Genomic DNA, 72,089 nt, shown 5'->3' on the forward strand with positions numbered 1-72,089 from the left:
TTCCACCATCTCCAATGCCTCTCACCAGATCTTGAACTGCCATAAAGTGAGTCCTTTCTGAATGAACCTATCAAATGAATTTATGTGCAATTACTTATAAACTTCATAATTTTATAGGATTGCAAAATATTTTTCTTGCTCTCTTTCTTGCAAAGTTCATCCCTACGCTGCAAGTTGAAAGCTACAAAGAGTTTTTCTTCTCCTAAGAAATAACAAAACTTTAAGGGAGAAACGTAGAACAAAGGAAAATGGTTTTGAACTTGGGGTTATTTGATGACCAAAGTTTTGATAACAGTAGTGTGGAGAGAAATCTGTGGTAAGAAATGGTCATATTTCACAGAGTGAGGAGAAGTAGTTTGCTTTTTGGGTGTGTGTGCTTTTACGTAAAAAAGAGACTTATTGGAATAAATGGCTTTTTGTAACATTCGTGTAACAATCAAATTAGTAACCCAACCTAAGCTGGCAATATGGACTGTTAGAAATCCTTGGGGGATCCACATAAATGAGCAGATAAGAATGATTTGTTGGTAGCGCATTATTGTTTCCATTCTACACTGGACATCAGTCATTTGGTCCATTTTTCAAAGACCCACTTGAATTGTCTGAACCTATGAACTTCCTGAAAGTCTAGCCACCGAAGTCCATTAGGAGAGTCAAGAATGGCTCGGCTAAAGGGTATTTATTTTATTCCTTTCCTCCTTCGCAAGTCTCCCCATACCAATGCTAACAGATATATTTCCTTTCAAGAGGCCATGAATAAGGAAATTTCATGCCATTGAGAGAGAATTTTTCTCATTGGTTAAAGTCACTTTGAATTTGTTTGTCTTCTTGTTAGTACAGTGACAAGACTTGGAGTTTCATTAAGAAAAATGTGTTGAAATTCAGGCAGACATCAGGATGAATTGTGTCTTTGTGGAGAAAACTCTCGATAGAGAATGCAAATCAACAGTGTCAATGAGAAGAAAAGCTTGTTTCAAGTAACAAGAGCATTGTGAAAGTGGACCCATATAGAGAGAAGCAATGAACAGGTTAACTACAAATCTTTCCCTTTTACTGATTAAAACAGACTCCCAAAGGACTTGTAGCGGAAATCATCCCAGCCAAGTTTTATTGCCTTGTGAACTTGAAATTAATAAAGTGTTGGTAACTCAGACATGTCCAACTCTTTGTGACCCCATGGACTAGAGCCCACCAGGTTCCTCTGTCCATGGAGTTCTCCAGGCAAGAATACTGGAGTGGGTAGCCATTCCTTTCTCCAGGGGATCTTCCTGACCCAGGGATCGAACTCAGGTCTCCTGCATTGTAGGCAGATTCTTTACTGTCCGAGCCTCCAGGGGAGCCCAACTGCACTTAAACTACACAACAACAAAATCATCCATAGGAGAGTTCCATAATTAATGAATATTTCTTGACATTCTACAGGATTTATCCAAATTATTATGATCTTTTAATTGCAAGGGGCCAGAAGTATAGACCAGAAATAAAGAGAGGATCATAACACATCTGTGTGTAGAGATCTATTCTACAAAGTTTTCCAACAGGGGTTTCTCACTGTGTAGGTAGAGTTGCTGGTCAGTGGCCATTTTTGTCCTGCTGGACAGTTTTCTTGGGACATTGTGTGTGTGATGAGGATGAAGGTGATAGTTGCCATTTATTTAGTGTATTCCGAGAATCAGTATCTCACTCAGGGCTGCGCAAGCCATTTAAGGTTGACACTGGTGTTCCCATTTCACAGATGATGAAAGAAGGAAACTTTGCCACCCAGGATCAAAATCTAGTAAATGGTAGAACTAGAATTTGAATCGAGGTGAATCCCAGGGCTGGCTAGTACATTGCAGCGATGACACACCAGAGTGTACAAGCTAAGTTTCATTCTTTCCCTGAATTCACATTTAGTATATAGTTTAGATGTACATTCATTTTGAAATGACCTCTGGTTTAACGTGAAAATAATCCTGCATTCAGTATAATACGCACTGGCCTAGACAATGCCTAACACATAGTAAATGCGCAAGGAATATTTGTCAAAAGGAATATTCTGTCCCCTTTGGGGATAGTAGCCACCCTTGGTGGGAAGAATGTGGATTGGAGATGCAAGAAACAAGGATCAAAATTAAAAGTTGACTTTTTTCACTATTGTAAATAATCCATTGATTTTTCTGGGGAAGGCCTGCTTAAGCAAATTGCAAAGATAATTAAAAAATTGTTCATACTAAGCAAAGGAATATACTTTAGAAATGAGCAGGGCCGTGTGTTTTCCCATTTGGTGACAGACGAAATCAGTGTTCAGGCTTCTCATTTAGAATTCACTGAAATGAAAACATAATCTTAGTTAATTACTGTTCCCTAAGGTATCTGGTTGCACAATGTTTCATAAAATTAAAACCTATTAAGTGCCCAGAAAAGAAAAAAGAACTTCACCTTAGATGCAAAGCATTTTTAAAAAATGAAAAGAGTTTTTTTTTTTGTATGGTGTTAGAAGGTGTTCTAGTTTCATTCTTTTACAAGTGGTTGACCAGTTTTCCCAACACCACTTGTTAAAGAGGTTTTCTTTTTTCCATTGTATATCTTTGCCTCCTTTGTTGAAGATAAGGTGTCCATAGGTTCGTGGATTTATCTCTGGGCTTTCTATTCTGTTCCAAAGATCTATATTTCTGTCTTTGTGCCAGTACCATACTGTCTTGATGACTGTGGCTTTGTAGTAGAGCCTGAAGTCAGGCAGGTTGATTCCTCCAGTTCCTTTCTTCTTTCTCAAGATTGCTTTGGCTATTCGAGGTTTTTTGTGTTTCCATACAAATTGTGAAATTATTTGTTCTAGTTCTGTGAAGAATACCGTTGGTAGCTTGATAGGGATTGCTTTGGGTAGTATAGCCATTTTCACAATATTGATTTTTCCAATCCATGAACACGGTATATTTCTCCATCTGTTTGTGTCCTCTTTGATTTCTTTCATCAGTGTTTTATTGTCTTCTATGTATAGGTCTTTTGTTTCTTTAGGTAGATATACTCCTAAGTACTTTATTATTTTTGTTGCAATGGTGAATGGTATTGTTTCCTTAATTTCTCTTTCTGTTTTCTTATTGTTAGTGTATAGGAATGCAAGGGATTTCAGTGTATTAATTTTATATCCTGCAACATTACTGTATTCATTGATTAGCTGTAGTAATTTTCTGGTAGAGTCTTTAGGGTTTTCTATGTAGAGGATCATGTTGTCTGCAAACAGTGAGAGTTTTACTTCTTCTTTTCCTATCTGGATTCCTTTTATTTCTTTTTCTGCTCTTATTGCTGTGGCCAACACTTCTAAAACTATGTTGAATAGTAGTGGTGAGAGTGGACACCCTTGTCTTGTTCCTGACTTTAAGGGAAATGCTTTCAATTTTTCACCATTGAGGATAATGTTTGCTGTGGGTTTGTCATATATAGCTTTTATTATGTTGAGGTATGTTCTTTCTATGCCTGCTTTCTGGAGAGTTTTTATCATAAATGGATGTTGAATTTTGTCAAAGGCTTTTTCTGCATCTATTGAGATAATCATATGGTTTTTATCTTTCAATTTGTTAATGTGGTTATTACATTGATTGATTTGCATATATTAAAGAATCCTTGCATTCCTGGGATAAAGCCCACTTGGTCATGATGTATGATCTTTTTAATATGTTGTTGGATTCTGTTTGCTAGAATTTTGTTAAGGATTTTTGCATCTATGTTCATCAGTGATATTGGCCTGTAGTTTTCTTTTTTTGTGACATCCTTGTCTGGTTTTGGTATTAGGGTGATGGTGGCCTCATAGAATGAGTTTGGAAGTTTGCCTTCTTCTGCAATTTTCTGGAAGAGTTTGAATAAGATAGGTGTTAGCTCTTCTCTAAATTTTTGGTAGAATTCAGCTGTGAAGCCATCTGGTCCTGGGTGTTTGTTTGCTGGAAGATTTCTGATTACAGTTTCAATTTCCGTGCTTGTGATGGGTCTGTTAAGATCTTCTATTTCTTCCTGGTTCAGTTTTGGAAAGTTGTACTTTGCTAAGAATTTGTCCATTTCTTCCAAGTTGTCCATTTTATTGGCATAGAGCTGCTGATAGTAGTCTCTTATGATCCTCTGTATTTCAGAGTTGTCTGTTGTGATCTCTCCATTTTCATATCTAATTTTGTTGATTTGGTTCTTCTCCCTTGGTTTCTTGATGAGTTTGGCTAACAGTTTGTCAATTTTGTTTACCTTTTCAAAAAACCAACTTTTAGGTTTGTTGATTTTTGCTATGGTCTCTTTTGTTTCTTTTGCATTTATTGCTGCCCTAATTTTAAAGATTTCTTTCCTTCTACTAACCCTGGGGTTCTTCATTTCTTCCTTCTCTAGTTGCTTTAGGTGTAGAGTTAGGTTATTTATTTGACTTTTATCTTGTTTCTAGAGGTAAGCCTGTATTGCTATGAACCTTTCCCTTAGCACCGCTTTTACAGTGTCCCATAGGTTTTGGGTTGTTGTGTTTTCATTTTCATTCATTTTTATGCATATTTTGATTTCTTTTCTGATTTCTTCTATGATTTGTTGGTTATTCAGAAGCATGTTATTTAACCTCCATATGTTGGAATTTTTTAATAGTTTTTTTCCTGTAATTGAGATCTAATCTTACTGCATTGTGGTCAGAAAAGATGACTGGAATGATTTCAATTTTTTGAATTTACCAAGGCTAGATTTATGGCCTAGGATGTGATCTATTCTGGAGAAGGTTCCGTGTGCACTTGAGAAAAAGGTGAAATTGATTGTTTTAGGGTGAAATGTCCTATAGATATCAATTAGGTCTAGCTGGACCATTGTGTCATTTAAAGTTTGTGTTTCCTTGTTAAGTTTCTGTTTAGTTGATCTATCCGTAGGTGTGAGTGGGGTATTAGTACTCTCTGACATAAATCACAGCAGGATCCTCTATGACCCACCTCCCAGAGTATTTGAAATAAAAGCAAAAATAAACAAATGGGACCTAATTAAACTTAAAGTTTTTGCACAACAAAGGAAAGTATAAGCAAGGTGAAAAGACAGCCCTCAGAATGGGAAAAAATAATAGCAAACGAAGCAACAAAGGATTAATCTCAAAAATATACAAGCAACTCCTGCAGCTCAATTCCAGAAAAATAAATGACCCAATCGAAAAATGGGCCAAAGAAATAAACAGACATTTCTCCAAAGAAGACATACAGATGGCTAACAAACACATGAAAAAATGCTCAACATCACTCATTATCAGAGAAATGCAAATCAAAACCACAATGAGGTACCATTACACGCCAGTCAGGATGGCTGCTATCCAAAAGTCCACAAGCAATAAATGCTGGAGAGGGTGTGGAGAAAAGGGAACCCTCTTACACTGTTGGTGGGAATGCAAACTAGTACAGCCACTATGGAGAACAGTGTGGAGATTCCTTAAAAAACTGGAAATAGAACTGCCATATGACCCAGCAATACCACTTCTGGGCATACACACCGAGGAAACCAGATCTGAAAGAGACACGTGCACCCCAATGTTCATTGCAGCACTGTTCATAATAGCCAGGACATGGAAGCAACCTAGATGTCTATCAGCAGATGAAAGGATAAGGAAGCTGTGGTACATATACACCATTGAATATTACTCAGCCGTTAAAAAGAATTCATTTGAATCAGTTCTAATGAGAAGGATGAAACTGGAGCCCATTATACAGAGTGAAGTAAGCCAGAAAGATAAAGACCAATACAGTATACTAACGAATATATATGGAATTTAAAAAGATGGTAACGACAACTCTATATGCAAAACAGAAAAAGAGACACAGATGTACAGAACAGACTTTGGGACTCTGTGGGAGAAGGCGAGGGAGGGATGTTCTGAGAGAACAGCATTGAAACAAGTATACTATCAAGGGTGAAACAGATCACCAGCCCAGGTTGGATGCATGAGACAAGTGTTCAGGGCTGTCGCACTGGGAAGACCCAGAGGGATCGGATGGGGAGGGAGGCGGGAGGGGGGATCGGGATGGGGAACACATGTAAACCCATGGCTGATTCATGTCAATGTATGGCAAAAACCACTACAATATTGTAAAGTAATTAGCCTCCAACTAATAAAAATAAATGAAAAACTAAGAAACAAAACAAAACAAAAATGAAAAATAAAAAATGAAAATGAAGAGGAAAAAACTCAGCACCATCAATTCTTCTGTGCCTGAGAAACCTGGGGTACTGGAACTTGTGAGATTTTGGGTGATTAGAAAATTTCTTAGGATGAAATTGTACAGGAAGATCCAGAGAACCAATGTCCTGACAGTGAATTCATCATTTTGAACTTTTTTCTTGTATTCAGGATGACTTTAAAGTTAGGAAGAGATGCCCTGCTGTCATTTCAATCTGAGCAGACTGAAGCCTCTCAGGCTTCTGATTTCATGGTTATCTTTCTGAGGAATACAAATATGAGCTTTGGATTCATCAGTGAGAATTGGGTTAACCATCCTAAGTGGAATGACTCTTCTGGACAACGTGTGTGTTCCCACAGCAGTCTCTTTTATTTTGTTCAGTCCATGCCAAGAGGCACCCAGAGAGGAATGAACATAGATCTGGGATGGGATGCTTGATCTATGTCTGATTTGATTCACTTAGTCAAGCAACAGCTCAGTTCAGTGGAAGAAACATCAACAAGCTGGATGTTTGTTGTTTCTCAACAGCATCCAGTTGTATCAACTGGATGATGTTGTGATGTTTCTCAGGTACCACGTTGGGTTTGGTCCAGGGGATGTCAATCCTAAGAGCTGGCACAGTTGTTGCATCCCAAAGTCTAGATTTATGCTTCTATTATGCGTCACTGACTGACTTTGCGACCTTGGATGAGTCTCTCCTCAAATGCTGATTTCCTCCTTGGCAGAGCCCAGGGGATTAGGTGAGCTCCAGGACCAATTCCTACTTTCACATAGGAGGGCTCTAGGTTGTTTTTACCTATGAGTGTTCTGTGTTCCAGATAACTTTGCAGAAAAAGGCTCTGCTTTGTTGTAGCCAGACTGAATAGGAAATGTTGAGTTAGTTCAGAACATGTTAACAGAAATCTACACATTTGAGAGCATGGCAAGGAGCCCAGCTAGGTTGATGAGCGAACTTGAAGTGATGTCCATATAAAAAATGGTTAAAGAACTTGGGCCATGCATCCTGAAGAAGACCAAGGTTGATGGAAACTTAAGTAAGACAAGTTGTTTTTCTCTAGTTAAAGAGTTACCATGTGGCAGCAGTATTGACATTTTTTTTTTTCCACATTAAGGCCAATGATACAAGCAAGAACTTTCTAATAGTCACAATTGTCCAAAGATGAGTTCTCTGACTTTGCAAGTATTCATACTTGGGCTGCAAAGTCTTGTTTGGATATTGTACAAAACTTTGAAGCACCAGATAGATAATAGAACAGGAGGATCCAGGAAGCTTCTCCTAACTCTAGTTTTGGTTTTTATTCCAGACAGAAACTACTTCTTGACTGTGTCGTGTTTGTTGGATGGATGGATAAATGTTCCTCACAAAATGAGGTCTTGGCAGATATTCTCCAACTGACTGTTGCAGACGCTTTCAATAAATGCTCATTACTGTTAAAAAAAAACACCACTTAAAAAATCCCTTTAATATATATGTAATAAACCATACTCAATTGTTTTGTGAGCAGGACTTTCCATGAATACTTTTGGATATACTCAAGTGAGACTATTTGCATTCCTGAGCATAGATTGGGAATGAATAATGCCAAAACCCAACCTCAACTTTCTCAGTGAAGTAAAAACATGAACTAGATGAAATAGAAATAAGTCAGGCATAAGAAGGTGGGATTGGTTGTGTTTGAATCCTTGTCTCCACTTAAAATTTGCGTCACCCTCAGGAAGTTACTTTTCTGCACGAACTCCAGTTTCTTCATTTGTAAATACTAAGGTAATAATAACAGTACTCTGGAAAGGTCAATCAGAAATGATGTCTGGCCAATTGAACCGGATGCCAGCCTGTATTTTGTGTTAGAGCAGACCAGATGAATGTCAGCTCTGGTTGTAGGGATTAAATCCAAGTAAAAATGTCTGTATGGTGTTTAGCACATAGGGGATTCTGAATAAATGTTAATATCCTCCCACCATTGAGAAGCTGAGATGGCTGTGATATGTGATAGGAATTATCTACAACTTCCCGTGGGATTCAGAATCAGTTTGAATAGCTATGAAAATATTATTCCTAGTCCTATTAGTTTAGGTTCAATTGGTCTTAAATTGTTACTCTGAAGACACGTTTACTTCCCTACAGCACTCCTTTGGTTTTGGTGTATAGGACAAAAAAGGAACGCACAAATCTGAAATTATCCTGATGAAAATAGGCAAATTTTTTCCTTTATGGTCCTGGTTCTTAAGATGAATGCTCTCAGATAAACGAAGGTGAGGCAATTCATTTTAGGAGTGAAAGCTGCACTGATTCTAACCAGAAGAGTTGTAAGAGGGGGATTGCTCTATTACTGCCATTTTCCAAATACGATTTTTTGGGCTATGTTTTGTGCCACTGCTTTTTAAATTATTGTTAATTTAATTTTTATTGACATTAGAGTACGGTTGATTTATGATGTTGTTTATATGTAGCACTTTACGTCTCAGGTGTACAACCAAGTGATTTATGCATACACATACATCCACTCTTTTTCAGATTCTTTACCCATGTAAGATTTTTATGTTGAATGTCATTGTTGAGTGTACCCCTTCCATTTTCATCTGATTAGTACTGAAGACACACCTACTTTTCACACTACACCTGACGAGAATCATATCTGTCTTAGAATTAATTTGGGGGTATTCATACTCCTAGGGTGCTATCATATTTTGTTTGTTTCTGTTTGATTATCTTAAGTAGTTTTGTTTTCTCCTTCAAAGAAAGCTAATCAGTTTAAAATAAAAATACAATCAATGTTCTGTGATGCAGTTATCACCCAGATTAGGATTCTTTTTGAGAGTCAAGTCTGTGATTTGCTTTCATGGGAGGGTAAATTGGAGAGTTAAGAGGGCAGGACCATGGAATGGACATGCTGTGGTCTGGAATTTCATTCTTTTCTGCTTGAGAAGAACTAATATTTCCTGCTTTTCATCAGCCCCAATGAAATCCTGGCATTTTCAAATGATCCCTCTGAGTTGGACTTACTCAATTTAAAACAATGTTTTAACCTCTTAGACTTGTAAAAGTGAGAAATTGATATTTTTTCTCAACAAATGCAATAGTTTTTAAACCAGTGGAAGAAATCCTACAAAAGCCAGAAAATTCCTTCACAAATAAACAGATAAAGTCTAGTCCCAAATACTTTTGCTGGGGTCTGCCTAGAAATACAACCCAGCTAGTGTTACAAAAATCATCATTTTATACAAGGTGGCATATATCTTGCTCCTTCAAAAGTGTAGGAGAGAAGTGATTTCTGATGCTTTTTAAATCTTTAGCTGTAAGAGATTTCCAAGATGCCCTCAATTTTTTCATGTTAGACTGTCTTCCAGGGGTTTGGGAGCTAAGACTGGAGATCTCTTTTTCTAAGACTACAGTTCTTACGGAATTTATCTTCAAGGACGTGCTAAGGCCATCTTTCGAATGTTTGCAAAACTCTAATAGAACTGCTGAGAGATATCATCAGTTGCCTTTCTCTTATGACCCTAAAAATTCACTTGGTTGGTTACTCTAATTTTAATAAGTCCATTGCTCCATTCTTTCTGGGTGTGAAATCAGCATTCTGGCAGAAGAACCAATGGGAAAGTTACCTCTGCTCTAAAGGTATTAGTGGAGAATTTGCCTGCAGGAAAAGCGGTTGGTGCTGAAACTCTCACTAAAGACACACACACGTGCACACCCACCTCTCCTTTCTTCTAGTTTTTCAAACACTGCACAGAGAGAACCTTTAATAAATCAACGTTTTAGGGCCAAATTCCTCAAAGGCCTTCGTAAGAGCTTTGACCCTGCTTGTTGTGATAGTGTGTGAATGGTCTGGATAGAATCAATGGTATCAGGTCCACAAATCATGCCATCTCACAAGTGTTTGGTGGCTTAAGCCAGAGGAATTGGTTTTTTATCATCTGCACTAATTGCCATTCACAGAGAAAAGTGTGCAGCATTTTCAACAAGTTAGCAGATATTCTGACTGTGGGTCCATAAAAGGATTTCTGTAAGGAGGGTTAAGATACAACAAGAGGGCACAGGCTAAAGGTGGATCAGGCAGAATTTCGACCAAGTATACAACACGTCTTCAGGCTCACTTGATAAGAGAAGGCTCTGGGACCCCTCAGTGTATATGACAGATGCCCTGACTAAGCACTCATGTCTGAAGGCAATGCATCTGCAATTTCAAATCCAGGTGGAGAGCTTGAGTGGATGTTGAGCCCTTTCTAGCCCTTGCATCTGGCTGTTCATGCTCCTTGGCTCGAGTGTAGGAGCAGCTGGTGAGAGAGAGCAGGAAGCCAAGGCAGACAGAGGGAGGGTCCCCTTAGCCAGGCGGAGGTCAGAGCTGGTGGCCAACACTGCATGTTCTCATGAAATCGTTGGCATTCAGGTTAACTGTGGCCTGACCTTCGTCTTGTTTGCAGACTGCAGCTAAAGCAGAAGAAATCCACCGAAGGTAGCAGATCGCTTGGGATTCGCTCCAAGTCGGTTCACTTGGGTTCCTGTTTTGCTGTTTACTTGGCCTTTCTGATTCCACTTGCAAAGGTATCGGAAGGTATGTGTGCTGATGAATCGTGTAGGCTGACTCAAGGTGTCTACTCCTTTCAAAGGGTTTTCTCTGATGAAACGTCTGTGATGACAGACTGTTTACTGTATTCTCTTTTCCATGCAAGATCATTTACCTATTAATATGTTGTATCTGTCGATTTATCATTTACCATTCGGGCTATCTGTCTGCTTCCAAAGGGCCTATCAGATGGGACCCAAAGCTCTGAACTGGTGCCCAGCAGGCATGCCAGAACCTGTCCTGGCCTGAGAGATTTAGTTCTTGGTCTAGTTTTATTGAGAGCAATTAGCGTAAAGGGAACAGGTTTATAGGTAGCACTCAAACTTTAAACTGTTTCCTATGCGTTATGATCAAGCTCTTAAACAAAACAACTCTGGAGGAAACAGATTCAATCTCTCCTTTTCTCAGCCCTCTCATGTTTGAAATAGGGAGAGATATTCTGTCTGATAAGATTAGCTCCTTCATTTAATGGTATATGTACCACTGTCCCATTTAACCATTTGTTCTTTTTCCCTAGAAGCCATGGGTGGGTGTCAGGTGTGACTTTTAAAGCCACAGCTGTACTGCAGTTGTCACAGGTGTTTTCCTGGGACTGGTCCAGTTCCACACATTGCTTTTCTAGTAACTTCTGGAGCTATTAAGCAGCAGAAAAGGGAATGGGTGTGACATAGAGTCTGGGATGGAGAAAACAGGAAGGTGAGGACCAACTTTACCAGCAGTACATAGCATATTTGCTGCTAAAAGCGAACAAGTGAATTTCACTTATTGTCACCCACACTATGTTCTCTTGGAGAATATGCATCATTGAATGAGGTGGCTGCGAAGTAAGTATTTGGAGACTTTTCAGCAGTTACAATGCAATCCAGTGGAGCACATGACAGAGTTCCTGGTTTTGCATTGCTTGGTTTCTACGAAAGGACATGTGTACACGCCAAGGGCTTCAGTCGTGTCCAACTCTGTGTGACCCTATGGGCTGCAGCCTGCCGGTCTCCTCTGTCCATGGGGACTCTCTAGGTGAGAATACTGGAGTGTGTTGCCATGCCCTCCTCCAGGGGATCTTCCTGACCCAGGGATCAAACCTGTGTCTCTTATGTCTCCTGCATCATCAGGCAGGTTCTTTACCACTAGTGTCACTGGGGAGCCATATGAAAGGGCAGCATCGTGCATTCCCCATGTCCCTGCGTCCCCCAGCCCCCATTCCGCATGCTCACATGGATTTATCCTCACTGCCTCCTTGCTTCTCTCAACCCCAGCCTTTCTTTATGGCTCCACTGAGGTCACCTGCCTGCCAAGAGTTCTTCAAAGAAACCGTTTCTTTCCTCCAAATTCCCTTAGCAGTGACAGGTTCCTTTCAATCGTTTTTCCTTTCTTTCATTCATTCAATTCCACATAACTCTTACATACTGCTTTCAGACTAGCCTCAATTTGGTTCATAAAATCTTTGATCTTATCTTTCTAGGACTTTGTATCTAATTTGAAGCAGGAACCCCATTTTCTTGGTCTTCATGGGTTGATCATAAGGTTTTGTTCTAGGAAGATCAAGCTCACGGGATTGATTTAAATTTTACTATCATTCTCTAAAGGCTGACGACAATCAAAATTTCATTTTGTATATCTTGTTCTCCTCTTGAAATTCTAAATGTCCATGAATCATGAATTGTTATTTTTAATTTTTTTGAAGTACAATTGTTGCATATTGTTGTGTTAATTTCTGGTCTATGGCAATGTTTTGTATTTGCTGAGTCGCTAAGTTGTGTCAGACCTTTTGCGACCCCATGGACTGCAGCACACCAGGCTCCCCTATCCTTTACTATCTCCCTGAGATGGTTGAGATTCATGTCCATCAAGTTGGTGATGATATCCAACCATCTCATCCTCTGTACTCCTTTTGCCCTCAATCTTTCTAGAGTCAGGTTCTTTTCCAATGAGTCGGGTCTTCACATCAGGTAGCCAAAGTATTGGAGCTTCAGCATTAGTCCTTCCAATGAATATTCAGGGTTGGTTTCCTTTGTGATTGACTGGTTTGATCTCCTTGAAGTCCAAGGGACTCTCAAGAGTCTTCTAACAGCAACATGTATATGTATATTCTTTTTCATATTCTCTTCCATTATGGTTTATCCCAGGATATTGAATATAGTTTCCTGTGATCTACAGTAGGACCTATTCTTTATCTATCCTATATATAATAGTATGCATCTTCTAATCACGGACCTTGAATTATTAAACAAGGATGAGCCTAGAGTTGATTGAAGAGGAGAAATGTTTACTGTCATGGTCCAGTAATCTATTCTGTTGAGGGAAAGCAAAGGATCTAGATGACATTTCCTTCTCACATTGTCTCTGGTTTTGAGAATTAGAAGTCTGGGATTGATACCTGTAGGATTCTTCCTCCTTCCGTTTTAGATTTTCTCATTCTAACCCAGACATAAAAACCACTTTTAAAATATATTTCCCTTTTGATGAACTATTTAAGATGATTTTTCAAAGATCTAAATAAAATCATACTTTCACTGTTTAAACCGTTAAACATGAAGTTGAAACAAAACTCTGTTATCTTATTGTCATGTTTTGGCAACAGAGCCTAGTGCTGCATTAATGGACTTATAATAACCAGGGAAAATTGAGGCAAGAATAGTGGATGTTCTTTTATGACCCAGTAAATCACCGGTTAGGCCTGGTCGTATTGGTTGAACTTCTATCATTGAGTAAAATTATTACTTGAGTTCAGGAAGTTGTTACGGTTGTTTTGGCAGAGGGGTGAACAAGACAGCACAGGCTGGCAGTAAATTTTGACATAGAGGTTAATTTTATTATGTGCTTTATGTATTTTTAATAAAATATATAGGTCATTAAAAATTGAACAGTGGTGTTTTTTGGATTTACATTAATTAGCACATACATTGCACTTTATGTTTTCAAAAGCTTTACACATCTTTAATTAACCACCTCATGCTATGCAAGCGAGGTAGCGAGTATGATTATACCCATTTTACAGATGAACAAGCTGAGGTGTGGGGTGCTTAAATAAATTGCCCAAGGGTTCACGGAAAACCAGGGCAGAATATGGGTTGAACTGTGCAGCCTGTGGCGCCGGTCCTGGCCTTGTCTGTCACATAACCATTAATAGCTTTATCGTACCTTGGCTCAGAAGGAGTAGACCAGTGTCATAAAGAAACCCTTTCTTCTTCTTTTTTCCTTTTTAGCTTGGGGACTTTTAGTGATACTTTGCTTTTTTTTTTTTTTTTTAAATAAAGACATTTCTTTATCTTTGGCTCGGCTGGGTCTTCATTGCCGTGTGTGGCCTTTCTCTAGTTGCAGTGAGCGGGGCCTACTCTCCACTTGTGCTGCACAGACGTCTCACTGCAGGGGCTTCTCTTGCCGTGGAGCACAGGTTCGAGGCACTCAGGCTTCAAGGACTGAAGCAAGTGGGCTCAGTAGTTGTGGGACACAAGTTTAGTTGCTCCAAGTCATGTGGGATCTTCCCCAACTAGGGATCAAACCTGTGTCCCTTACATTGGCAAACTTACTCTTAACCACTGAACCACCAGGGAAGTCCAGTACGTAGTTTTAATACAAGGATCTCAAGGGTCTTACTTAATTTGGACAGCCACATCCCCACGGGAAGACACACTATATTACGTCATACCTTGCAGCAGGGGGTAAGTTGACACAAGAGAGGAAGCTGAAGGTGTCAGTGCGTTAGTGACACCCTAAACAGATGGATACCCAAAGAACAACAAACTGAAACCCTGCTCTTCTTACTCCCGTCCTCCCATTATTAGACCTCTGCGGGCCGTAAGAAGGTTTAAAATTGTGTGTAATGACAGCAATGAAAGGAACCCAGCCAATGTTGACTTCCTTGACTTTTGAGAGCAAGTACCTTTAAATTTCAACGTCTTACAGAGTGCTATCATGCTCTGTAGCATGGAACATGGATTTCTGGTTCATTTGATCCTCATTTTTTATTACCTACCTTGCAAAGTTTTGAGGGGGAGGATGAAATCAGTCAATCCACATTACACTTAACCATAGTGTCTGGCACTTAGTAAGTGCTCGGTTACTACTGGTTATTATTTGTAGCAGTTGTTGGCTGGAGGAGGGCATGGCAACCCACTTCAGTATTCTTGTCTTCAGCATCCCCATGGACAGAGGAGCCTCGCAGGCTACAGTCCATGGGTTTGCAAAGAGTTGGACACGACTGAGTGACTAAGCACAACAACGACTGTAGAGTAACTAATTTCTGTTGTTCTCTGTATTGATTTAAGCCAACAATATTGTAGAATCATGCCATCCCAACTTTTTCTACTGTTAGGATGCACCACCCTGAGCATGATCCATCATCCACACACACATTCATACTGTAATAATTTGTGCTATAGACAGAGGTTGTGGTTTCCATATACCCACAGGCCTGTTTAACCATTCCTGTGTCTACCAACGACCTTGAATCAGCAACACAAAAGGAACTGGGCATTCCCAGCTTCTCCCTTAAGACTCCCTCAAGTTTCTTGGGGAGAGTTTCATTGCGGCAGGGGACATGGGCAAACTTTGCCATTAACATGCCTTGTTTTTCATGACTGAACGCAGACTGGACCAAATGACAGAAACAATGTAATTTTAAATCACTCATTTTGGAAATGCATGTGCAAACAAACACAGATTTTCAACCTCATTTGGGAGACATGAACATAGAGATTCACATTACCTTTGATTTTATCAGTCATTTATCAGACTGAGAAAATTCGTGGGACTTCCTAGGCAACAGATGAGGAAAGATGGAGCTGTGTTCTTTGTTCTTGCCTGTGCTAAGCCATTTCATATCTTTTTGCCTTATTTTTCCTATCTGTAGAGCTAACCTGCCTTAGGTTAGGTCGTAACTCAGTGGGACTTCTTTTGAACACTGTGCAGGGGTAATACAGTGGGATTAGGAGAATCGTGGTTTAGGACTAAGTGAAAGATGGACTGTTAAACTCTGCATTAATATTTATTTATTATTGGCTGTGTTGGGTCTTATTCGTGGCACACAGGCTTCTCTGCTTTAGTTTTGTTTGAGGTCCTTAGTAGTCTGGCAGTGACAGTTCTGTTGCTTTCTACTTTTTAGGATCTTAAGCCAGTGGGTGGCAAACATTAGGGAAAAAAAAACCACCTAGTTTTATCTATTGAATAGCATTTTTGTTGCCATAGTTTATCTGTCAAAAGCCATCCCCCAAAACTCACCTTAGAGGAAGCAGGACAGGAGAGAAAAAAAAGAACTGAATGGTCTGTGGCTCCTGTAGATGGCCTGTATTTCAAACAAATACATGCTCCTATTTCAGCCAGTTCACTTGCATCAATTATGCTTCTGGAGATAATCTTTATGGACTGTGAATTATCTCTGGAAATTTGTTTCAGATGTGGCTGCAAGGAGTTTTCATCCTGAAAGGTCATCTCTGCATGAAGGTGGAGGTATAATTTGAGTCTTGGAAGTGGCTGTTTTTCAATGACTGATACGCATTTATTCACTGAAAGATTGTATAAATACAAGGTTATGCTCCTTCTACTGCAATGTGGGTTCTGCTCTTTGATGTGCAGATATATAATGATGTAGGTTTAAAAAGTCTTTTCTGGCTCCTTTATTCACATCCCGAGTTGCTATGTGGAAACTGGCTGATCGTTACATGGAGTCCCAGTTCCTAGGATACAAATTATGAAGAAAACAAGTAAAAAAAAGAAAGCATGTTAAGAAAACAATTAAGGGTGATAAGACATGCTTTCCCAGGCATTGTATAGGTGGTTGGCTTCTTTAAGGTATAAGGTCTCAATATGTGGTGTGATTTTGTGTATATGTCATCTACCCCATGGAGGATTGGCTCCTTGTGGTCAATGACTCTGTCACGGGGGTCAGTTAATCAACAGTGGCAAAGGATGCCTCATAGACATAATAAATGAAGACATCTTTATTGAGACTCCTACCATTTACCACAGTTATTTGGGAACAGGCTTCAAGTAAAACAAATTCTGTTAGGAGTCTAATCATTGCAGCACTGGAGGAAGAATTCAACATCAACAATGCAGACTCAGAATTTAGAAACAGGCTCTGTGCTTTTGGCTGAGCCTCTGAGCTCTCAGTTTTGAGCCAAACATTGCATCACCAGCATGGTCTAGCTTCCTTTTTCCCCCCTTGCATCAAAAGGCATAAGAACAGTTGAGGGTGCAAACACCTTTCCACTGCATTAGTTGGAGGATACCGTAAAAAAAGTGAAAAGCTAATTATACTGGTTGAAGAGATTGTGCCATGTCAGCATAAGCATTGTGTGTTTCAGTATAGGTGTTGGCAAGTGTCTGGTGAACCATTAGTTAATATCACACATTGGCTGTCAGCAAGTCATCACGGATGCTTTATTTTTTGATGGTTCTGTTAAGTTAAACTATGGATTCAAATCACGTCTCTAATGAAGGTCATTAGTTTGTGTCTTTCCATTGGGGACACATAACCCTCTAGGCTATATTGGTGTGTAAGTAGACTATTTCTCTAACTTTGAATTCATCTCAGTCTCCAATGCATGCGTTAGAGAAGGAAATGGCAACCCACTCCAGCATTCTTGCCTGGAGAATCCCAGGGATGGAGGAGCCTGGTGGCCGCCGTCTATGGGGTCGCATAGAGTCGGACACGACTGAAGTGACTTAGCAGCAGCAGCGGCAGCAGTCTCCAGTGCGAAGAGTCCTCAGTTTTGCTCTCTTCTTAAGCTATCAGCTTGCTGGGACTTCACTGAGGTTCTCCTAGGCTCATGTCCTTTAGCTCTGGTGCTGAACTCATTCCTACCTTTGACGGCTGTTTCAAGGCTTGTTTGAATCATCTCTGCCAAGCATGCTGGGAAATCAGCATTTCATTTCATAAAGTCCATATGAGTTGCTTGAAATCATTCTCTGGTGGAGAATGTAAAACAACTTTACAATTTTATTTTCCTAGGGAATTTCAAAGTCAAAGCACGCAAATCACTTTTAACTGCCCGATGCAGAAAATGGAAGTAATTTTAGATTTGGGGAAAATAAGGGTCTACCTCATTAAATGTTACTACTGAAATCTCTATTGTTTCCTCCAGTTCTCCCTGTTTATGAGGCTGACATCACCCAGAGATGAGAGAGAAGCTTTTGTGGCACCATTTCAAGAGCCAAGCAACTCTGAGTTAGTCACAAAGTTAATAACACAAGAACTGTTAAAAATGAACCAAGCTTGCTAGAACTGGAATTACAACAGAGTAGCTTCTTGCTGTGCCCTGGGTGGAGGGGAGGGGGGAAAGCTCCTGGAATGGAGTGGCAGGAGGTGGAATGGGTGGGAGGAGGTCTGTGACAACTTAGAACAGCTTCACAGACTCCTAGACCTGACGTGGCCAGTGGATTGAATGGCAAAGATTAAAATCTTCTTTTTCACTTCCTTGCAAATCCCTTCTCTCTGCTGATCATTGGCTTGACTTGTCAAGATGGCATGGGTCGTTCTTCTTACCACTAGCTTCGGAATGATCAGTTTCTTTTTTATTTTCTCCCTGATATGCATCTGGGTGAATGGTGAAAGCTCTGCCAGCTCTTAGGCTGGAGACTAAGCCATAAAAAAGTTAAATACACTTTAAGCTCATACTCTTTGCCATCCTCACCCCTTATCACAAATCCCACTTCTCCCCTCCGATGATCAATTTACAGTATTCATCTGTGTCTTGAGTCAATTGTGCACACATGCATATGATACATGAAATAAAAAGTCAAAGACAATCTTACTTCTACTGTTCATATTTTAAAAAGTCATTTTATTTAGACTCTGGCTTCTTTCTGGAGCAGTTGCTCTAAAAATCTGAGCTTATATTTTATGTTTTTGCAGCTGTATGGGTTTAATACAGGCTCCAAATCATTTATTGGTGTTTCTGACGGGACTTTTTGTTTTTATAGGTGTGTAAATGTGTTATCGAAGATATTTTGGCATTGGCCAAAGACTCAAGTTTGTAACTTCAGTTAAAGAGATCTTCTAATTTTCCCCAATCCCTCTGCTTTCTTGAAAGAAGAGAAATGTTTTACTTGACAGGTGCTCAGGATTTCTGTACCAAGTCTTCGACTAAATTTATTTTCCTTGAGGTTTGTGCTAAAAGTTAAAATTCAAGCAACTGTGACAAGATTTTTTCCCTTTTCCCTCTCCTCACTGGAAAAGACTCTGATGCTGGGAAAGATTGAGGGCAGAAGGAGAAGAGGGTGACAGAGGATGAGATGGTTGGATGGCATCACCGACTCGATGGACTTGAGCAAACTCTGGGAGATAGTGAAGGACGGGGAAGCCTGGCATGCCATAATCCGTGGGGGTCACAAAGAGTCGGACGTGACTGAGCAACTGAAGAACAGCAACTCCCCTCCTGGCCATGGCTTGTCTAGTTTTTCACATGAATGTAACTATTTCAACCCTATTTCTCCTAAAGCATCATTTTTATGTCATATCAGCTCTCTCCGAGCAAACTTAAGCGGTGATTCCAAAACCTGGCATATGAATCCAAATCGTGTGGGGGAAGGCTTTCCAAATCTCTGTGCAAGGACTGAGGAATCGGAATTTTAAAACCTCATTGAATGATCTTGGTGATCGTCTGGTTTGGGAGCATCTGATGTAACAGTAGGTGGGGATGGGGCAGGGTGTACTGGTGATGTCTGTCCCACACAGTACAAGGCAGGGTCTAATCAATTATTCAATTATGCTTATGTTTAATGAACATTTACAGAGTACCTGCTATGGGCAGGTACAATTCCGGGAGCTGGGATGTCAGAATGAACACGATCCAGTTTTACTCAAGATGATCTCGAGTTCAGTGAATGAGACAGACACTAGACAACTGTTTTCCCTGTAATGTGGTTGTGTCAAAGCAGAGGTATGATGTGGTAATTATACACAATGGAATATTACTCAGTGATCAAAAAGAATGAAGTAATGACATTTGCAGCAATATGGATGGACCTTGAGATTGTCATACTAAGTGAAGCAAGTCAGAAAACAAAATACAAATATCATATGATGTCAGTTATATGTGGAAGTGAAAAAAAAATAGTACAGATGCACTTACTTATAAAACAAAAACAGACTCACAAACAGGAAACAACTTTTGGTTACCAAGAGGGAATGAGGGGAGGGATAAATTAGGAGTCTAAAATGAACAGATTCACGTTGCTATAAATAAAATAGGTAAACAACAAGGTCCTACTGTAGAGCACAGAAACTATATTCACAATATAGATATATCGCAATACACTATAATAGAAAATAATTTTTAGAAAGAATAGGAATGTGTTCATATGTATGTATAACTGAATCACTTGGCTGTATGCCTGAAACTAACACAATATAGAAACTAACACAAACTTCCACAAAAAGAAGATAAAAACACATTAAAAAATATGTCTCAAACTGTGTGGGGTTTTAAAAGCTCAGGGAGTCAGCTTTCACCAGAGCCCATGGAGGACAGGTAAGCATGAACGAACAGCTGGCTGGAGCTGACTCGTGCATCACTACGAATCCTAACACGACATTGCAGAGCAGTATATTGTTGTTCTTAAGTTGCTAAGTCATGTCCGACTGCTTTGTGACCCCAAGGACTGTGGTCCGCCGGGCTCTTCTGCCCATGGCAAGAATACTGAAGTGGGCTGCCACATCCTTCTCTCGGGGATCTTCCCGACCCAGGGATCAAACCCAGGTCTCCTGAATTGGCAGGAGGATTCTTCACCATTGAGCCATCTGGGAAGCCCTCATAGCACTATTACTCTAATTAAAAAAATAAATAAAAATTAACCCCCAGAAGATTTTACACACAAACAGAAATAAATGAATTAAAAAAAAAACTAAATTAAAAAAAAGAGAGTACATCCAGGGCGGGGGCAGCTGTCTCACCCCAGGGAGGGGGCGCGCCCCACTGCTGTCTCCCACCTCCCATGAGCAGTGGAGTGAGGAGAAAAGACCCTGGGGATCACCCCCCTCACCACTGCAAGGGCAGGCGGAGGAAGACGGCCCCGGCTACCAGGCCCACGGAGACCTTTGCCGCAGGCTCCAAAGGCCCCTGTGGACGCCTGTCACGAGATGCCACTTTCGATCTCTCTCAGACTTTTAGATTACAACCACAGGTCCTTCGACTGGGGAAGGGCGCTTTGGAGAGGTCAGTCCTCAGATCTAGCCTGCTACCTTTCCTGTTGAAGAAAAGATCTAAAAACAGAGGGGAGATGGAGAGAAAATTAGGCAAAATACAAGAAAAAAAAAAAAAAAAAAGCCAAAAACCCCAGAGGAGCTTTTGTGGTGGGGCTGACAGCTCTGTGAAAAGTTCAGGAAATGGAGGTGAGAATCAGATTTGTCAAAGGGCAATGGAGACCAGGGTCCTCTCTCTAGGCTGAAGCTGCTGCGCTTGGATGTTCACTTTCTTTCCTTTTCACTGAGAAGTTTCTGGCTGTATCCGAGCTGCATGGCACAGAAGTGGAGTGGGTAGAAATAGAAGAGGAGAAAGAAAAGCCTGTATTCTCTCTGTGTGGGCAGAAGGTTTTATGATTCTTTTTAAATTTTACACATCATTAAAATGCTTCAGTATTTCCCCCAAGTCAGCATGCTTTTTAAAAGTTAATGAGGAAGGGAAATGTTAAGAAAAATAAAATTCTGCTTCTTGGTAGCAAGGTGTTATGGAACGTAGGCACCTGGCTTTCTCCGTCAATCCTTTTATTTGAGGAGTGGTTCCTTCTAGAAACTTGATTTTCCGCAGGAGGGAGACCTCTCCAGCACACAAGCAGGAGTCCGAGAGGGCTCCTGATCCTGAGAGCCTTTCTGTGACTGCGGGCAAGGTACTTTGCCCCTGGGTGCCTCAGTTTCCCTCTCCGTAAAATGGGATAATAATACTTAATTACTTCACCATGCTGAGGTAAGGTTTCATTAATTGATGTTTGTAAAAGGCTTTGAAGCCAGCAAATGCTACAACAGAGCTAAACATGATTATTAATAATACATTTGAACTAAGTTCATAATTGCATTTGCCATCTCAAATTTCCCTGGCAGTTTTCAGCTGGTGAATTTATTTTTCAGCCTCACTCATTAAAAAGAAGCCAAAAGGAGTGCTGTGGCAGGAATAGCTCTAGTCTTCACTGAAAAGATGGACACTTACCTGCCTTGGGTGAAAGAATCTCTCTTCTATAAGCATTCAATAGGAGATTCTGAAAAATGACAAATGCTGTAGAAAGGACTACCGTGGCCAGGAAGTTTTATTTTTTATTTTATTAAAAAAATTGTTTTTGTTCTTCTTTACTTGTCTATCATGTTTTGAATTTTATTTTTTATTCTTTTTTAAAATTGAAGTGTAGTTGATTTCAGTTCAGTTCAGTTCAGTTGCTCAATCGTGTCTGACTCTGCGAACCCATGAACCGCAGCACACCAGGCCTCCCTGTCCATCACCAACTCCTGGAGTCTACCCAAACCCATGTCCATCAAGTCGATGATGCCATCCAATCATCTCATCCTCTGTCGTCCCCTTCTCCTCCTGCCCTCAATCCCTCCCAGCATCAGGGTCTTTTCCAATGAGTCAACTCTTTGCATGAGGTGGCCAAGTATTGGAGTTTCAGCTTCAACATCAGTCCTTCCAATGAACACCCAGGACTCATCTCCTTTAGGATGGACTGGTTGGATCTCCTTGCAGTCCATGGGACTCTCAAGAGTCTTCTCCAACACCACAGTTCAAAAGCATCAATTCTTCAGTGCTCAGCTTTCTTTATAGTCCAGCTCTCACATCCACACATGACCACTGGAAAAACCATAGCCTTGACCAGACGGACCTTTGTTGGCAAAGTAATGTCTCTGCTTTTAAATATACTGTCTAGGTTGGTAATAACTTTCCTTCCAAGGAGTAAGCGTCTTTTAATGTTGCTAATTCCTATTGGACAGCAAAGTGACTCCGTTATACAATACATACATTCTTTTTAAATATTCTTTTCCATTATGGTTCATCATTGGATTCATGTATATATATGTATTTTTAATTGGAGGATAATTGCTTTACAATGTGTGTTTGCTGTACACGACATGAATCAGCTGTAAGTAGACACACATCCCGTCCCTCTTGAACCTCCTTCCCACCAACGCCCCATCCCACATTATATTGGACCATGGTTGATTAACAGTGCTGCGTTAGTTTCAGGTGTATAACCAAGTGATTCAGTTATGCATATACATGTATCTATCCTTTTTCAAATTCTTTTCCCGTTTAGGTCATTACAGAATATTGAGCTGCATTCCCTGTGCTGTACAGTAGGTCCTTGCTGGCAGTTTTTAAAATGAAGAAAGTGCTAGTTAAACAAGTGCAAGATGAGAGGAGGATCTGGGAGGGCAGCACTTTCCAGAACTGATTCAATCCCTATGCTCTGGACCTAACCACAGAGTAGTTGATCTGTCATCTGCCTGGGGTTGTTTTTTCTCTTTGGTCCCTTTTTCTGGCCTCCGCCCTCTTCCTGTGCTGGGTCACTTAGGGGTGTGTTGGTGTATGAGTGTTTAAAATCTCTTCTTTGATCCCTGTCTATCTGCTGCTTTCCTTTATGTCAACTGAAAGAAGCATTTTTGCATCGTTTAATGCTGATCTTGCAAATTGCGATGAAAATATCGGAGAGTTGAGGTCAACACAGGTAACCTGGTTCGTGGTAGGAGGTCAACAAATATTTGTGCCAGAGAGCTTGGTCTTGGAATCTTTCTCCGTATCTGAGGTTGAACGTCTAGTATAATGATCTCATAACGGCACAGGCTGTGATGTCCAATGCAGCCCGAAGCAGGGGCTCCTGACTAGCCTTGGGTTGGGTGTGCGTTTTGGCTTATTTTCCCAAAAGAGTTGTGTGTTTGCTCGAATGTAGCTTTACTCTCATTCACTGGTTCTCCAAAGGAATCTCCCACGCCAACAACATCCCCTGGGAACTGGTTAGAAATGCAGACTCTCAGGCCCTGACCCTATTGTTCGGTCCAGCAGTGTGTGTCCGCAAGCCCTCCACTGGCTCTGATGCAGGCTGAGGTCTGAGAACCTTGGGTCTGCCTCAGTCAGCTCTGGATGGATGACAAGCTCTAGGGAGTCTGGGTTGCTGTCTGTAGCAGGCAGCTGAGCAAGGCATTGCAAAACCCATGCCAGAACTCAGAGTCTTCACAACTGAGGCTGAATTTCGCCTGGAAAAACAGAATGATTGCTTTGCAGTTGGTAGGAAAGTGAGGAAGCCTAGGCTGCTTTTCCAGCATCTTTCTTCCAGAATTCCTATCTGTGCTTTCAGACTCTATGAAGTTCCACCTTCTCCAGATCCCTTCCTCTGAGTTCATTAGTTTATCTGATATTTCCTATCATGTTATCAATACTGCCACTCACATGGACACTTCTGCATGCCTGACACTGTTTATTACTTGGCTATAATTTGATGCTGGCCTTGACTTCTTGGGTTAGTTGGTCCGTCTGTGATGACGGACACCATACCTCATATTTTCGGCTTCTGGTGGTGACTCCTGCCGTGCTGATTCATGTAGCCTGGGCTTCTTGGGGTTTTGTTGGTGGCTTCCTCCGGACCTATGAACTTGAAACTGTTGTCATTTCCAGATAGATACGTGGGATCAGGAAACTGTGATGAGAGGTGAAGAGAGGATTGTCCTCGCTTTCGGCAAAGATATTTGGGTGCTGAACATCAAGCTTTCGGCTATCAGGCGATAACTTTGTGAGAAACTGACACAACTTTATAGTCATCGGGAGATTTTGGATTATAAACTCATTTTTTCGTAAAGGGCGATGCTGGCTGCATGTGAGGCACTGGGTTGATTTTGAAAATATGTAGAATCCTCATGGCAACTCTGAAATGTAGGTATTAATATTCCCAACTTCATGACACATTTTATCTGAGTTGCGCATCAAGCAGCAATCAAAAGAGAATTTTTAAAATTGAAGTATAGTTGATTTATATATATTCTTTTTGAGTTTCTTTTCCTTACAGGTTATTACAAGATGTTGAATATAGCTCCCTATGCTAGACAGTAGGTCCTTGTTGATTATCTGTTTTATATAGAGTAGTGTGTATATGTTAATCCCAAACTCCTAATTTATCCCTCACCCCCCTTCCTCTTTGGTAAGTTTGTTTTCTCTGTCCGTGGGTCTATTTCTGATACATAAATAAGTTCATTTGTATCATTTTTTTTAGATTCTACATATAAGTGATATCATATGATATTTGTCTTTCTCTGTCAGCCTATTTCACTAGTATGATAATCTCTGGATCCATCCATATTGCTGCAAATGGCATTATTTTATTAAAATTATTTTTATAGCTAAGTAGTATTCCATTGTATTTACGTACCACATCTCCTTTATCCATTCACCTGTCGATGGACACTCAGGTTGCTTCCATGTCTTGGCAATTGTGAACAGTGCTGCAGTTAACGCTGGGATGCACGTATCTTTGTGAATTATAGTTTTCATCATTTTTGGGTTTATGCCCAGGAGTGGAATTGCTGGATCATACAGTAGTTGTATTTTTGGTTTTATAAGGATCATCCCTACTGTTCTCCATCGTGATTGCACCTATTTACATTCCCACCAACAGTGTAGAGGGGTTGGTTCCCTTTTCTCCACATTCTCTGCAGCCTTTTTTACTTGTAGACTTACTGATGACGGCTGTTCTCACCAGTGTGAGGTGACACCTCTTTGTAGTCTTGATTCCATTTCTCTAGTAATTAGTGATCTTCGGCACCTTTTCATGTGCAGTCTGGCAGCAAGGAGGTTTTGAATTCTCACCACATGGTAAGGTCTTCTGAATCCTGTTTGCTGGCACCTGCAAAGCCCTCTACCCAAGTCCTTGACTTTGGGAAAGGCTGTGATTTAATTGTGAGAACCCCCGGTTTCCTTCAGCAGATTCTAGAGCTGATTTGAGTAATTCAAGCCTAAGGGCCTGATACTGCCCTCTGCGAAGGATCGAGAGTAACCACAGTGGCAGGACTGGCTGCGTTTGCTCAGTAGCTCCCGTCGGCAGGGCTCCCAGGTGCTGTGCAATCTTCAGCTGATAGATGAGGGATAACAGTAATTAGAATCTTCAAAGCACTTGGCAAACATTCATTAGCAGCTCTCACGGAGAAAGACAGAAGAGAAATAAATGACAGGATTATCCCATTTTGCAGACATGGGAAATCAAGGCAGAAAATGAGATGCTTTGCCTAACTCCACATTCTGAGGACCATTTAAAATAGAGGTGGCTTATAGAAAAGAATGAAATTTTGCCATTTGCAGCAATATGGATGGACCTAGAGATGATCATACTAAGTGAAGTACGTCAGGCAGAGAAAGACAAACATCATGTGATATCACTTACATGTGGAATCTAAAATATGATGCATATGAACTTATTTACAAAACTGAGACAGACTCACAGACATAGAAACCAAACTCACAGTTACCAAAGGGGAAATGTGGTCAGGGGGAGGGATAAATTAGGAATTTGGGATTAACATATAGACACTGTGTGCGTGTATGCTCACTTTCTTCAGCTGTGTCTGACTCTTGGCAGTCCTATGGACTGTAGCTTGTCGGGCTCTTCTGTCCATGGGATTCCCCAGGCAAGAGTACTGCAGTGGGTTACCATGCCCTCCTCCAGGGGATTTTCCTGACCCAGGGGTAGAACCCGCATCTCTTGCATCTCCTGTGTGGGCAGGTAGATTCTTTACCACTGTTTAGAAGCCTCAGGGGGTTGCTAAAAATCCTAGAAGACATCTCCCACCATCCTACCACATACACACCAAGAGCTACCTGGCCCCAAATGTTAGGGATGCAGAGGTTGAGAAACCCTGATAGACAGTGAAAACTTGTGCCTTTCTGGGGACTTGTCGAATGTATGAGAAAGTAAGCCACCTCTATTTAATTTTTTTTCTTTTTTTGACTATTTAAATTGATTAATTTGTTTTCTCCTCTTAAAATATTAGTTGCCTGAAACAAAGGTGATAATGATGATGACAGTTATTTCTGTTTCAGTCATGTTGTTTATAAAAATACCATTAGCATTTAAATATTAGGCATGCTGAAAAACTTGGCTTATAAAACTGATTCAGGTTTAAACTGGTAACCTCTGTGATAGCTGGAATTATTTTTTTAATTTAATTTTTGTCTTATATTGGAGTAGAGTTGATTTATGGGCTTCCCTGATGGCTGAGCAGTAAAGCATCTCACTGTAATCTAGGAGCCACAGGAGAGTCCATGGGGTCGCAAAGAGTCAGACATGACTGAGCACACACAAGCACACGTGAACAGAAATCTGAGCCTTTCCCCACTGGATGTTAGCAGCATCTCCCACTCCCAGACGTGGGCAAGTATCCCCCTGGGGTTGGGGGCGAAATCGCTCCAGTTGTGAACTATACCTTTATACCAAATATGTGAAATTAACATTCTGTGTGACAAGACTGCTTATGCTTATTATAAATCTCCTGAGCATTGGCTCATGCTACACAAGTAACTGTATCACTTTTCTGGGGAGCTCAGTTCCTCAGCCATGTTCAAACACCCACAAGATGGATGGGAGAACATTTGAAACTGAAAAGTGTGCACAGTCTCCAGGGTTGTACTTAGATTTAGGACTGTCAGACTTACTTCGCTTAGTAGGCTAATCTCTAGATATCACACACCCTCCTATTCCCTGTTGGAAAGCAGTGCTGTGATGCTGGACAGATGAGATGTACAGATGAGATGCGTCAGAAATCTTTGACTTTGAGCATCTCTCAAACCAACACCGTGGCTGGTTTGGCAACGTGGTATTCCAAGAAGGCTGAACCTCCTGGAGGGCCGGAAGCATCTTTACTCCCTTCATCCTGAATGGGACCTGTATCCAAAACCCACCTTACCATACCCTGGTCCAGAAATAAGCTAACTGGGCTTGTCTGGGGCTCACCTGGGACATGAGCCACAGTGCAGCATGAGGTGAAAGGCAGAAGTGTGTGGCTGTCATCACACATGGGCTGGGAGCGCTATTTAGCTTTCAGAAGGGAGAGTGAACAGAGAGGCTGTTAGCACACACAGCGCTTGTTGCTGGCGAGCCCCGCAGCTGGGCGTGTAAATCAACCAACTGTGTACTTAACACAAAGTGGCATTTTCCAGATGAACATCTGTCTGTGGGTGCAGGGCGGCTTTGAGAAGCAGGGGGGCTTTCCGATGAGATCAGGAAGGACCAGAGTCTTCCCCAGGGGGGGCCCGGGGGACTGTTCCTACCCAGGTGCTTTTCCCTCCTCTTCCTCTGCTGTCAGGTCTAGACTAAACCCGCTCAGAGGCCCCATTACTCAGTTCAAGGTGAATTCCTGTGAAGAACTGGTTTATGTGGTGTGCTCTGGGGTCAGGCGTTTCTGTATCTTGACCGTGGGGGTAGTGTTACTCACAGAAAGGAAAGGCAGATTTGCCCCTGTCATCTCTTTTCCTCTGTTGGAGAGAAGAAGTCAGAGGACTCTGAAACAAGAAACACAAGATGTTATGTTGTCCTGGTGGACAACTGGGCTTGGAGAGAGAATGGGGGTGCAGAGTGAGAGGGACCAGATGTCTCAGCATAAAAGGATTCCTGCGAGTAAAAGAGATATCTCATTTGACTTCTGAAGTGCCGAGCGGACGTATCACACATTTCTAGTTTGCAGCATATTTAATTTTGCCAGTGAAATAAGACAGGAATCACACAGTAAAAGAAACAGTGTTATGAAGATGTAACTGACATGCAATAAATGGTTCATCTTTAAAGTATACAGTTTGATATGATTTGCCATATGTGTACACCCATGAACCATCGGTGAAAAGAGTGAAACTTACCAGCCTCTCCAAACTTTCCTGGGTCCCTTTGTAATTCTCTCTCCTTCCACCCTCATCCTCAGGTAACCAGTGATCTGCTTTCTGACGTGATAGACTGGTTTGCAAGTATTGTATGTTTTTGCCTGGCTCTTTTCATTCAGCATAATGATTTTCAGATTCATCTGTGTGGATGTATCAATCGTCCACTTCATTTTAAGGCTGAGTGGTGTCCCATTCTTTGGATATACCACAATTTGTTTATCCTTTTGCTGCTGATGGCTATTTGAGTTATTTCCAGTTTTAGGCTATTATATAAATAAAGTTGCTATGAATGTACAAGTCTTTTTGTGGATCTGTATGTTTTCATCTGGACAAATATTTTTAATTTGGCTAAAGACCTAGGGGTGGAATAGATAGAGCAAAATATAGGTTTAACTTAGTAAGAAACTGCTGAATTATTTTCCATGATGATTGCACCATCTTTTGGATAAGGGCCATTAAAAGCAATGAGATCCTTAGCCAACCTTTGAGCTTGCTTCTCCTTTAGGCATGCATGTATGCTCAGTCATGTTCAACTCTTTGTGACCCCAAGTACTGTAGCCCACCAGGCTCCTTCATTCAAGGAATTTTCCAGGCAAGAATACTGGAATGGGTTGCCACTTCCTACTTCAGGGGACCTTCCCAACCCGGGGATAGAACCCACGTCTCTTGTGTCTACTGCACTGGCAGGTGGGTTCTTTACCACTGAACTACCTGGGAAGCCCTCTCCTTTAGGAGGGAATACATTTTTTGTTACTTATTTCTGCAAGAAGGAATGGTCAGGATAATTAGCAAATACCTGCCAAACTTCTTTTGAGTGAAACATCACTTCTAAAGAGGCAGATTTGAAAAAACAAAACAAAACAAAACAAATGATTTGACAATCATTTCCTTATTTGAAACTTGGAAGTTGACTTAATTGGATTATTCAGGCCCTGGTTCATATACTGGTTAAATCCCCTGACTTCATATGGAGCATTAGAACTCCAGGGGGGAAAAATAGGCAAGTTGTAATAAAAATAGCAGCAACTTTTCCCAAATGACACAAGTATGGTTCCCTTCACATGCCCAAGTGAGCAGATAATTGCAAAATTTTTATTTGTCTTTGTTTGGGGGTGCATCAGGCCTAAAGGTGAAATGATGCAATGCTATTGGCTGGGTCTAGTTGGTTTCTAGTTATGTTTGACTAAAACACAGCATCTTAGAAGGTGAAGGGAGGGAACCAGGATTGGGTCTGGATGCAAAACACAGGCTCACCGCTCTCTAATCAGCATCAAATGTAGGAGAGATTCCTGGTGACACACGGCCCAGGCAAGCTCATTTTGGACGGGCGGGTGAGGCTGGAGTGGACCCAGGGCTTCACAAGCAGGAATGGAGGATGAGTCTTCCTCCTTCTTTTTTATGAGTAAAGACAAGGTTGACGGTTCAGGTCTGACTGTGTTTTTCAAGGAAAGAAGAAATAGAATTCTTCTGCCAAACCTGAACCAACACTTTGGCTTAGCTCTTGGCTCTGCGTGGCACAGGAACCAGATTTTAGATAAAGAAGAGACGTTTCTGTTACCTTGCTGGGCAGGAAATGGGGTTTTGGTCCTGGGATTCCTTTTCTGAGTGTGTGGGCGTCACCGTTTCCTGTTTCTTTTTTCTCTCTTTTCTTTTTTTCTTTAAGCTTTTGCATTTAAGAAAATATATTTAATGCCCTGAATTTTTTGTTTGTTTTGGTAAATTCTCATAGATAAATCAAAATTAGAATTTTTTTTTTTATTGGATCTTGGAAGCACCATTTGAATCTGCTCTTTGATTAGCCTTTCAAGTATATGATGTGCAATGCTTCTTCCTTGGAGGAGATTAAACTATCAGGCTCTTCAGGTCAGAGAGCAGCAGTAGTACTGTACAGTAGGAGTTACTCGTGCTCTACAGTAGGACCAGCGAGCACAAAATTAAATAAATATGCTAAATTAAACACATATGCATTGACAGCTGTGATCTGCTACTAATTCCATAGAGATAAATGATAGAGACCAAACCATATTATTGTTATAATCAATCACCTCCACTTTTTCATTCTAAATAAGGACGTGTCCTCTAAAAATCCCCCCCACTGTCTTTTTATTGAAGAATAGTTGATTTACAATGTTGTGTAGGTTTCTGATGTATAGAAAAATATCATGTATTTTTTTTCCATATTTTTCTCACTATAGGTTATTACAAGATATTGAATAAAAGTCCTGGCGCTGTATAGTAAGACCTTGTTTTTAACTCTTTTATATGTAATAGTGAGGGTGTGTTAATCCTCAAATTGTAATTTAACCCTGCTCCTCTGTCCTTTTTGGTAACCACGAGCTTGTTTTCTATGTCTGTGAGTCCATTTATCTTTGATGGACACTTAGGTTATGTCCATGTCTTGCCTATTGTTACTAGTGTTGCTCTGAACAAATGAACATAGCGGCGTTTCGGTAGAACTTTGTTTACCCAAGGAACCAGATTTGGCCATCCCTGGTGCAGTCTGAGTTTTCACTTTACATGAGGAGACTGAAGAGCAGAGAGGCTGGCTGACAGTAGCAACCACACGTGTGGTCCAGTGCTTGACTAACCAGCTAGTTGACATGAGGTAAAGTGCTTTACCATGCCACCTATAAAAAAGGAAGATGTGCTAATTATCTACGTTAGTTTTCAAGTCTCAGGAGTGGCATTCCATTATTTTTGCCGTTTTCTGTTTGTCAGAAGCAGATAGAAGCCCGGCCCTTTCTCAAAGAGTCGGGTGGGAGGTTGCATAGGATGTGACAAACACGGATCACTGCGGCCGACCTAGTGACTCCTTCAGGAGACATCCAGACACGTGATCTCTAATGTTTCTCTGGCCTTAAAATTCTCAAATGTCATTCATTTTTCAGATTCTTTCCAGCCCTTTGCTTACTTACTGGTATTTTTTTGGGGGGGAGGTGCTATATTGCTTCAGTTTAGAGAACTTCCATCATTCACAATATCTGATGAACCCATGGAAGACAGAACATTTGGGATATAAATAGTTCTGAAGATTTGGTAATTATGGATTGTAGCTGTCATCAATCTGGATATAAATTTGAATGCACTTTATCATTTAAATCTCTCTGTAGGTAGGATTATTAGCTGGATCAACTTTTTAAACAGAAGGTCTTAATGGCATATGCATAATCAATATATTTGTTAATGACAGAGGTACTTATGAAAGCAGATCTCTTTTTTAACTCTAGTTGGTCACATCTACTTAATTTTGCAGGGACCGTACTATGTTTTTGAAAGTTAAAAAGCTTCATTTCTTTAAAAATTCTATGACTCAATCTTTCTAATAATTTAGAATGAACTTTTGATCAGGCTAGATTTGCATGATTTGACTATAGATGAAAAAAAAAAAGAGAACCAAAGGAGCAAATTTCCTGGTTTTACTCTTTCTTTATCCTATGTAGAAGAATTTTATAGTCAATGAATGAGTTTGGTCTGGGGGTGAGCCTGAAGCCGCTTGAATGCAGAGTTCCAAAGAAAAACAAGAAAGATAAGAAAGCCTTCCTCAGTGATCAGTGTAAACAAAATAGAGGAAAACAACAGAATGGGAAAGACTAGAGATCTCTTCAAGAAAATTAGAGATACCAAGGGAACATTTCATGCAAAGATGGGCACAATAAAGGACAGAAATGGTATGGACCTATAGAAGCAGAAGATATTAAGAAGAGGTGGCAAGAATACACAGAAGAACTAAACAAAAAAGATCTTCATGACCCAGATAATCATGATGGTATGATCACTCACCTAGAGGCAAATGTCTTAGAATGTGAAGTCAAGTGGGCCTGAGGAAGCATCACTAGGAACAAAGCTAGTGGAGGTGGCTACAGGACTGGAAAAGGTCAGGTTTCATTCCAATCCCAAAGAAAGGCAATGCCAAAGAATGCTCAAACTACTGCGCAATTTCACTCACCTCTCACACTAGCAAAGTAGTGCTCAAAATTCTCCAAGCCAGGCTTCAACAGCACATGAACCATGAACTTCCAGATGTTCAAGCTGGATTTAGAAAAGGCAGAGGAACCAGAGATCAAATTGCCAACATCTGTTGGATCATTTAAAAAGCAAGAGAGTTCTAGAAAAATATCTATTTCTGCTTTATTGACTATGCCAAAGTCTTTGACTGTGTGGATCACAAGAAACTGTGGAAAATTCTTCAAGAGACGGGAATACCAGACCACCTAACCTGCCTCTTGAGAAATCTGTATGCAGGTCAGGAAACAACAGTTAGAACCAGACATGGAACAACAGACTGGTTCCAAATAGGGAAAGGAGTACATCAAGGCTGTATATTGTCACCCTGCTTATTTAACTTATATGCAGAGTACATCATGAGAAATGCTGGGCTGGAGGAAGCACAAGCTGGAATCAAGATAGGTGAGAGAAATATCAATAACCTCAGCTATACAGATGACACCAGTCTTATGGTAGAAAGTGAAGAAAAACTAAAGAGCCTTTTGGGGAAAGTGAAAGAGGAGAGTGAAAAAGCTGGTTTAAAACTCAGCATTCAGAAAACTAAGATCATGGCATCCGGTCCCATCACTTCATGGCAAATAGATGGGGAAAAGTGGAAACTGACAGACTTTATTTTCTTGGGCTCCACAATCACTGCAGTTGGTGACTGCAGTCATGAAATTAAAAGATGCTTGCTCCTTGGAAGGAAAGTTATGACCAACCTAGACAGCATATTAAAAAGCAGAGACATTACTTTGCCAACAAAGACTCATCTAGCCAAAGTTATGACTTTTCCAGTAGTCATGTATGGATGTGAGAGTTTGACCATAAAGAAAGTTGAATGCAGAAGAATTGATGCTTTTGAACTGTGGTGTTGGAGAAGACTCTTGAGAGTCCCTTGAACAGTAAGGAGATCCAACTTGTCAGTCCTAAAGGAAATCAGTCCTGAATATTCATTGGAAGGGCTGATGCTAAAGCTGAAACTTCAATACTTTGGCCACCTGACGTGAAGAACTGACTCATTTGAAAAGACCCTGAAGCTGGGAAAGATTGAAGGCGGCAGGAGAAGGGGACAACAGAGGATGAGATGGTTGGATGGCATCACTGACTCAATGGACATGAGTTTGAGTAAACTCTGGGAGCTGGTAATGGACAGGTAGACCTGGTGTGTTGTAGTACATGGGGCCTCAAAGAGTCGGACACGACAGAGCTACTGAACTGAACTGAAGCCATATTTGTGGTTAGTATACACACAACAATTTTTCATCTGTCTCTTAAATTATCTGGGAAAGGTTGTTTTATTCTTTTTCCACATAATTGAAAAGCTAGTTTTGCTTATTCATTTAGAACACGTGTGTGTGTGTTCAGTTGGATCTGACTCTTTCCAACCCCATGGACTCTAGCCTGCCAGGTTCCTCTGTCTGTGGGATTTTCCAGGCAAGAATACTGGAGTGGGTTGCCATTCCCTTCTCCAGAGGATCTTTGAGACCCAGGGATCAAACCTGTATCTCTTATGTCTCCTGCATTGGCAGGAGGATTCTTCACCAATTGAGCCATGGGTGAAGCCAGCAGTCGTTCTCAAGTAGGAGTCATTTTTTTGCCCTACTGGGCACTTGGCAAAGTTTGGAGACATTTTTGATTGTCACAGCTGAGATAGGAAGGGGTTTTGTGACTAGCGTCTAGTGGGTGGAAGCCAGGGTTGCAAAGGACAGTTCTTGACAACAATAATTATCCAATCCAAAATGTCAATGATGCTGACATTGAGAAACCCTGGTTTAGAGAAGTGTTCTCCCAAACTGTTTTCCACTGATATATGCTATAAAAACGGGCATCCACTGCCAAATAAGTTGGACTGATGTCTTCACAGCAATGTTTCAGACCTTAAAAACTTGTGTACTGTTATCCTTAGGGATGGGTTTTCTTGGTGGTTCAGGTGGTAAAGAATCTGCCTGCAATGTGGGAGACCTGGGTTTGATCCCTGGGTTGGGAAGATCCCTTGGAGAAGGGAAAGGCTACCCACTCCAGTATTCTGGCCTGGAGAATTCCATGGACTGTATAGTCCAGGGGGTCACAAAAAGTTGGACATGACTGAATGACTTATCCTTAGGAATAAGATCTACAAGGCAAAGGTTTTCAATGTGGATCCCAGAGCCTTTTTTCCTGGGATTTTTGAGTTCCAAGTATTCCCTAAATCAGAACCTTCTTTGAGAAGGCTAGCTTTAAGCAAATATAATGAATGAGATATACTCCTGTGTAAGGGGATCTTGGGAACCCAAATTTTTCAGTTCTGTAGGAAAACATTGGATTCCCATCTCATCTCCCTTCAAGTATATTATAGAGAAATGATTATGAGAGTAAGGTATGCTAATTCTTGAAATTTTGCAAAACTGATGGAAAAAGTAGGTAAATGTTTCCAGGTCACTCAAGGATAATTGCTCTTAATGTGGTGTATTTACTGTCAGTATTTCTTCCGTGTGTGGCAGAGTGTATTCCAAAGATGGCCATACCAATGTTTTTTCCTCCCTACAGGGCCTATTTGCAAGGTTGTATGGACACTCTTCCAGTGAGAAATCTTTGCTCCCTCCTCTTGAATCTGGGCAGACCTGGATGAAGGTCTGTGTGACCTACATGTTTCTTTACCTACAATATATCATGTAGAAGAGATGGCAAGAATACACAGAAGAACTGTACAAAAAAAAAAAAAAAGTCTTCACTACCCAGAAAACCGTGATGGTGTGAACACTCACCTAGAGTCAGACATCCTGGAGTGTGAAGTCAAGTGGGCCTTAGGAAGCATCACTACGAACAAAGCTAGTGGAGGTGATGGAATTCTAGTTGAGCTATTTCAAATCCTGAAAGACGATGCTGTTAAAGTGCTGTGCTCAATATGCTAGCAAATTTGGAAAACTCAGCAGTGTCCACAGGACAGGAAAAGGTCAGTTTTCATTCCAGTCCCAAAGAAAGGCAATGCCAAAGATGCTCAAACTACCGCACAACTGCACTCATCTCACATGCTAGTAAAGTAATGCTCAAAATTCTCCAAGCCAGGCTTCAGCAATATGTGAACCATTAACTTCCATATGTTCAAGCTGGATTTAGAAAAGGGAGAGGAACCAGAGATCAAATTGCCAACATCCGTTGGATCATTAAAAAAGCAAGAGAGTTCCAGAAAAACATCTATTTCTGCTTTATTGACTATGTTAAAACCTTTGACTGTGTGGATCACAAGAAACTGTGGAAAATTCTTAAAGAGATGGGAATACCAGACCACCTGACCTGCCCCTTGAGAAACCTGTAGGCAGGTCAGGAAGCAACAGTTAGAACTGGACATGAAACAACAGACTGGTTCCAAATAGGGAAAGGAGTATATCAAGGCTGTATATTGTCCCCCTGCTTATTTAACTTATATGCAGAGTACATCATGAGAAACACTGGGCCGGAGGAAGCACAAGCTGGAATCAAGATTGCCGGGAGAAGTGTAATAACCACCCTTATGGGAGAAAGTGAAGAAGAACTAAAGAGCCTCTTGATGAAAGTGAAAGAGGAGAGTGAAAAATTTGACTTAAAGCTCAACATTCAGAAAACTAAGATCATGGCATCTGGTCCCATTACTTCATGGCAAATGGATGGGGAAACAGTGGCAACAGTGGCTGACTTTATTTTTCTGGGCTCCAAGATTGCTGCAGATGGTGATTGCAGCCATGAAATGAAAAGATGCTTACTCCTTGGAAGGAAAGTTATGACCAGACTAGACAGCATATTAAAAAGCAGAGACATTACTTTGCCAACAAAGGTCCGTCTAGTCAAGGCTATGATTTTTCCAGTGGTCATGTATGGATGTGAGAGCTGGACTATAAAAGCTGAGCACCGAAGAATTGATGCTTTTGAACTATGGTGTTGGAGAAGACTCTTGAGAGTCCCATGGACTGCAAGGAGATCCAACCAGTCCATCCTAAAGGAGATGAGTCCTGGGTGTTCATTGGAAGGACTAATGTTGAAGCTGAAACTCCAATATTTGGCCACCTGATGCGAAGAGCTGACTCATTTGAAAAGACCGTGATGCTGGGAAAGATTGAGGGCAGGAGGAGAAGGGGATGACAGAGGATGAGATGGTTGGATGGCATCACTGACTCAATGGACATGGGTTTGGATGGACTCTGGGAGTTGGTGGTGGACAGGGAGGCCTGGCCTGCTGTGGTTCATGGGGTCACAAAGAGTCAGACACGACTGAGTGACTGAACTGAATATATCGTGACATGAAGGAATCTCGAGCTTTCCTTCATGTCACTATGTATTATTAATAGAAAGATTTTTCCATGATGTTAAATATCTTCCAAATCTTGTTTTTTTAAATCATGAATCATGTTATCACTTTTTTTCACTTATATCAACTTGTGTTGCCAAATATCTAAATAAGTGCATATAAAGTAATATCAGACATAATCCAAAGTCTTAGTGGTTTTGGTGATGATGGCAGCATTTTTCTCCTTACTTGCTTCAGGGACTCCCTTGAAAATTTGGACAGTTGTGTGCATTGTAGGGGTGGCAGTCAGTCCTCCAGAAGCTCGTTGACTTCTACTTGTTTTATTTTAAATCTGGCCAGACGTGCCTGGTTCTTTGAGCAGTGATGCTTTATTTCTGGAAGCATAAATCAATTCTAATATTTCATTTGAAGTGGGTTAATTTGATTCCCCCCTGCCTCCCTCTCTCTCCCCATTCCCACCATGGTCATTTAAGGAGCAATTCATATTGATCTAGAAGGTGAAAATTTCCATGGGCTCATGAAACTCACAAGAGATACTGGCTATGTCAGTGGAGGCAAATGTGAATTTTAGAGCAGATATGAAAGAGAAATTACTTCACCTGCTTGGAATACTTCTATTTCTTTCTTAATAAGGCCATTGACTTTCAAACCAATGAGGTGTGGTCTGTTGTTATCACTTCACATAGGCAATGCCAGAAACTCCCCTGTTTTCGTAAATACTGCAGCCTTCAGGGTGGTGCTGAGTTCTGTCTGACAGTCTCACATGATTATTACTCTTATTCAAGATTGCTTTGAAGATCTACAGAGAACCACTCAGGGGCCACAGATGGCGTGATCGAGAATGTATTGCCAGGCTTTGCTACACACTATGGATGAAAATGAATTGCATATTTCCTGTTCTTATGGAGTTCAATCTTTTCAGGGGATCACCTTTCTCTCAGGATTCTTGTATATTTCCCACAATCCACCTATTACGTGATTCCACAGCTCAGTTTGAATTATATCTAATTTCTTTCAGGAGACTATGATTTTTTTAATGTGTATTATCTCTTGATAGAAAAAACAATCCTGTTATATACTGATTCTGGATTTTAGATAATTCAAGTGGTAGTTATTAATGATTGCCTTCAGGATGGTAGCATTCCTTTTTAATGACCCCCTTAAGAGGATGATGGAATTGAAAAAGTCAAGAAAAATGTAGAATATGATTTTGACTTCATTATTTCTTAACTGTGGCATTTTGGGCAAGTCACTTTGGCCCGACTCATCTGTAAAATGAGGCTGTTTAAAGAAAGATTTCTAGCTGGAGAGTTTATGCTTCTAGGTTTGCTATCTTAAAAAAGCCACACAGTCTTGGGTATTGAATGATACTAGAATATTATGTGAATAGAGTCAATGTAATACTTCCTCTGATGGACTTCAGCCTGCTATGGAGAATGGTCTCCAGTCATTTGGTATACCACCTTTTGTCCTACAGGAGAACAGTCTTTTGCTGGGTTTCATACTGTCATCACTGAAAATCTGAATTGTGTGGAAGTTGGTACCATGCTTGGCAAGAGAAGGATTTATTGTTGACCACAGAACACAAAGGTATTCATCAGGGAAAGATGTAATGTAGCTCTTAAGTAGGTTGCAGTGTACTAGTGAAAACGTGTGTGATTGCCAACTCTGATACTAAATTATTCTTAGTTCAAAGTGGTTGAGATAAAAAAATGATTTATTGGTATTCAGCTTCAGATGCCACCCATAAGAGTCATAAGTATTGACTTCAGCGTCAGAACTCAGTGTTTTTTCCAGATTGCTCATGTTCTTTCTCTGTCATAGTTGACTTTGGAACACAGTCCCTCAAAATCTTCATGGAAGTATTTTAGGTATTATCTATAGGATGATGATCCAAATAAGGCAGTTTAGGCAAAGTGATCCCTCTTTGCTTCAATAACTCTTAGTAGATAGGATGACATCTTGCACATTATTATTTTAATTCACTGTTGGCTTGCATCTTTTGTCTACTGAGCTCTAGACTTCTTTGACTAGAAATGATTGCTTCCTCATTTTCTTTTCTCAGGACTCTTAGTACATAGTAAGTACTCAGTCATATATATTGCTTGAAACAATTAACAAACATCTCTATTATAATTATTCACTTTTAACTATCTGTTGAAAAACAAAGTGTAACTCAAACAAATATTCAATGAATATTGACTACATTTAGGGCACGGCAATGAATCTACCTAAGCAATTAACGATCACGGTTATGTCATTTCATGTGAAGTCAGTGTCACAGTATCATCAATAGCTCTAAAGCAAATAAAAATCATGACCATTCACTACTTCATTTAAAGACAAGGTCAAATGCACTTGAAGGTGGAGTGCTGCTTTCCCCAGAGCCATCTTACTTTTTTGAAAGCAGGGAGTATCTATTATTTATGTTGTGCTCCCTTCCCTGCTTTGTCTGGTTGTTGTTGTTGTTGTTGTTTAACTGCTAAGTCATGTCTGACTTTTTGTGACCCCATGGACTGCAGCATGCCAGGCTTCTCTGTCCTTCATTACCTTCTGGAGTTTGCTCAAACTCATGCCCATTGAGTTGGTGATGCCATCCAACGATCTCATCTTCTGTCTCCCCCTTCTCCTCATGCTCTCAACCTGTCCCAGCATCAGGGTCTTTTCCAATGAGTCAGCTCTTTGCATCAGGTGGCCAAAGTATCAGAGTTTCAGCATCAGTCCTTCCAACGAATATTCAGGGTTGATTTCCTTTAGGAGTAATTGGTTTGATCTCCTTGAAGTCCAAGGGACTCTCAAGAGTCTTCTCCAGCACCATAATTTGAAAGGATCAATTCTTTAGTGCTCAGCACTTTTTATGGTCCAACTCTTACATAGATACATGACTATTGGAAAATCCATAGCTTTGACTATACGGACCTTTGCTGGCAAAGTGATGTCTCTGGTTTTTTTTTTTTTTTTTTTTTTTGTCTCTGGTTTTTAATATGATGTCTAGGTTTGTCACAGCTTTTATTCCATGGTGCACATGTCTTAATTTTGTGGCTGGAGTCACTGTCCACAGGATTTTGGAGCCCAAACAAAATAAAATCTGCCATTGTTTCCACTTTCCCCCTCAACTATTTGCTATGAAGTGATGGTACTGGTTCCCATGAGCCTAGGTTTTTGAATGTTGAATTTTAAGTCAGCTTTTTCACTCTCTTCTTTCATCCTCATCAAGAGGCTCTTTAGTTACTCTTCGCTTTCTGCCATTAGAGTGGGATCATCTTCATATCTGAGGTTGTTGATATTTCTCCCAGCAATCTTGATTCCAGCTTGTGATTCATTCAGCCCAGTTTGCGTGATGTGCTCTGCACAGAAGTTAAATAAGCAGGGTGACAGTATACAGCCTTGATGTACGTGTGCTCTGTGTGGAGCACCAGATAATGAAGTCAGTGTTTCTTTAAGCTACCGGCTTTCTCTTCACTTCAAAATAGGAGATTGGGTGGGACTTGAGGGGGTGGGGGTGGGGGTATCTGTTACTTTTCAGGTATTTAAGAGATTTAGCTATCTTTTCCCCCCCTTTTTAAAAAATCTCAGCTCTAAATTATCATTGTACATTTGGAAAACTCTTTTGGAGTTTATATCTTCAGAATTTAACAGATATATTTAAATGATATGACCAAGAGTATTTCCATAATATAAGATGTAAAGACATTTCTATCCCTCCTACTTTGCAAATGGTTTAGGTGCCCATCTTTAGCACTTAAGATAATTCAAAGATGACCTTTCTGCTTTGTTTTCTTACCTCTCCCCTTCAAATTCCCTGATATACATTGCTTGTCACTTAAAGGGAGCTCAATAAATATGTGTTAAATAAATGAATCAACGAATGTAGGGTTTGAACTTACCAAGCCATCTTCCAGCTTGAGGATGTAAGGAAGTCTTACAAAATCTATCTTATGATCACATCAGAAGACCTTTGCAGGTATGGTGCATGCTAAGTCGCTTCAGTTGTGTCCAACTGTTTGCGACTCCATAGACTATAGCCTGCCAGGTTCTTCTGTCCATGGGATTTCCCAGGCAAGAACATTGGAGTGGATCGCCACTCCCTCTTCCAGGGGATCTTCCCAACCCAGGGATCGAACCCGAGTCTCTTATGTCTCCTGCACTGGCAGTTGGGTTCTGTATCACTAGTGCCACCTGGGAGGCCCTATTGCAGATGTGGCAGTGTTGTCTGTTGACCCAAGACAAGTGAGATATGGAGAGCTTAAAATAAATTGCTAGTTGTATTTAATTGATTCTGTATGAATTAAATGAGGGAAGGATGATGGGGCATTAGTAAAGGTTTTGAATGGCTATTTTAAGGAACTTAAAGGATTATTTTCCTGATGTCACAGGCATCATTACGTCAATATTCCCCTTGAGTTTCAGGATCATTCTGTCCCTGGTAAACCCACCAGGAGGAACTAGAAGAGAGAAGTGGAGGAAGAAGCTGACACAGAAGAGTGGCTGGATGTTTGTATAACTGTCTTATCTTCTCCTGTGAGACGTACAGACATTTTATCCCCCCTAGTTTGTGAGTAGCTTAAGTGCCCACTTTCAGCACTTGCAGTAGTACAAAAATGACCTGTCTGTTTTGTCATCACGTTATGCTTTTCATTATTTTGTTCTCGGTTTTCATTTTTTGTTGATTGTGTTGCCTTCTAATGTCGTGTCAAGAGTATTTGTATATACACACATACGGCCTGTATGCTCAGTCACTTGGTCATCTCTGACTCTTTGCAACGCCACGGACTGTAGCCCACCACACTCCTCTGTCCATGGAATTCTCTAGGCAAGAACACTGGAGTGGGCTGCCATTTCCTTCTCCAGGGGATTTCCCCAACCCAGGGATCCAACTCTCCTCTTCTCGTCTTCTCAATTGGCAGGCAGACTCGAAACTACTAGCTCCACCTGGGAAACCCATATACATATATATATATATTCCTTTAGATTTAGAGAGAGCAGAGACAGAGAGAGACAGAGAGAAAGAGACAGAGACACAGAGAGACAGAGGTAGAGGAAGTTTTGGTCACAGGGGAAGCTGACTCTCACCGACTTGACATTTCTCATGGCTGGGAGGAGGAGTTTGCCAAATATTCTGAGATGGAGTCACATTTAATAGTAATAATTTCCACCTGCTGTCATGTCTTCTCAGAATCTGCATACAGGTGGTGGTTTTATTTTTTTCCATCCAAGAATCTTCAGGCACTCTCGAGACATTAATTAGGCTCAGGACGTCTTTGAAGTCGATCCTGTACCTATATACACATGATGAAATGCAGAAGGGGAGAGGTTAATTGAGTAAGACCAAGACCACACAGAAATTCCATGAAAGAGTCCGGAAGGGGACCACTTTCCAGTCTGGGACAAAATCAAGGAAACAGTGAGAGGAGATGCCTGTTGGCCGGTGCTTTAAATTCACCTGGAATTTCCATTTCCATTGAAAAGTCAGCTCCCTTCTTCCCCTTTCCTTCCACAACCATCATATAAGAAACCTAAAGAACTACAGACTAATTAGCTTCACTTTCAGGATGTGTTACCCCGCAGCCTACAGAGCTGAGATGTTCCCTGGAAAAGACTCTAATGGGTACATCTGACTTCCACTTTTCAGCTGGAGTCTGTGTTCCCGGTTAGAACTGCCATTTCCCTCTCTCTCCCAGTCATCTTCCCACGATTAAATCCAAGTAGGAAAGTAGAAAGTTCACTAAAATTACTCAAGGCGATGGTTTCACCTTCCTCCCACTTAAATTGCATAGAGATTAGTCACTCAGAGAGGCTGAAAACAGTAGGAGCAGAAAACAAGAAATGGAGGGTTTAGAAGTAAGAAACTTCAATGAACGCAAGGAAAAAAACTCAATAAAAACAGTATCTTTCATATTGTTGGATTTGTATCTGACTTTTCAGTAATGTCTCTTTTCTTCAAAATGTTCTGATAAGATCATTGAAGGAGGGACTTGGGAAGAAAATCTCTTTGCATCAGCCTGGGTATCTCACATAATTCTCTCTGGAAGGGAGTTTTCTTGTTTTGTTTTGGTTTTTTTTTTTTTTTTTTTTGACTCTTAACCAGAAGCTTTACAAGCGGGGCCATTGACAGATGCTTGTGACAAAACCCGAACCCTGATCTCTAAGGAGGTAGGATAGGATCACTTGCAATAGGTAGGAAACTCAAATACGTGCTCGTTGAAAGAGTTACTATTCAAAGCCACGAGTTTGTGGCTGAGAAGGAAGCAGCCTGGTTTGGTATGTGTGGGAGCTCAGAGAAGCTCAGATATGTAGTGCTAGGATGCTACTGGAGATGGAGCTTGGAGCCCGGTGGGTGGTTAAAAGCAGGCTCTAGCAAATCATTTTGAGAGTGAGGAAAGGTTTATATGAATCTAAATGGGCAAGAAAAAAAGGAAGAAAGAAGACTAGACTGAAAACAAAAATAAGAGAGAATTAATTCTTTTCTAATAGAGCAGGAGAAAAATTGTACCATGAACAGATGAAAAGCTTTCCTTCTTAAAGAAAAGCCCTCAGTGATCCGGGTACCAGGTTTCCTGGCGAGAGCACAACTCCAAGGCATTGGAAGGCATGACCTCCATACGAGAGGTCAGGCGGCCAGTTGGTGGATCGCTGGGGGTCCTCTTGCCCCGACTTTTCTCCCGGGAGTTGAAAGCAGCCTCCCAGGGTGGGGCAGCCTATCTCTGGCTCCACAAGCCAGACCTTCTCTGCACACAAAGGAAGGCAAGGACTCTGCCTGCAGCCACACAGCCGCCCAGCTGCTCTGGGGAGGGACACATGCCATTTTGGCTGAGACTGGATGAAGTGGCTGCCAATTTCCTCTAAGTTTGCCCTCCCTTTCAAAATGCAGAATAACAGCACACAGGCAATCTCAGGTCCTTCTGGCCGCTTTCCCTTTCTGGAGTAATTAGTTGAAATGCACATTATGTTCTCGCCTCTTTCTGAGTTTCCATGGAGCTGCGGCTGGTTCCCATAAGCAGAACCTGCCGTGGGCTGCCTTCAAGGGCCCCGGTGGTTCCTTGTTCCCTGAAGGCAGCGCTGGGCGGTCCTGGGGAGCTGGGGAAGGATGGAAACTGCTGTTTGTTTCCAGTTTGGGTCCCGCCAAGGGCTCTGACCTGGCCGACTCTCTCTGGGAGCTCTCAGTTCTCTCAGGTCTAAAATAAGACAGCCTTGGGTTCCTCAGCCTCTCATCCTAGGCATGGCTGGGGGACTGATGGCTGGAGGTGGCTAGGAAAGAGGGCGGGCAAATACGGGGGTCTGGTGAGAGCCCCACAAAGAGCTTTTGGTTAACCTGATCAACATCAGTAGGCAGGGATGCTTTTGAAGCAGAGAACATGGAGGAAGCAAAGGGGATGAGTAGAGGGTGGTTAGAGGGGATCAGTGGGTCAGGACTGGAGACAGGTGGCCAACTGGGAAGGCGCTGTGAAAGGCCAGGCATGTGGTACTGGCGCTGGACTTTGGTTATGGGTCTGGTGATGGAAGGGAAGAAGTGGTTGTTGGAGGTTGGTCCACCCGACAGTGCAGACTGGTGTTCTCAAAGTGGGGTCCGTCGGCCCCACCCCAGACCTGCTGACGTGAGAAACTCTAGTTGGGGCCCAGCCATCTGTTTTAACAAGCCCTCCAGATGATTCCAGTGCAAGCTAAAGTTTGAGAACCACCGTGTGTTGCCTCTGGGCAGACAGGTCATAAGCATGGGGGTTGGGAGACCATGGGTTCTCCTCCAGTTCTAAAGAAATAACTGAATAGCATTAAGTTTTGTGTCACCAAACCTTCAAGAATCTTAGTCTCTTCTGTCTGAAGTGTGAGTGCATGCTTAGTGTCTCAGTGCTGTCTGACTCTCTGTGACCCCACGGACTGTAAAGTCTGCCAGGCTCCTCTGTCCATAGGATTTCCCAGGCAAGAATACTGGAATGGATTGCCATGTCCTCTTCCAGGGGATCTTCCTGATCCAGGAATTGAACCCACACCTTCTGCATTGGTAGGTATTCTTTACCGCTGATCCACCTGAGAAGCCCTCTGTAAAGTGCAGTATAGCAATTATAAATTGTGTTTTGCTGTGTACAAAAGAAAACCCCAAATTGACACAGTGGGAAACCCCAAAGGAATTGCGCTTTTGCATACAAGGAGTCTGAAGTTAGGTCCTCCAGGGTCCCCCAAGTCATCAGGGACACTGTCCCCTTCTTTCTGCCACCCTCCTTGCTAGTGTACTAGCTTTCTAAGGCTGCTGTAACAAATGACCATAAACTTTGTAGCCAAACCAACACAAATGTCTTCATCTTACAGTTCTGGAGGTCAGGATCGTGAAACGTGTCTCACTGGGCTCAGTGAAGCCATTGGGAAAGCCACATTCCTTGTAGAAGCTCTAAGGGACAGTCTGTGTCCTCGTCTTTTTTAACTTCCTAGAGTCTGCCCACATTCCTTGGCTCAAGGCCCCTTCCTCTGTCCTCAGAGCCCGCGATGTCAAGCTGAGAGCTTCTCCCTTGGTCAGCTTTCTTCTCTCTCCCTCTTCCCCTGTTAACAACTCTAGTGATTATTTGGACCTGCTGAGGGATCCAGGATAATTTCCCTATTGTAAGGTCAGCTGGTGAGTAATGTGCACTCCACCTGGAACTTTCATTTCCCTTTGACGTGTCATTTATTCCAGATTCCACAGATTTGGATGTGGACATCTTTGGTGGGGGGCATGGGGTAGTGGCAGCGGCATTATTCCACCTGGTATCCTCAAGGCCACCTCATGGTCCTTTATACCTACTACAATTTCTATTGCCATGTCAGATTTCCAGGCAGCAGGAAAGAGGAAGTGGGGAAGGAGGAAAAAACACACTACCAGCCAAGCTAGTTCCCACACAAATCTCTGCCAACCTCTCCTTGGCTGGAACTTACTCATGTGGCTACATCTACCTTGGAGGGAGATTGTAAAGTGTGGTCTTTTTTTCCTAGTGAGAAAGTGCTCGAGTAGAATGAAGATTCTCTTTCTATGGACAAAGAAAGGATGGTTATTGGGTGGGCAACCAGCAGCTTCTGCCATATACCGACATACGGAAAGGTCTTGGTTTTCTCCCAAGTTCCTTCATCTAATCATTGTGAGACCCTACAGAATGAACGAATGATGGTATTAAGTTGAGAAATGAGATACTAGAGCAGACAGAAGAAGGAAGTTTTTTTGTTTTGCATTTCTTCCTTTTCTTCTGGGCCAATCTCCTCCATCTATACATGACTGAGTGTCTTAAAGTAGCCAGACATAGTGTATGCATTTCTCTTTACCTGTGTGCCATGCAATAAAGGACTTTGGGTGGCTCATTTCTGTTAGCTCTATGAAAAATGCTTTTATTTTTGAACAAATAAATTGTCATTTCTAATTGCAGCTAAAGATGGGGACCAGAGAGCATCACAGGGGTTGTGTTATCCCTGCCCTTCCATTTGTGACAGTCCTACTGTCTGGACCAAATCACATGTAATCACTAACAGGCTATCTTTCAGTGACCATCTTCTCAAGGATGGGGACCTTGTCTTGCTCAACATTGTTAGGTATAGGTCTGTGAATTGTAGATAAGTAGGTTTGCAAACTTTTATTAAAAAAAAAAAGAATTAATGAATGTTTAATAGCAATCCATTGATGTGTTATCTTTATGCGGCTTTGATAGAAAAAGCTATTCTATGTTGTTGTTTAGTTGCTGAGTTGTATCCGACCCTTTGTGACCTCATGGACTGCAGCACGCCAGGCTACCCTGTCCTGCACCATCTCCCAGAGTTTGCTTAAACTCATGTCCATTGAGTCAGTGATGCCGTCCAACCATCTCATCCTCTGTCTTCCTTGTCTCCTCCTGCCCTCAATCTTTCCCAGCATCAGGGTCTTTTCCAATGAGTTGGCTCTTAAATCAGGTGACCAAAGTATTAGAGCTTCAGTTTTAGAATCAGTCCTTCCAATAAATATTGAAGGTTGATTTTCTTTAGCATTGACCAGTTTGATCTCCTTGAAGTCCAAGGGACTCTCAAGAGTCTCCTCTAGCCCCACAGTTCTTTGGCACTCAGCCTTCTTTATTTTGTGAGTCTTATTTAAACATTAGCTTAAAATTTTCCTTATTTATTTTGCCATTATACCGATGGGTTTGTCTGCAGGATCTTTATTTTGGAACATATTGACAGTTGATATATTTTCCATTTGGAGCAGGATATTACTTACCTTTTTCTCGGGTCCGATGGTTTAGCTAAGACTATGGGACTGTCTAGCAGGCATGCTGGCTTTGCGCAGCAGCTGACACTGAGTCCGTCTGCACTTTCTTTCTGAAAGTGGGGGATTTCTGCCCGATGTGACAGCTTCTGGAGCTGGTGGGCTGCTCATTAGGAGGTAGTTGTACTTTATGATGGGAACGTGGTGGACCAGCAGAGAGGGAAGCCTTCCACAGGAACGGTCTAATATAAACAACAATAACCATAATCATAATCTGGGCTTTTATGGAAGCTTTCATGCATGAACCAAAAACACATTATGAGCATTAACTCATTAATCTTCACAGCGCCCCTGTGAGGGAGAATTAAGTGTAAGTAATCATAATTATTACTGTCATTATCCTTCAAACAATTCCCAGATGTGCTGTGGCTAAACTGGTGTACTTTGGGGATTTTTTTTTTTTAATAGAGACCTTAGATTTTTGGCAGGAGTTCACATCTCTCTTCTTTTCTTACTCCCTCTGACTTACCAAATAAATATGGAATTTCAAAACTCATGGGGTCCCTGGAAGAGAAGGGTGGGAAATCATTTACAATCTCCCATGATGCCCTTCACTTTGGCCTTGGTGCTGTTGGAAGTTAGATGGCTGCATTGGGTCCCAGCCTAGGTCCTGGGAGTTGATCACAGATTTCATTTGTAAACTTTTTGTGGTGTTTGTGATTTCAGCCTTATTTCTCTGGGTAAGAGTTTGAGGAGTTTCATTCTTCATATAGCATCCTGTTTACCCTGATACCATTTAAATTAGAACAGTGTCCTGAACAATGAGCAGAGACGGCCTCGGTACAATTGGTAGCATCCTTGGCATGTGAGTGCAAGCCCTGCCTCTGTCCACAGGTGTGATCCTACCTGTGCTTCGTTCCTGGGGAAACAGCTCACCTCAGAGCTCCAGAACAATTACAAAGAACATAGGAGTCTTCAGAGCAAGAGTACTCGCTTATCTCAGTAGTGAAAAATAGCTATATCAGAGGATAAAAAGAGCTCCACACGGTCTTGTAGCATCTGTCTGTTTTTTAAATTGTGCATTTGTTTTGTTATTACCTAAATGGTGTGTGTGATGGAAAATTCAGAAAATGTTGGCAAATATAAAAAATAAAAGTCACCTATGAGCTCAATAGTGAGAGTTCAGTACTATATCCTCTGGCATACTTTTAAAAAATCCTTTTGGTACCCATATTAGAGCAAATGATGGCAGGAGGACACAGATGTCTTGTTGCAGGGGTTGGTGATGGCATGCCTGGTTCTTTGGTTTCTGGAATTGAATATAACATGGAAACTTGGGATACTCAGCTTTGAAATGTGAAGTGTACCAGGTTTAGAATGAGGAGGACTGACCTCAGTAAACATGTGGTCATGGAGCTGAAGTCCCGTCCAAGCCCACATGTGGTCTGCAATCTGTCATCAACTACCTCCCTGCTGTTGGCTCCGACCCTCCCCAGGGGCTACTGGGGAGATGCTCTGGTAATTCTGGTCATCCTTTTGTCCTTTGGATAAACTAAGCCTGTTCCTGCCACAGGGACTTGGAATCTGCCATTCCTCCTTTCTAGAATGCTCTTCCTCCAAGTCCTGCCCTGGCTCTCTGTCCTCACAGCTGACACTGTTCTCAGCTGACACGTTCATGTCTCGACTTTATGTCAGTCCTTCAGATACGTCACCCCTGCACACACTGTCGCACTATCTGAAGTGGTTGTCCTCTTCTCTGATCACCTTCTGTGACATTGCCCAGTTTGACTTCCTTCTTGGAATGTGTAGCATTCTTCAGTTATTATTAATCGGATCTTACTGGCGTATATTTTCTGTAATTGGAATATAGTTGATTTACAATGTTGTGTTAGCTACAGGTATACAGTAAAGTGAATCAGTCACACATATACATATCTATTTTTTAGATTCCTTTCCCACATAAGTTGTTACAGAGCCCCAAGGAGAGTTTCCTGAGCTGATTTTACTTGTATACTTTTTATTGTCTGTCTTTTTCTGCTTGCATGAGGATGGGGATCTTAACTGTACTCCTCTTTTCTCTAGCCTCTGAGTCTAGAAGAGTATCTGACACATAACCTGTGCTCAATAAAAACTTGTATTTGAAGGAAGAGCAGACACACGAAGATGAAGAACTAGGAGAGCTTGAAAGAGATCGCTCAAAGGTATTTGTGAACACTAGCAGTTAGGAGGTGGAAACTGTACGGCAGGAAAACAAGAACACATGTAAATCAGGGACCTAATCATGATATCTTAGTATAGGTCCCTGGTTGGATGGCATCGCCGACTCAATGGGCAGGAGTCTGAGCTAACTCCAGGAGATAGTGAAGGACAGGGAAGCCTAGTGTGCTGCAGTCCATGGGGTTGCAAAAAGTCAGACACGACTTAGCTACTGAACAACAACAATATCAGCTTCAGAGGGTGGACACTAGATTCCATTTGAAGGGAAATAAAAGTAGTGAGGGCACAATATATTTGTAGGAGCTTGTCTGTGAGGCTAAAGGGAAGAATTGAAATGTTGAAAACAAATTGGAGTAAGAAGAGTTTCATTTGGGATTGGATTAAAAAACACTTCTAAAAGTTGGGAAAGGAGGTGTAATGACAGCAGCAAATACAGGTGAGCAAGGGGAAAATAGCAGATGTCATTACTGAGCCACCTTGATGGGAATGAAATGGTACAGTTAGTGATTTACAGGCTTAGTGCTTTGAGGGAGATATGGAACCAGGAAGAGAAGGATATTGGTTAGGAGAAAAGCAAGGGAAGGTGGGAACTCTTGCCATGAAGCAACCATATTCCCTTTGAAGATATTGACAAGATCTTGGGTAGAGATGGAGAAGAACGGAAGTGGATAAGGATACATGAAAGATCCCCAGCAGAGAGAGTCATCTTGGGTTGTAGGCGTAGGGTTCCATCACAGGGGCTATTTAGCAAGGAGAATGGCAGAATTAAAGAGAGAAGTTCATTGAGGTTTAGTAATTATAGTACAAACAGGAGAAGATAAATATCTTCTCCATGTATTACATCATTGTTAAACCTCAATAATTTAAAATATAATTAACCTTTAATAATGCCTTAGATTTAATAATATAGCTATTGCATGGGAATTGTCTGCAAACCATTATAAATCCATTTGTTTGGGTTTACCATCCTGCTAATAAAATGGGTGCAAGGAGCTCATGTGGTGTGGTGCACAGTCCGGGGCGTGCTGGTTGAGTGTCTCTCTCAATGCAGTTAATTGTAAAATCCATGTCAAATCACAGCAAATAAATAGTTTACAACTACTTAAAATTAAGATTTCTCTTTCAGTTATTATTCCCCAGTTTTCCTTCTTCTACTCTCCAAACGTCTATCCTAGGGGACTTTTCCTCCTCTGACTTTGTCTACTTTAGGAATTACAAAATGTGATTCATCTTAGTAAACCAGTTTTGTTTCTGGAATCCTAAATACTGGGTCACAGTTTATTAAAGAGACAAAAAAGTGTTCCTCTTAAAGGTAAAAAAGCAACTTCCCTGGGGGTCTAGTGGTTAAGACTCCATGCTTCAAAAGTAGGGGGAGTGGGTTCAATCCCTGGTTTGGGATGCCACACGCCATGTGGTGTGGCAAAAAAAAAAAAAAAAAAAAAAACACTTTTTTTAAGGAAAAAGAGATCATTTTCTTGGTTCCTAGCTTTTTTTAAGGACTTGAAATGGGTTCCGCAAATATCAAAATGGTTTTCTTTCCTAAATGTTTTTGACCCAAACACCTGCAAACTCAAAACTGTATTGAGGTGTCAATACATTTAGGTCTAAACTCCTATTTTCTGTTGCCAATTATGGTATCTAAAAAAAACAAAACCGATGTCTTTCCTCTTTATAATGGGTCAAGATGTTTTTAAATTTTTGCACAAATAAAATGCCCAAACAGAGAAATCTTTAAAGATTGAAAAATGATGAAAAGTGTATTGAAATACACCTTTAAGTAATTTTATAAGTTTAATTAAAAAATTTAACCTAATTTCTCTTCAGAAGGCTTTGATCTATTATTACAAGCATTTACTTAAAGACTGAACTATAGAATCCCATTATCCGGGACTTAGGTGAAATGGCCTTCTCTCTGGTGTCTAGGGCACCGTGTATTTGTGTATTCTTGAGTTTTAAAAATTCCCCAGTTAATAATCTCTAATACAGTAATGTTAATAGGTGTTGATAAATGTAACTCATATAATCCAAGGTGCATTGGGCTCTTTAACACATTTAAGAAAGTAAAGGGATTGTGAGACCAGAGATTTTGAACACTGCTGCTGTGGATGAATGACTTCTGCTTTTGTCCAACCAGAGTCCCTCGTGGGTCCCCTTTTTTGGCTCCATCATTCTGCAGAAGCTGCTCCTGTCACGATGACCCGTGACCTCCATCCCTGCCCCTCATCTGGACCACACTCCTTGGCTTTCCTCCTGCCGCTCTGCTCACTCCTTCCCACTCTCTTTGGATGGTTTCCCCTCTTCATCCTGAAATTATATCATTGGTGTTAAAAGGGATTATTCCTTTGTTCCCTTTTCTTCTCTGTCAATACTACCTTCATATGAATCTCATGCAGTCTTGGTTTTAAATGTAAATATGCTGATGATTCCTGTACTGACATTGCCCACATAGACCTCTCTTATGAACTTCAGACTCAGAGGTCAACTGCCAATCTGACTTCTCCCCTTGGATGTGCATAGAGACACAAAACATACAAATAATCCTGAGCTAATTATTTCCCCAAATGCCACCAAAATGGAATCAGAGCTGAACTAGGAATTTGTACATCTTGCTTCGTAATATTCCAATGCTTGTTTTATTTGCTGTCTTCAAGCTATTTTCAGGATATTGCACTTCATCCAAAAAAGCTGAATTCACGGAAACAGAGTAGCATGGTGGTTGCCAGGGCCTAGGTCACAGGGGAAAGGAGATGTTTGTCAAAGAGTAAAAATTCTAGTTCTAGGATGTATAGGTCCTGAGACCTAAAGTATAGTGTGGTGACTGTAGTTAAAAATATTGTATTGCATTACATACATGAAAGTTGTTAAGAGAGTAGATCTTAAATGTACCAAACACAAAAGTGATAATTATGTGAAGTGACAGAGGTATTAATTAACCCTATTGTGGTCATCATTTCACAGCAAATACACGCATCAAGCCATCACATTGTATACCCAATACTCAAACAATATTATATGCCAATTATATTCATTAAAGCTGGAAAAAGCGAGAAGAATGCATTTGCAAAAATATGAGAACCCGTGTTTTGATTTTTAATGCTTGGGAGAAGTGATCAGCCTTTAAGAAATAGCTTTAACATTGTTTTTAAAGGAGCCAGACAGTTTGAAAAAGGAAAATGCCCCCTTTGACCAAAAAAAAAAAAAAGAAAGAAAGAAAGGAAACTTCTGATGTAGAATTGCCAAATACTGTCTACACTTAAATGTTAGTATAATAGTAATATATTTTACTAATTTGGTATAACATATTTATACTATGTGTGTGTGTATCATGTTTTGTCCAAAAATGATTTTAAGCACCACACTCCTGTGAAATCTTTACTTTTAGGGCACTTGGATACATAGTATGTTTAATGAGTGAGACTAGTGAGTTTGTATAGCCATTTTTTAAAAAATGCAGACGATTAAAAAAATCTTTATTGAATTTGTTACAATATTGCTTCTGTTTTATTTTTTGGCCATGAGACACGTGGAATCTTAGCTCCCCGACCAGGGATCCAGCTTACACCCACTGTGTTGGAAGGTGAAGTCCTAACCATTGGATTGCTAGAGATGTCTGTATAGTAATCCTTATCATGGCCTAAGATATCATGAGTCATCTTCACTCTGCTTCTTTATTAACACTTATTCCTGGGATGGAGGCTATAGATTTGGAAGCTTATATATCACTAATTTTGTCTGTCCATCAGGCAGGCTATTTCCCTGTTGAATTTCCCAAGGTGATTTTATGTCAGGAAATCATTGACTTCCTTATTTATGAAGGCAGGTCCATTGGACCCGTTTCAAACGTGTGAAAATTTTATTGACTATTACTCAATATTACCTACCAGTTTCTACTCGCTGGTGAGTCTATGCAAATCAAATTAGTTTTTGAACCAAGTATGAACAGAAACTAATAACTAGAAAGATGGTCATGATAGATATTCATTATCTTTTTGTTGAGTGACTTTCAAAGGAAAAATATTTATTGCTGTTTTTGTTCGGTCACTAATTCATGTCCGATTCGTTGTGACCCCATGAACTGTAGCACATCAGGTTTCCCTGTCCTTCACTATCTCCCAGAGTTTGCACAGATTCATGTTCATTGAGTCAGTGATGCCATCCAACCATCTCATCCTCTGCCGCCCCTTTCTCCTTTTGCCTTCGATCTTTCCCAGCCTCAGGGTCTTTTCCAATGAATTGGCTCTTTGTATCAGGTGGCCAAAATATTGGAGCTTCAGCTTCAGCACCTGTCCTTCCAATAAATACCCAGGACTGATTTCCTTTAGGATTGACTAGTTTGATCTTCTTGCAGTCCAAGAGACTCTCAAGAGTCTTCTCCAGCACCACAATTTGGAAGTATCAATTCTTAAGCCCTCAGCCTTCTTTATGGTCCAACTCTCACATCCGTACATGACTACTGGAAATACCATAGCTTTGACTACAAAAAACATATTTATTACTTTTAAATCAAGTTGAATCTTGAGAAAACCATACAGCTGCTTATATCCTTTATGATCTAACCCCCTCCAGGCCACAGGGCTCAACTAATTGTGGTAATGTGGTCAATTTGGGGTTGTTCTCTTCAAAGATTTGCCATATGAAAGTCTATTTTAAAAGCCTGGTTGATGTTATCACCTATTTACCACCATCTCTATTCTTCCCCCTGCATGGAACCTCCCATGCCAGCAGGAACTGTAAAAGGAAAGTATTTGAAATCAGAAGAAATCATCACCATTTTGGTCCCTAGGGAAGACAGCTCAAAGAAACATAAGCAGCAATTTTTGTCTTAGTGTGAAAAACTGAAGCAAACCACATAGTACAGTGGAAATCCCCGTGGGTTTAGGATCAGGTACCCTCTTTCAAAACAGCCATGAGATGTTGGGCCAGACACCTTCCTTGTCTGTCCCTGAGGATTCGACAGTCAATTGCTTTATTCTTCTGCATCTGTAGGATTTTTTGGGTACCTGCTTCTCAGGTGTCTCCTTTCTCTTGTGTGAATGGTCCTCACTCAGCCCCTCTGGCTGGCCAGTTTGGGAGGGTGGATCCCGAACAACCTTGCTCTGGGCTTTCCGCTGACTCTTCCCATTCCGCCTTCTCATTCAGTTTTTGTTTCTGGAATGAACAGGGAGTTTGACATTTGTCCTGGGCCATGTCCCAGCTTCCTTAAGCTGTCCTCTTCCTCATTCAGAGATAAGGGTGAGCTGACTCTGTGTGAATCAGTTCTGCCCCTGGGGCTGGTTTTCTTCTTTAGTTTGAGAAGTGGAATCAAAATTGGATGTCAAATGTCAACAAGTTCAACCCCTCATCTATACCTGAGTCACTTCTGTCATATCTCTGTCTCTAAAAGTTTGATTATCTTGTTGTCAGCTCAGAACACCCCTCTTGCTTTCAGCAACTGACTCACTCCTTCTCACTTCCCTGTACCGCTGGGATTCAGCTCCTGCACCACCTCCCCCAGAAAGTCCTCTGTCATCCACCCCTACCCCCATCCTTCAACTTCAAGCTGGGAGTGGGAACCTCCTTTGTGTTTCCCCAGTGCCCAGTCTAGGGCCCTGTGATCTCAACTTACTGCACGGAATTCTTGACTTCTTCCTTTATGCTCATGTGTATCAGCTCATCTTATTACCAGCGCTTGGTGAAGTACTGAGCACTTAATTTATCTTTGTCAAGTAATTAATACTTAATTGAATTCAGTATTGTTGAGAATCCCTCTAGTGACCTGAGCTCTCTTCTCAAAGATGCTCTTCCTCTCTTGGCCAGAAAACCATTCTTTATGCTGAGCTGAAATCTCTCTTCCACCTGGGGCCTCACAAGACAAATAAAATCGCGTCTGCATATGACATTCGGAAAGACGTTTTAAGACACTGTCAGAGCTCCCTGGAGTCAAGCCAAACATCCGCATTTCCTTTTAAACATACTTTGCCTGAGTTTAAATCCTCTTTACCCTTTAGTAACTTTAAGTGTGCTAGTCTATGACCCCAGAACAAATTTTAAGATGTGGTGGACAGGCATTTGCTGTATTTTTGGGTGGGAGTGAATGACTTTGGTCCTATTCATTCATCAGCCTTCTAGAATGCTCATTTAAAGGTGAAGATTAAATGAAATAATGGCATGTGCAGAGCACAGAGTGCATGGTCCATGAATGTTCATCACAATTGGACCAGATTCCAAGAGAGTTGAGGGCAGACATCATCGTTTAAGCTGGTGAGGACTTGTAAGGACTTCTCAGGGGCGGTCTCTCCAGTTTTTGGAACAATGGAACTTCGGATTGACCCAAGGTAATTAGAGATACTCTGCTGGAGGTAGTCAATTCTCTGAAATAATTTCACTGTGAAATTTCATCTATGAAAGATACAGATTCAGAAGACCGTGTGTCCTGAAATGGCCTTTCCCTCATGATGTGTGATGGGCATAGGCCTTTAATGATCTTATCATTCATCCTCTATCAGTAACCAAAGGATTCACAGCCCTGCATGTTTGCTGGAATTATTGATTCAGTTTGTCAGTGCAGAGCAAGAAAACCATTTCTCTGTAAAAAAGGTAACATAACCACTCTGGTTTCAGTCTTCTTGACTCTGTGCTGTCCCCAGTGGAGACAACTGCCTCAGTCAGAAATTTTGGAAACAAATGATCTTTTGCTCCATGGGAATTTAATTCTGATTCAACTTAAAAATATTCTAAGGGGTTCTTATCTCACAAATTCTAGAAGAAGACCCTAAGATGGGGATTGAGTTGGAAAAGGAACCTCAGATAGAAGTTGATGCATTGGAGGAGAACACCATGTGAGTTTGTCAGCACAGGGATGAAAGGTAATCACAAGATAGCACCAGTGCAAGGAAGCCTCCAGGAACGGGGAAATATCTCTCCTAAAAGAGAAATGGGAAGACCTGGGCTGAAGTTGAAGAGCCCAAAGCATGGTGGTCAAGAGAAGATCCGTGTGAACAACTTAGAGGGAACTGCAGAGAAAACCAAATGGGCAGCAGGTTGATCTATTTCACGACAGGAGACAAGAAGACAGAGTTAATCTTTTTAAAAAACAATTTTTTTAAAAAGATGATTTGTTGTATTTTCATTTTTATTCAGTTCAAGAAATTTTCTTTCTTCTTTTTTATTTTTGGCTGAGGCATGTGGGATCTTAGTTCCCCATCCAGGGATCGAACCCATGCTTCTTACTGTGAAAGCTTGGAGTCTTAGACAGTGGACACCCAGGGAAGTCCCCAGAGCTAATTTTGATGCTTGTCTTTTTAAAAGAAGAGACCCGCAGCAAGGTCAGGGTCATGTAGCCTTGTGTGGTCTAAGAGCACAAAGGAAGGTATAGAGGGACAGAAAATTGTTTAGGAAGCTAACATAGGCGAGTCAAAATAAAAGAAATACTGAACTTCATCTGACTAGCTTGTGGGGAAAATTCATTTGGAAGCTAAAAAGAAATTCTACCTTAAAAACTGTCAGTACTGCCCTCAATTTCCTGCAAGGATTTGTGGCATTGCTGTAGGTAAGCGTGTAGCATGTTTATGGAAATGTTCAAAGCTGAAGAAGTTTGAATCTTGCATAATTCAATTAAAATGTGTATTTCAGTGATAATTGAACCAGGAAAAAAAAAAATAGAAAGGAAATAGGAGAAAGGGTGCGGAGGAATTATGGTGGTGAGCCCACTGTGGATGGATTTGTCAGGAAACAAATGGGATGTCGATACCCAGTTTCTAATGGGTCTTTTCTGAGTGGCCATCTGTCATTAACCCCATAAGTTCAGAAGAGCTAATAACTGATGGAAGGACAAGCATGGTGTCATCTCATCAAACTTTCCAAAGGAATAGTTATGTCAGGAGATGCTTTGGTTCCAATAGTGACCGTCGAAGAGTGAGTCTTGATTGCTGACAGCAGGCAGCACGATTTTGTGCTTTCTGGGGATTATCAACTCATCTTTCTAGTCTTGTAGTTGTCTTGATCTTTCCAGTTTTCCCAGTGTTGGGCTCCTTCAACACAGTGTTACCTTGTTGTTGTTTAGCTGCTCAGTCATATCCAACTCTTTGTGACCTCACGGACTGTAGCCTGCAAGTCTCTGTTGTCTGTGGGATCTCCCAGGCAAGAATCCTGGAATGGGTTGCCATTCCCTTCTTCAGGGAATCTTCCTGGGCCAGGGATTGAACTTGTGTCTCCTGCCTTGTGGGTGGATTCTTTATCACTGAACCACCAGGGAAGCACCATCACAGTTTTGCCTTGAAATTCACCCTTTTTTTTTTTTTTTTTTTGGCTTGTTTCTAGCAAAGCTGTCACTCCTACAGGGGAAACACTGAGACCCTGGGCTCTGAAGAATCAGATTTGCAAGACTGGGTTTCCTGCTCTGTAGACTGATTTCCTTTAAAAATAATTGATTACATGGTAAAGTCACGTGGAAAGAGCTCTTGGCTTTTGTTTGGCAACTAAAATCTTAGAACATGAACATGCTGAACAATATGGGGTCCAGAGGTTTCCCACGATGGGCAACTTTCATTGTGAAGTCCAATCACATCCATCTCCTCTCCTCTTCTTATCCAACTTTAAATTGGATTTATAATGGCATGGGTCTTATGAAGTGCTGGGAATATGCGAAAGCTCTTTGAAGATAAGCAAATTTCCTTAATTAAAATGAAGATATCATCATCTCCAAATATGTCCCTTTGATCTCCGGGGACCATTGCATCCTGGGACTTGTAGTTTATGGTAATTACTTCTCTTGCATTCCTAAGCCAATAGGAATCCTGGAGCTTCTGGGAAATACTGAGGTCAATGACAATGGGCTCTAGCACGTCACGGTCAGTCAGCGAACCATTCGACATCCTTCTGAAAAGCGTCTTTTCATCATTACTTATCTTGTTTTCATACCACATTGAGTGAGTGGATGGTAAAAGAACCTGAAAATTAAAGGAAACCATAAATTTCCTCTGTCATCAAATAAAGTCTGGCAAAGATGACAATTAGTGCAGGAACCTCGTCCATCCTACCCTCTGCCAACGTGTGGCTTCTCAGAAGCAGTGATCCCCTTTGATCCTCCACAGACAGAGTGAAAGAAGCTGTCTCTTAAAGGGTAGAACAATGAAAATAATATTTTAATGAAAAAAGTTTAAATGAAAACAAATGAATGATTTCGTCTGCGATTTAGGGACAGCCAGAATGGGTAGAGTAGAATTTCTATTTACCAGATAAGATTTTATGGGGAAAGGTGCTTAACTACTTGAATCCTTTTCTAATTTCTTAGGATGATATTTACAATTCTTTTGGCTTAAGAATTTGATTTGGTTCTGAAGTAGATGGCTGGTGAGCACCTATTGTATAGTAAAGGGGGAAAAAGGAAGCTATGATCTGTATGATGTATATTAAGCTTAAAAATTCATTCCAATAGTTTGCAGGCAAATACTGTTTGATTCCAGTTATACAAGGTACCTAGAATAGTCAAATTAAATCCATAGTGTCAGAAAGTACATCGGCAGATGCCAGGGGCCCTGGGGTGGAAGGATGTGGAATTAGTGTTTAATGGGGACAAAGTTTCAGTTTAGGAAGGTGAAAAACTTCAGTGGATGGATGATGGTGACAGTTGTGTAACAATGTGAATATACTTAGTGCATTTGAGCTGTACAGTGAAATATGATTAAAACTACGTTCTATATTCTGTGATTTTTATCACAATAAAAATATTAGAAAGAAAAGAAAAAGAGAGTAAAGCAAAAGACTTTCATTTGGTTCTTTTTTTAGATGTTAAAAAAAAAATCCCTGTATTTCTTGATCTTTTACCATGTCATGCACAATAAAGGGTCTATTTGAGAATTCTGAGATGGTTCTGTGGGGGCCACTGCCCATCAAGGGAGGGGAGGCGTCGTTCCAGTGATGGAGGGTGAAAGGATGTGGACCACACGGCAGAGAACGGGAGCATTCTTCCCAGGGAACAAGCAAATGCTGTTTGCTGTTGGCAGGCTGTGCTTCATTTGATTTGCCTCTCTGTTCACCAAAAATCTTCCCCTGATAAAAGGTACCCTGTGTGAGGTCCTGTTTGACCTGAGTCTTGTCGTGGAAACAATGGATTCTCTAAGGGACCTGAGAAGGCATCTAGTTTAACTCCTTCACTTTACAGGGATGCAAACAATGTGCTCAAAATCAAAATGTTTGTGGCTGAGGTTCAATTCTCAGTGCAGGATTTCTGCCCCATAGACTGCCTTCTGCCTGCATTTGCACTCCACCTGGGTGGCTATGGGCTTTCCCGACGCTTCCGTGAGTGATTTAAAGTGCAGGCTCTTCCAAGAAACAAGGGGATCTGGGAGCGGGGATCCTGCTTGGTAGAGATGAGTGGCAAGAAAAGGCACCCCTCACTTACCTGGTGGTCCAGTAGATTTTCGATCCCTGGTCAGGGGGCTAAGATCTCACATAACTAAGCCGAAAAACCAAAACATAAAATTGAAGCAATATTGTAACAAATTCAGTAAAGACTTTAAACATGGTCCACATAAAATCTTAAAAAACTGTCTGGAAATATTCACCATCACCCTAAATTTACTCCAGTTGAGGGGGTATTTGTGAAAAAAAATCCTGAAAATGGATTGTCCCTCAATTAACAAATTGATATCTGTTGTTGCTGTTGAGTCGCTAAGTCATGTCCAACTCTTTCAGACCCACCCGGCTCCCCTGTCCTCCATTATCTCCCAGAGTTTGCTCAGATTCATGTCTGTTGAGTCAGTGATGCTATCTAACCATCTCATCCTCTGTTGTCCCCTTCTCCTCCTGCTCTCAATCTTTCCCAGCATCAAAGATTCCAGTGAGTCAGCTCTTTGCATCAGGTGGCCAAAGCATTGGAGCTTAAGCTTCAGCATCATTCCTTCCCATGAATGTTCAGTGTTGATTTCCTTTAAGATTGATATTTATAATATATAACACTTTTCCAGCAAGCTCTGCAATTTGCCTGAGTGAAAAACTAGCTATATGCTTTCAGTCCACGGGTAGATGATTAAGACGTGATTAGGGGTGGACTCTCTGCCCTCGGTCCTATTTCTTTACATTAAAAATTATTATTTTTAAATAATCTTATTTATTTACTTATTGTTTATTTTTGGCCGTGCTGGGTCTTCACTGTTGCGTGGGCTTTTCTCTAGTTGCAGTGAGTGGGGGCTACTCTCTAGCTGTAGCGTGTGGGCTTCTCATTGTGCTGGCTTCTCTTGCGGAGCACGGGCTCTAGGGCACAGGCTCAATAGTTGTGGGTTAGTTGCTCTGCAGCATATGGAACCCAGATCAGGGACTGAACCCATGTCTCTTCCATTGGCAGGCAGATTCTTTAACACTGGGGGCACCAGGGAAGCCCCTACCTTAAAAATTATTATAGAACAATTGCCATGAATTTTAAGAACTTTGCATAAGGAGTCAAGCTGAGAGTGGGAGGGTTTGGTGCAGGAAGAGGAATAAGGTAGAATTTTCTTTACGGGAAAAATATTTTGAGATAGTCTCTGTCTGAAACCAGAGCATTTTGTCTGAGAGCGTGCCTTTGCATAACTACTGAAAGAAACAAGGACCATTTATTTTCACTCTCAATTTTTCCTCTTAAGGATCAGTATCAGAAGAAATACCTGATATTTACTAGGCACTCAATCCTAGGCACTGAGTCTTACATGTAGTATTATCTCATTTAATCCCCTGAGACAGTATAACCTATGTATATATATTTTTTAAAATTGAAGTATAGTTGAAGTACACTTTAAAAAATACAGGTGTAATACAACATAGTGATTCACAATTTTTAAAAATTATACTTCATTTATAGTTATTATAAACCATTGGATATTCCCTGCGTTGTACCATATATCCTTATAGTTTATTTTATACCTAATAGTTTTTACCTCTTACTCTCCTACCTCTAAACTGTCCCTCCCTGCTTCTCTCTTCCCCACCAGCAACCACTAGTCTGTTCTCTATATTTGTGAGTGCATTTCTTTATTGTCATATTCACTAGTTTTATTTTTTAGATTCCATATATAAGTGATATCATGTAGAATTTGTCTTTCTCTGAATGACTTATTTCACTGAGCAGAATACCCTCCAAGCCCATCCATGTTGCTGCAAATGGCAAAATTTCTTTCTTTTTTATGCCTGAGTAGTATTCCATTTAGTAGATGTACCACATCTTCCTCACCCATTCATCTGTTGATGGACACTTGGGTTGCTTCTGTAAGTTGGCTATTATAAACAATGCTACTATGAACTTTGGGGTGCATGTTTTTTTTTGAGTTAGTGTTTCTTAGAGGTATACACCTGGAAGAGGAATTGCTGGGTTACGTGATATAAGGCAAAGAAGCAAGGAAGAGAGGGAGGGAGGAAGGAAGCTGAGAAGGTAACTTACTTTGAGCATCAGAGCTTTGGTTAGTTGGGGTTGCTGATCTGAAGGCCTGATTGAGTTCTATGTTTGGAGCTCTTCAAATTTTCACTCCAAGGTTGCATTTATTAACATTATATTACAAACATTATGGCCCACATAGACCTCACCAAACCCAACTCCTCAGCTACTTTGAATTTTATTAAAAAGAACCTTGTCCTAGAGGATGAACTGGCAAATCAGACTTGAAAATTTCCTTTCAAAATTATCTGATATTATAGCTCAAACTTTAAAACATTGCCTAGAAGGAACTCAAATCTCTCCCAAATTGATGACTCATATCCCGCTTATGAATTTCTTGTTCTATACAAATTTTATTCACTTATTTCTTTTAATTTTTATTTTTGCCAGGCTGTGCAGCTCCATGGGTTGAAACAGGGATTGAATCCAGAGCCACAGCAGTGACAGTACCAAGTCCTAACCACTGGACCCAACAGGGAATTCCCAGTTGGCATTAAAAAAAAAAAAAATTTGGCCATGCTGCATGGCATGTGGAATCTTAGTTCCTTGACTAACATTACTAGCATGGAATCTTAACCATGACCACAGGAAATTCCCTGTTATTTCTTTTGAAGCCAGAAAAGACCTCACAGGTCATCTACTTTGACACTCATGTTATCAATAAGGAAAGCAATGCTCAGGGAAATGGAGAAAATCACCCACTGTTGCTCAGCATTTGGTGGTGGAGCCAAACCAGCTCCCAACCCCTCGTCCAGCCTTTGGGGGGCTTCTTAGACAATCTTGGAATTGACAGGCCCACCCTTAGGGTTTCCTAATACCTGCTCCATGAGTCTCAGGTGAAGCTTCCCCAGAAATCTTCTGGTTGGTGAACTTGCCAAGTAGTTGACATTCTTCCCCTTCATCTCTGTGCTCCATCACTCACCTGAGCTGTGATAAGCCACAGATCAAGAGAAATAAGAGGACCAGCAGCTTCTCGATATAACCTCTAGGATGAAATAACTTTTTCTACAATCTGTACACAGAGATTTGCCGATAGCTCTCTGCAGTCTTCTGTTTACTGCTGGAATACAATACAAACACACTTTGGGGAGAGATGCGACTGTTCATGGCTAACATTGGCTATCACTGAGATCCCATGAGGGGAGGAAGGAACATTTTCTGGGAACTTGTTTTTAGGGAGGAAAAAAACAATTCCCCTGACACTCACTTTAAATGAGAAGCCACTGTGAGTTCTAAATGGAAAACTCCATCGCTGATGAGGTGACTCAGGAGACTAAACCATTGTAAGTTCTGGGTAATTTAATGCACTAAGAGGAAACGTAAAATTAAAGTAGCTTAAGGAGATTAAATATAGTAACCAGAGATTATACATTTGAAGGACTTTGTATTGTTTTAAAAACATTACCTAATTAGTCGGGAGATTTCTCTGTGAGGCAGGTTTTCAAGTTGGATGCGTACCGAAAGGATTACGTGAGATTTTGGATATGTCAGGGCAGAAAGAAAGGATCAGAGAGAATCAGGCGGAATCTTGATGATGGATGGGACAAAAGTGGGTAGGACTGGGGTCTGCTCTTAGGGTAAATGAGGGATGTGAGAATATTCCTTGAGTGTTTAATGTTATGTATGGTTCGTAGGGTTAAATTGGAAGGAATAAGTAGGAGCAGTGAGAACATGAATGTGGCCGTTGAGCACCCAGGAAGTTCACAGGTATTTTTTTCTCCTAAAATTCCAGAATTACTTTTTGTGTTTTATCTCCACCGAAATTCTCCCAGGGCACCTGCCTTACCTCATACCTCTTACCTCTTACATTCCCCAGTGTATGATGCTCAGGATTACATAACAAGCACTTGTTGGGCAACTGATCTGTTTAGAAGCTGGAATTATAAGACTATTTTTGATTGTAACTTACCTAGGAGATGTGAATTTTGAGAGGAGTAGAGATGTTTCAAGGGGGAGAAAAAGAGCAAGAAGGGAAGAAGTGGGTGGGCTGGGTGTGGTCTGGGGGAAAGAAGGTTGGGAATATTGTCAGGACAGGAGCGAATTCCAAATTTTAAAAGAGGGATATATAGGAGCTTCCTTGGTGGCTCAGACAGTAAAGAGTCTGCCTGCAAAGCAGGGGACCCCAATTCAATCCCTGGGATGGGAAGATTCCCCTGGAGAAGGGAATGGCTTCCCACTCCAGTATTCTTGCCTGGAGAATTCCATGGACAGGGGAGCCTGGCGGGCTACAGTCCAAGGGGTAGCAAAGAGTCGGACACGACTGAGTGACTAACACTTACAGGTGCTTTACACTGACAATGAGTCGACTATAAATTCAGAGACAGAGCCTGAATTTGGGGCATGTGAAATTTTGGCAGATGGGGTAACATTTGGCCTGCTGGGTATTGCCCAGAGGGTTGATGGGCTCAGATGGCGGTTGCAGTCAATAGAAGCGTTGAGAAGGTGAGCGTGAGCAAACTTAAAGAAGTCTCAAGATAGGAGAGGATGCTGCTGTTTTTCAGCCACTGTGGCATCATCTTCAGGTTCTCATCCCTTGATGTGCTGAGGTCTCAGCTGACTGTGAGACCACCTCTGCCCTCACCCAATGCCTCCTAATTCCTGTCCGCACCTCTGCTTTGGAGCTGGTTTCACAGCTACTGTCTGCCTCCTCCACTTCCTTTTTATTTCACCTCTTTCTCTTCTGCCCCTGGATAAAAATCAAACTCAAGTTCTTCTCTTTCCTAACATAGCTACGTGGGCTTCTCAGGTGGCTCGGTGGAAAAGAATCTGCCTGCAATGCAGGAGACATGGGTTGGGTTCAATCCCTGCTCTGGGAAGATCCCCTGGAGAAGGACGTGGCAACCCACTCTAGTATTCTTGCCTGGGAAATCCCATGGACAGAGGAGCCTGGAGGGTTACAGTCCATGAGACCACAGTGAATTGAATACAACTTAGCAACTGAACAAACCACAGCAACACAGCTATCTTGTCTACCATTTGTCATATTTGTTGGGGTTGTTGTTTGTTGGGGAGACGTTGTCATGTTTGTTGGGGTCCTTTTTCTCTAGAGAGTGAGTTTTTTTTTTTTAAACTCATCCCCCCAAATAATTGTATCAATGCATTGTATAGATTAAAAAAATTTTTTAAAATTTATTTATTTGGCTGCACCAGGTCTTGGTTGCAGCTTCAATCTTCATTGCGGCATGTGGGATCCAGCTCCCTAATTAGGGATTAAACCTGGGCTCCCCTGCATTGGGAGCACAGAGCTCCAGCCACTGGACTACCAGGGAAGTCCTGATGGATTATATTTTATATAAATGCTTACTTATTACAGGAGGAAAGGCAAACAATTTTCTCTTCCCTCCTTCCTGCAAACCTGAAATGTTTTAAAAAGAATTTTCCTTGATGACCACCCTCTTGCTTCTCTTTACTGTCATTTCAACACAATGACTCAGTCAGCTGCTTAAGGTACGTGAATTTTGTGGAAGAAATGTCTGCCTGCCCATGGTAAAGAATTCGGCTGCGATGCAGGAGATAAAGGAGATGTGGGTTTGATTCCTTTGTTGGGGAGATCCTGGAGAAGGGAATGGCAACCCACTCCAGTATTCTTGTCTGGAGAATCCCATGGACAGAGCAGCCTGGCAGGCTACGGTCCATGGGGTCGCAGAGTCGGACACAACCGAGCAACTGAACAACAGCTGACCCTGAAAGCAGTTTGAAGTTGAGCAGGCAAACAGGCACGGCTGGTTCCTCAGTGGCTTTGCCTGCTCCCTTTGACCTGGTCTTGGCATCCAAGTCATCTCTTGCTTATCAGCTCCTTTCCTACCCCTCCCACCGGGTGCCAGAGGGAAGCAATCATGTGATCCCAGAATTACAGGTTGCATCTTCCCCAGGGGTCTTGCCCAACAGCTCTTGATCAAATCTCTCCTCCGAGGGCTCTTCTTATTCTTGGGGGAAAAAAAATTCTCCCTAAGGTGCTGTTTGCTCTTTTCTAAGGGACTTGCTCTTGGTCACTTTACATTCCTTTCGGCTGCTCTGGCCCTCCTGCCATCTCTAATCACCTGTGATCTCCTGCTGTTTCAGGAGCTCCTCACTGCAGCCCCTTTTCTTTCATTTCTTTCATTTCTTCAGTTTGAAAGAAACATGGGCTTGTGGGAATTTGTGACCACCTTCACCTTCGAGAAGGAAGGTACCAGCTTTCCTGAGGATCTCTACTGTTTTTCTGTCCAACGTGGGGCCAGTCCAAAGTAAAGGCTCAGTCTATAATTTTTGAGTGGAAGAATTTTTTTTTTCCTTACTGTTCTTCCTCAACTCTGTTCACCCTTTTAGGTTCTGTTTGCTTTGTTTCCTGCTCTATTCCCAGGGCCTGAATCAGTCCTGGGCTCCTACTAGGCTCTCTGGCATTTGTTGAATGAATATGTGAATAACTCGCCTCTGTAACCAGGGCTTTAGACCTCAGGGACTGGCCCCTGGGAGTGAGGTTTACTTTGCTTACTAGGAATATGAACATATGTAAGACCCATGTTTATATTTCAGCCTTTGGATCCACTGTTGGATAGGTGACGGTGGGAAAGTGGGGATCTTCCTGCATGTCTACCGCATCCTCCCCTGTACAAGCACTTTCTAAGGTCTGTCAAGGGAACAGTTACAGTCTCACCTCCTAGCGTACCTGGTTGGCATCCCAGGCAAAGCTGAAGCCAAGTGGCCACAGATTCCTGAGTGAGGATGTAGTGAGTGCCCGTGGATGACAGATGGCCCATCAGAGGCTGGCAGACTCTGATTTGCTGTGATGAATTTGCCTTGTGTGTTGGAAAGCAAGTAATCGCAGGCTTGCCATGTATCATGGGACCGTCCTTTCCCATCCCTGAAAAGGGGATTCAGTGTCCCCATGTAAGGCCTTTATGCAGCTTGCTGTCCTATCACTTCTGGCAGGGCAGAGCCCTCTTCCAGTCATTCCCGAGGATGACTGTCTTGGCTTGGCTCAACCGCCTTCCCTGTTCCAATTAAATTAGAGACTTTAACATTTTCTTTTCTTTCTTTAATCACATATTTCAAAATCTTATAAATTAATCGAAATTATTTCTCTTTCACTTTTGATAGTTTTCTTTGTGTATAGAATTTGGGGCTGATGGTTTTTTTCTTTTAAACATTTTGAAGCACTTCTTTGAGCATATTGTATTTCTGTTTGCACAGTTTCTGATGAGAAGTCTGTTCTAGTTAATTTTTCTTTCCCCTATATGCTGTGTCTTTTTTATTTCCTACCTGCCTCCTGATTTTTTTTTTTTTACATCTATAATAGTGTTAGTGTTAATTGCTTAGTCGTGTCTGACTCTTTGCGACCCCATGGACTGTAGCCTGCCAGGCTCCTCTGTCCATGCAATTCTCCAGGCAAAAATACTAGAGTGGGCTGCCATTCTCTTCTCCAGGGCATCTTTCTGACCCAGGGGTCAAACGCAGGTCTCCTGCACTGCAGGCAGATTCTTTACCATCTTAGCCACCAGGGAAGTCCATCTTTATATTCATGGTCAACGAGTTTTAAAATTCATGTAGCTGTTTTTGGCCACGCCGGGTCTTCCTTGTTTTGCTTGAGCCTTCTCTAGTCGTGGTGTGCGGGCTACTCTTGCGGTGGCTTCTCTTGTTGGGGAGCAGAGGGTCTCGGGTGTCCAGGCTTCAGCAGTTGCGGCACGTGGGCTCGGTAGTTGTGTCTCTGGGGCTTAGTTTCTCCGAGGCGTGTGGAATCTTCCTGGACCAGGGCTTGAACCTGGGTCCCCTGCACTGTGCCGGCAGATTCTTATCCACTGTGTCCCTGGGCAAGCCACCTTGGTGTGCCACCAAGTCCTAGATTTTTTATCTTCAGATTTCAGCAGTTTGAATATGATGCATTTAGGGGGCTTTGTTTCCACATTTTATTTAAGTGCTACTGTGATAGGCTTTGCTTCTTCACTTCTAGGAGGATGCTGACCACTGGGGCCACGATTCTGACCTTCAATTACTGACAGCGCGTGTGGAATTTGTAAGAGCAGTTTGCTACTCTTCAGGGTGAAGGGTGCTCCATAAATGCAAGGTATGATTATTTCTTGACAGTTAAATATAAAAATTCTACTACATGCTCCTTCTCATTGTTGCTTTAAAGATATTATTTGGGCCTCTTAACTATACAATGCAGTTATAATCCTAATTGAAAATAATTGGTCAACACGGGAAAGGGAAAATATCTGAAAACAACCGGGAAGTCACACTTTAAGAAAGTTAAGATGCCACTAGTTAAAAGTTGACTTGAGTTGAAAAAAAGTCAGTCAGCCCCCTCTCTCTGGGTGGGTAAACATTTGAGTGAGTGAGAGATTGGAGAGAACCCATAATTAAACTTGAATACAATGGCTGATAAGGGCGAGAAACTTCAGGAGCTAGCTTACACATCCTTCCCTGAGCTTTCCATCAAAAATCTTTTTTGCGGCTTTGCAAATGCTGTTTTAACATCATTTCTGTGGAAATAAATTCAATGCGTCCACTCCCTTCACCACCATCCCCCCTCCCCCGCCTTATTGTAGGGGAGAAGAGGTTTCTGCTTTAGAAAACACTTTATGTTTTTGTTGTTGTCATCAGAGCTTCTCTAGGACGAACAAAGCTCAGGGGAAAATTTTTTTTTTTTGAACGAAAGGAGGAAAAAAGAGGGAAAACGTGAGCTGGAGATTGTGGCAAGCTTTGCAAATTGGCACAGTCTTATCAACAGCATTTCACGGTTTTCTGGAATCCTTTCAAGGGAGACTTTGCTTTGTAAGAGACGATTTCAGCTTTTTATTATTTAAAGCTATATTTGAGAGTTTCCGAAAATTGCCTTTTAGTTTCCCAGACTCTTAAGGCATCGATACTGATGTTTACTTCTTGTGAATTACCTCTTTTCCGATGTGGCTTGCTCTGCATCTAAGCTCTACATTCTACTTCCTCCCCTTCACTTCTGTTTTTTTCCCCCTTGTCTTGCTACCTTTAAGGATTATCAGTTATGTCACTCTGGACTCGTACCAAGGTTCCTTCTTCATTTAAGTAGGAACTGTTCTGTTAGGTGTCAGATTCACCTGGAGAGGCAGGTGATTCCATGTCCTTTTGATTTCCAGGACATGATCCAAACTTTCAGCTCTCTCCCTCTTTTACACTGAGACATGGGCCATTATTTTAACACCCACAAGACAAGTCCTGTTAAAGAATATAATCAAGGTGAACAATCTTTCTAATTAAAAAGAAAAAACCAGAACAATCTCCTGGCCAATGACTCATTTATTAAAACAATATTTGACAATGCAGAATTCTTCCACCAAAGATTTAGAAACCTGCAGGGTTTCCAGCGCTAAGATTTCATCTGTAGAATCGTATAGTATGTTACCTGGTCCCGAAAGTTAGGAAGTCACCATCAAGATTTCTACATTTTGAAACATTTGTTTGGTTTCCAGTCTCACCAGCCTGCTCCATGTCCAAAACGATAGATGATAGTTGATTTTTACTGAAAATTTTAAAAGAACGGGATATGTAGTAGAAAATGGGCTATTTAAGTTCTTTCTGTGCTGTTAATAAGTTGGGAGACCGTGGGTAAAGCATTGATGAGATTTAATGCTTCCTCATCTGTCAAATATCATCCCTGGAGAACCGTATGTGCGCGTGCTATGTCGCTTCAGTCATGTCTGACTCTTTGCACACCTAGGGACTGTAGGCCCCCAAGCTGCTTCGTCTGTGGGGTCCTCCAGGCAAGAATACTGCAGTGGGCTGCCATGCCCTCCAGGGGATCGTCCCGACCCAGGGATCGAAACCATCTCTCTTGTTCCCAGCATTGGCAGGCAGGTTCTTTATCACTAGTGCCACCTGCAAGAGCTACGTGTATATATATATAAATATGCATATTGCACTGGTTATATACTCTCTCTATATGTACACACACATATATGTATATACACAGTACTCATTATTACTCCAGTCTCTCAAACCATATCTATCTATGTGTGGTCAGTCACAGAATTGTGTCTGACCCTTTGTGACTCCACATATAGATGTATAAATATAGATATACAGGTAATAGATATAATAGGTAGTTTGGGAGACTATATAAAAATTTTCAAGGTGACATATGTAAAATTTGTAATATAAAATTTACGTATACAATGTATAAGGTGACCAATTTGAGAGACTTATGCAATCACATTATAACTACAAAAAGAAAAATGAAAGGGAAATGCCTCAGGATTGACTGAAAGACAGTGACTCAAAGAGAAGAAAGAAGGCTGAACTAAGAATCCACGGAAAGAAAGAGTTTTGTAAATTACAGCCATGCCTTTCTTGATAGAAGAGAGGCTGGTGCATTAGAGGTGATATTTTTAAAAAATGAAAGCATTTGCTAAATGTGGCATTAGGATGGATGTGTGTGCCAATGAACAAAGTTTTTTTAATTATGAGAGAAATTAGCCACTGTTTTAATTACTTAGAAAGTGATTATATTGAAACGTTGTCTGGCCCCCCTCTCTTCTTGGGGTGTTGCTTCAACAATTTGCTGTGATCAAAAACATATTCACAGAGAATAGTTTCTTTACAAATAGAACTCAGTTCCTGGAAAATTCCTGCTCCTCTTTTGCATGACAAATACCCATTCCCATCCACGAGAGTCTTGTCTGAAACTCACGTTCCATTTGGTGGTGAAAAGTGAGTTTAATATTTGTGTAAGGCTCTGTGGAAGCCCAGGCATATGATCTGTAATAACCACAATTTGTTTTGATTATTGTTTGGATTTCTAAACAGGGGTATTTGGGACATTTACTAATTTATCTGAAACTCAGGATGCTAGAAAAACTTGGTAGAGATCATGGAAATAAGAATGTGTATTTTGTTTTTTAAAAAAATTTATTTATTTTAATTGGAGGATAATTGCTTTACAATATTGTGATGGTTTTTGCCATACATCAATATGAATCAGCCATAGGTATTTATGTATTTTGAAAGATTGTTCCCATGACTTTAAAACAAAGATGGGACAATCAGTCCTTTAGATGTCTATGTACGTGTATGTACCATAGAAACATGTCATTTCAAACACATGGTAATACACACCATCTTTCACTCCCATACTGTGAAATGCTATTCAAATGCTGTGTGGTTTCTGTGCTTTTTCTTTCTCCCAAGCTCCTTCCCCAAAACTGTCCTATGAATGAGCTTCCAAAATTATCCTTAAAATTCAGACCTACCCACTGCTCCAGCGTTGCCTTGGGGCCCTTTATTGTAAAACAATGAGGTTGTAAATTGTGAAAGCAATTCCTTGAAAATTCCAAGAAGACTCCTCCTTGGGATGAAACTGGAATGTAGGAGCCTGGCATGTAAAACAGAAATTAACCAATTACCTCCTTAAATATTGTGGGACAGAAGCTTGACCCCTTAAGAGGCATTGACCACAATGGAGGTATTTTGGCCATTTGATATTCAGGAGACCGGGAAAGGTTTTGGGTGCCGCTGAGGACTAAATACAAGGGGTTTGGCTTTTCTAATGTAAACACCATTATCATTTGGAAATCAATTAGCTCCTTGCAAGGAGGGAACCAGAAGACCAGCCCCTTCTGAACTACCATTGTGAGCTGGGGCTATTTGCTTTAATTAAGAGGAGACAGAGTGGATTATTGTCTCAAACTAAAGAGTCGGGAAGTCAGAAAATTACACTTTGCCCTGGAGAACAACAAAGCTCAGGCTTTCCATCAGGAGGGTCTAAAGCAAATTAGCTTTTAATCTGGAAACTTTCCGAGTCAGGACGCCTGCACCAAACAATTGGAAAAAATGTCAAACAGAAGCCCATCTACAACACTAGGCTCCCCTTGAGAGACTCCCCCTGTAACCCTATCAGGAAGACCTGTGTGATAAGTGTTTTCTTTGGCCCGTCAGTTGTCAAAGATGTAGAATTTATTGTAAAAAAAAAAAAAGATCTAAAACTGGATCTTCATTGTTAAAATGTCAGTGGCATTAATGTGAAATCACTGTAATGAAACCTGAAGGAAAATTTACAGTCCTTGATTGGCTGAAAAAGTAAAAGTTTGGTAACTAATAATCTCCAGTGTTATCTGCTTGGGTGTCCATAATCTTCTCACTCACTGGAACTTGGTGTCAAACCAAGTCATGGAAAACGGTTGCAATTACTTTTCTCATTCATTTTTTTCCATCCACACACCCATCCATCTATCCATCTATCCCTCCATCCATTCACCCGTCCATTTATCCAACAGATAAACTTTAAAGATGAACTGTGTGTCATACATAGTCCTGAGTCCTGGGAGATCCCTAGGAACAGATGTTGTACTTCTTTGGGGAGAGAGAGAAAAATAAACTATCAACTGCTATGAGCATATGGAAGTGCCTTGCCTTTGGAAATCAGGAAGGAGTCCTGAAGGAGAGGCAGAAATGGCCAACCCAGAAGAAGAAAACATAGGCTAAGGCCCAAAGTGAGTGGAGTTTAAGTACTGTGGAGCTGACCCTGGAGAGGTGGGCATAAGGTA

Source organism: Muntiacus reevesi, chromosome 2 (assembly GCF_963930625.1).
Source record: "Muntiacus reevesi chromosome 2, mMunRee1.1, whole genome shotgun sequence".
Classification (NCBI taxonomy): Eukaryota; Metazoa; Chordata; class Mammalia; order Artiodactyla; family Cervidae; genus Muntiacus; species Muntiacus reevesi.